This window comes from Mirounga leonina, unplaced genomic scaffold (genome assembly GCF_011800145.1).
Source record: "Mirounga leonina isolate KUSES-001 unplaced genomic scaffold, KU_Mleo_1.0 Mir_151, whole genome shotgun sequence".
Taxonomy (NCBI): Eukaryota; Metazoa; Chordata; class Mammalia; order Carnivora; family Phocidae; genus Mirounga; species Mirounga leonina.
This window is the reverse complement of record NW_023270377.1, coordinates 90827144-90899232: the sequence shown is the minus strand read 5'-3', so window position 1 is coordinate 90899232 and position 72089 is coordinate 90827144. Positions and strand designations below refer to the sequence as shown.

The 72089-nt window shown below is 40.3% G+C and overlaps 1 pseudogene; it reads right to left on the bottom strand.

The window, feature by feature from the left end:
* Positions 1-31020: 31020 nt before the first annotated feature.
* Positions 31021-31187, bottom strand: LOC118012792 (annotated as a pseudogene).
* Between the last annotated feature and the right edge of the window lie 40902 nt (positions 31188-72089).

The window sequence follows — 72089 nt, the reverse complement described above, 5'->3', positions numbered from 1 at the left end:
TATAATAACAATGGAAGCCAGGAAACTATGATTGACAGCTTTAACATACGTGGGTTGGGGGGGAATCACCGCTTAGTTAGAAATCTATACCCAGTGAAAATATTCTCAAGGAAAAAAAAAGGTAAAAGATAATTTCAGACTAGCAAAAACAGAATTTATTACCAGTAGACCCACACTGAAATAATAAGGGCACTTCTTCAAGTAGAAGGAAAATGATCCCAGATAGAAGCATGAAAATACAGAAAGAAATAATAGAAAGAATAAACATGTGGGTTAATCTAAATGAATATTCCCTGTATAAAACAAATATAATGATATATCATTGGGTTTAAAGAATATTTAAAACATGGCAATGGAAGTTCAAAAAGAGGATGGAGTTAAAATATCCTAAGGTCTTGGAGTTTTCTGAGATGTATTAATTTATATTAAACTTCAGTAGGTTAATGATGAATCTTGTAATCTCTAGGGTAACCACTTAGAATAGTGAATAGAAGAGAAACTTATATGTCGAGTTCACCCAGAAGCAGTTCCCGTGACAAGGGTTTAAATAAATGCAAATGGTTTATTGGGAGATGACCCCCAAGGAAAGTAGAGTAGACAGGGAGTCAGACAGGGACGGGAAAAGAAGCAGTCAAGCATGCATTATCAGGAAACTTACCTGTGGGAGGAGCTGGAGCTTTATACTGGAAAATACTAGGAACCAGGATGAAATAAGCATCTAAGGGTTTTCTCATCCAAGGGGTGATCCCATAATTACTTATCCTAGGATTGATATTTCCCTGGCACTTCTGGCTTTCTGAGTGTGAAGGCAGAGAGGACTCTCATGGCCAGAGAGACCCTTCAAGTGTAGAATCACAAGTGTAGGCAGTTGGCAGTTGGGCTAGAGTGCCAGGAAATGATAAACTCCAGTGGATGGGGATGGAGTACCAGCAGATGCTACAATACTCAGAAAAGGGTGTACATGTATGTACCAAAGACACATGGAAGAATATAAATAGTAGCATGGTTGTAATGGCCTCAAACTAGAAACAACCCAAATTTCCCAACAGTAGAATGTATTAATGTTGATATATTCATACAGTGCCATATTATATAGCAATGAAAGCAAACTACATCTATCAACAAGAACATGGATATGTCTCACACACATAATGGTGAGAAAAGAAGCTAGATGCTGCAGAATGCATACTGAAGATTCCATTTATATAAAGTTCAGAAATCTGCAAAACTAATCTGTGGTATTAGAGTAATGGATAACTTTAAGGATGAAGGGATTTTTAAATGGGTGGGGGATAGAGAGGAGCTTTCTGGGATGTTGATGATGATCTGTTTCTTGATCTCAGGGTGGGGGGTTACACAACCTTGCTCTCTTTATGCTAATTCACAAACTGTACATTTATGATATATGTACTTTTCTGCATGCATGTGAAACTTCAACTTAAAAAGTTTATTAAAATGAAAAAGAAATTAGCTGGGTGAAGAGGCAAATTAAGTATAGCTGCCCACACCATTGACTCTATACTTGAAGGGTCTCTTTGGCCACAAGAGAAATGAAAGAAACAGTCAATCACAGGAAGATAAGAATGAGCAAGATGTATGGGCGATTGTGAAGAGGCTTATCCGTGGGAACTGGAAAATCCATGTTAGATACAATTGGGAATATCAGGCTCATTTAGTGAGTTAAGACAAATTGTGAGAGGGTGGGGAATTTGTCCTTGACATCACAGGTAATATAAATTCATTGTTGCATGTGACGTTCCAGGCTCTGTTTCAATCCCTCTCTCACTCTTCACAAATAACCCCATACTTGAGACAGTAGAGATCACTTCTACTTTACTACGTTGGTAAAATGTGTTACACAGGTAGAAACTTAATGGATAGTGATGAAATTAAAACCAGCAATGGTGTGGAACTTTAGTTTACTTAAAGCAAAATGTGGACAACATTGTATACCTCATATGATGGTTGTGAAAATATTCATTTGGAAATTTCAAACTTCTCTCTTGAAGGCACCAACTTCGACACCAGGAACACAATGATGGTTCAGCTATGTAAACGGATCTGCTCCATATCGTGAGTGATGGAATTCACTATCTGTGGCTGACTATAAGAGAGAGTGAGTAGAGCGGCCAGTTCAAAGTAACTGAGTCTGATTTATGGAGGGAAGTGTTTTGAATGCATGTATGAACAGATTTAATGATATTATATGATTGGGGGCCAAGGCAATGTATATTTAAGGAAGTGCCATGATGGTGACAGAGCTTTCTTATGAAGGAAGTATATTCTGATCTGTCTGCCACTTTGTCTTTTTTCTCCGTTAACACAAAAGGCAAGTGAAAGTTAAAATGGAAACGTCTGGAGGGGGCAAGTAATGAGTATTCTAATTATTAAAGATTCCTTTCAAGCCTTCAGATAGCCCATGGAGTTGAAACTGTCTCTCTTCAAATCCCATTAAGAGCAGAACAGCTATGCCTGAGATTATCATGATGGTGTTTCATGCCAAGCCTTTTCTGTCAGCCCCAACCCGAGGAAAGAGAAAGTGAAGTTCTTTTCTGCTTAGAATGCAATTCATCTTTGGAAATTAACTTCCTTACTGTAAAGGGGATATAACAGATGCCCTGTAGCAATGAACATTTGCCTGTGAGGCTTTGTCTACCAACTGAAGATCTATAGGCAGCCTTCTTTCTTTAGATGGAAGACAGGGCAGATAATATAATTCATGCAAACATTCTAGAGTTGGGGAAATGAGAGATTTCTCCAGTTTCCAAAGGATATGGAGAGGATGGTACAGTGGAGAAATTATTATTTTTTCATAATAGTAGAAATCCATATAAATTTTATGGTGATTGCTTGTTTATTGACTGTTCTTGTTGCAACAACAGTTTATCTCCTTGTGAACAAAATAGTCCTTTCAAATTGTGATCACTTCAGCTAACACTGTCAGCAGAAAGGACTAGACTTTAACTGTCACACCTAGCTCCATGTTTTAGAGTATTGCTTTCAAATCTAAGGCTGGGTCTGCACAGTGTTTGTTTTTGTAAAAGCTAGTGTCTATAGGTGGTCACAGTCAGAAACTGGAAGAGAAAGGGCCATGGACCCCCATTGTCCGGCATCCTGGGTTCCTTGCCCTCCTGGCTGGATTCCACATTCAGCCCTCAAGGCTTCTGACAATTTCTGTGCTGACATGCAGAGCAGACAAGCTCTGTCAGAGAGTGCAATACAAACACACAGGCAGCACTGGGAAGGTGTCTGCTAAGTGTGACAAAGGAGCCCTCAACACAGCAATGGCATATGGAAAGCAGGCATGAAATTATCCCATGCTTGGGCTTAAGAACTGTGCAGGCTTTTTCTTTTGAGCTCAAAGTGCTGGGTGGTTACAGGTTCCACTTTGCTACACCTGTGAAAAAGCTGGCTAGGTTATCTTTGTCTGGCAGAACACTACTAATGTTGAACAAAAGTTTCCATCTTCCTTCTCACTCTTCTATTTTGCTTTGGCCCGTAAGTGGTAACTTGCTCTCTGGATTCACAGGCAAAATGTGTGTATAGTGTGTGTGTGTGCACACACACATGCACACATACTTAACATACATGCGCACATACACATAAATGAATAAACTCAAAAAATTTCTCCTTGAACTTCTCTGCATTGGTGAATTGCTTAGCTCTCCTTAAGAGAGAGATAGGCCTGCCATGTAAAACCTTGTTCCAGGAAGAAACCCTAATTCAAGGAAATATACTTTCTTTCTTTCTTTCTTTTTTTTTTTTTTTAAAGATTTTATTTATTTATTTGACAGAAAGACAGTGTGAGAGGGAACACAAGCAGGGGGAGTGGGAGAGGGAAAAGCAGGCTTCCTGCTGAGCAGGGAGCCCGATGCGGGGCTTGATCCCAGGACCCTGGGATCATGAGCTGAGCCGAAGGCAGACACTTAACGACTGAGTCACCCAGGTCCCCAAGGAAATGTACTTTAATCTTCAGAGAACTTTGAGGATCTTCTGTGCTTTAAAGAAATTCTGCTGAGAACCCTCTGCCCAGATGCCAATCCCCACTGGAAGTGAGAATCGACAGCCACATTCTACCCTCAGGGACTGTGGAGGGCCCACACACTGAGTAACTGTATGGGGAGGTTGAAGGAAACAAGGGTGAGCAGAGACAGTAAGTGGGTGGGGCGGGGTTGGGGGGAAAGTGATATGAACAGGAATCTAATGTTCTTTAATCCTAAATTTGCAAGTCACCAGTAGGATCAAAATGAAATATTCCTGTCATCTATTTAATATTTTAATTAAGAATTGCCCCCAGTTGGCAGAAATGGTAGTTGATAGTCCCACTTAAATAGATAATGGGTGGGACAGTTTTCACTGGGTATATTTTGATGGCAGCAGCTAACCCTATATCCATACAGGAATAAAGAAGCGAGTCAATTCATGCTTCCTCCTTTTGGTAGCTTGTCTTTCTAAGTGTTCAAGGTGATGGCCAGTTAGGATGTGGTGAAGAATAATAGCTTGTCCTATGGAAGCTTTTTCACTTGAATCACCTCATTAGCTCTGGAAGGTAAAAAGCACAGTGTCATGAAAAACTTTGGGCTAACTTTTTAGGGTCAGGATTTGGGGGCAGTTTAGACACTGTGTGGGTGCCTGTATCCTGGGTGTTGCTCAGAGCCATTGATGGTTGGGAGGATCCAACCATCCTCTCTTGTGGCTTCACTTTCTCTTTTGAAGCAGACAAGGCATGATAGAGGGAAATGAATTCTTCTTTCTCAGCCTCATTTGAGCATTTATTGTATTGAAGTTATAGAACTCAGATAAGCCAATAAAAGCTAGGTCAGCACTTCCAGATTTTTGGTTTACATAGTTTTATAACTCAACTACAAATACTTGTGCGAAGAAATGAAACACACAGTATCTAGCAGGAGAAGATGGTTTTCCTTTTGAAAGATCTCTTTGAAGAAAAAAGAGAGTTGTGTTGTTCCCTAGTGTCCTCTGAGCTTTGCCAGTAACGACAATGATGATGAGATGATGAGCCTTTCTCTTCCTGAAAGTTTTAGGTAGAACATTCTTTCTTGAATCCACAATGTTAATATAAATAACTTCAAGTTTAACTCTTTGAAGACATTATTTTTCTTTTCCATTTTGTGGCCCAGAGGAGATGAAAACCCAATAAACATTCAACATATTGAAATTAAAAAATTATGATCTGATTTCTCTTATCCAGTGATTTATCTGTCTAGCTACCTAATGTTGATTCAGCATCTTCTCACTTTGCTCAACATGGAAGACCAGCATGGGTAAGGCAAAATCCTCGCCCTTATGGAAAACAGATAATCACAACACAGTGGTTCAAACAATAATGGAAGTAGTCACTGAGTAACATGGTATTATGGAGAACAGAGTCTTAGACTAGACTGATAGGTAGATTGGTTCAGAAAAGAACTTCTGTGGAAATGACCACTGAGTTAAATTTTAAAGACCAGAACTTAGCCACATAGAGTGATGTTAGGCATTCTAGGAAGAGAGAACAACATGATCAAAAACAGGGAGGACGAACTGTAAACAGGTTAGTAGTGCTAGGGAGGCAGGGATAGGAGAGAGGTGAATTTGAAGGTCCTGAAGGACCTTGTTAGATAGACTAAAGGCCAGGTTACCACTGGGAAGCTATTACCAACAGCCTCATTGAAACTGATAAATTTGAGCTAGGGTAGTGTCAGATTGTAAGAAAAACTAAGAAAAGTGAGAAAAGACAAGTAAGAAAAATGGGAATTTAAAACCTATTCAAAAGATAAACCCAGCAGAATTTGGCAGGGATGAGGAAATGAGAAAAGTCTAGAATGCCCCCCAGGTTTCTAGTCTGTCTATCTGGCTGGATATTGGTTTGTGTGTAGGTGGTAAGATGACAATGTATGCGGTTTGACGTTGGCTGGAGTTGAGATGCCAGTGGGTATCCAAGTCAGAAGTCCCACAGAGAGTTGAATTGAGTCTGAGGCTTAGGAGAGAAGGTCTGGCCTGGAGATAAACTATTGGAAATCATCAATATCTAAGTGGTGGTTAAAACCATGAGTATAAATAGATTGGATTATCCAGGGGAGAGAGACAAGAGTGAGAAGAGTATACTGAATACAGAACCATGAGGAAGGTCTTCTTTTTTGGGTAGCATGGAAGGAAAAGAGTGCATGAAGATGAGACAAAAGGAATGCTCAAAGAAGTATTAAAAAAACAAGGTAAGCACATTGTTATGGAAGCTAAGAGCAGATTACAAATACTGAGGGAGTTACAGAGAGGTTTCAGATAAAATGTAAAACACATCCAGTGGATTTAATCCATTTTAATATTCAAAGTCCCAACATCCCCTTTTCCTGACACCAGTTTGTCTTTACCAAAAATGTTAATAAGAAAGAAACGGTGAGAATCAGCAAGCAGATGGGTTAACTCTTGTTTTGTCTGCCTCATGCTCTGTGGCTTGCCCCAAAGACCAGGTTCCCTACAAGGCTGCAGCTGTAGCTGGTGTGTGCACCCATGTCTGCACAGTTCCCTGCCACACTAGTGTTTGCCATGCTCTAAGCAGGTGGTATAGCAATTCCAGGTATCCAGATGAAAAATAACACCATATTTAAAGTTTCCAAGTGGGTTTATTTTATGGATACACACAGATTTGCTGTGGCATGTAATGAGATCTAATTCTACATCAGACTGCTCCATACCACTGTCATTTTTAAATAGTTAAGCTTGCTTTCTTGTTTTAAATTGTAGTTTTATGGTTTCCCATCACTGGTACGGTGAAGCTGTCCTAGATCTGACTCTAACAGATTCTAACCTGCTCCTGACTTACGGCCCCACATATGCAGTGGGCATGAAAGAAATGGCAGAAGTATCCCTTTTAAGTGGCTACTGCCTCAGTTCTGGAAGATCAGGTTACCTTATTTTTGGAATGACCTGCTAAGACAGGGATGACCTAAAAAAAGCATGTAGTTTCCTAAATGAGAGGTGATTTGCTCATATATGCAGTGTTTGGTCTATCTTTCTATATTCATTCATTTTGAGAATATACTGTTAAGACAGCTCATTTGTGTTGCTACATGCCTATCCCAAGTTGCCACTTCTCCACGTGGTTTCCATCACAGAGCTTGGCAATGCATCCTACGTTGGTTATTGTGCTCCAATTCAGTCTCAGAATCCTTGTCCATACAGAACTCTTGGTAGCCACTGGGAATTAATAAAATCTCTTTGTTGGTTGTAGCCTGCTGTATTCCAGTGCTGAATCAGGAACTATGGATATTATGAAAAATCAAGCACATTTATTTCCCAGGTTGTTACAATTAAACTGAAGGAACAAAATCTTTCTGACTAATTCAAAGGCTATATTCAACTGTGCTCACTGTAGGGGAAGGAGAACCAGAGTCACTATATTTGATTCTTTAATATTCAAGTATTGGCTAGAGGGTTGGAGTAGATGTCATTGAAGGGCTTTTGAAACTTTGGGAACTACTGTTGTATCAGGGACCCAGCAGCACACACAGCACTGGCTCTCAATATTGATATGTAAAAGAATCATATTAATAACTCATTTAAAGTGCAGATTTCCGGGATCCTACCCAAAAGATTCCCATTCTGTAAGTACGGAAATAAGCCCAAGAATCAAGATTTTCTTAAAAACCCTCTTGGTTCTGGGACACCTGGGTAGTTCAGTTGGTTAAGCATCTGCCTTCAGCTCAGGTCATGATCCCCAGGTCTTAGGATTGAGCCCTGCATAGGGCTCCCTGCTCAGTGGGGAGTCTGCTTCTCCCTCTACCCCTCCCCCTTGCTCATGCTCTTGCTCTCTCTCAAATAAATAAAATCTTAAAAAAAAAAAACCTGTTGATTCTGATATAGATGGTCTAAGGACCCCACTTTGAGAGATGATCCATTAGAGTAGTGGTTTCCAGGGTAGGGTTCACACACCCCTGCTATAGGGGATAGTCCTTTATGGTATGATTACAAAGAAAGTTCTGGTGCCCTCATTGAACCTGTCTAACAATCAGCTGGTCATGTCCTGGACAAAATGTGCAGAATGAGCAGAGTGGTAGTGGGAGTGAAGCTGAGTTTTGCTTATTGTGGTACAGTACAATTTATATCGCTTTGGTAAGTGGATTTAAGAGTCAGTGATCTTGTTTAATTAACCTACCCTTTACAATATGGGCGAGTTGCCTTAAAACAGATTTCTACAAAGAACCTGTGAATTAATGATCATGCTAAAGGAACATCCATAAGGGAGCAAAAGAAAATGGCCATGCTGGTAATTGTCCTGCTCTTCCAAAGCTCCCGCTCAGCTCCATCAGGGAGTAAGAAACAGTGACACTCTAATCAAATATAATACCAAGAAAACTATTTGAAATGTGGATTTACAGCCACTGTCATTGATGATAAACCTTTCCCAAAGTGCCCATCATGTCTTGAGAGGTTAACTCAGAAAAATTAGAAGCCTATGGTGCAGAGGGTAGGTTCCAGAAGCTAGAGCCAGACTCCTGGTTTGAATTCACGTTCTGGTGCTTACCAGCTGTGTGACCATGGGTGACTCAGTTTCCCTATCTGTAAAATGGGGGATAATAATACCTACTTTGGAGGGCTTTTATGAGGATTAAAGAAGTTAATATGTGTAATGTGCTTAGACAAATGCCTGGCATATGGTGCAAGTAATACAAATATTAGTTTAAACATTTTATTTATTTTTAATTTAGTTTAAACATGTCTATTTTATGTTCTTATTTATAGATTTCTATTTTTTATATTATATATGGGTGGGCTTTATTAAAATGTATAAATAAATATACTGGGGGTACATGCTCAAACATTGTGGCTGGTAAGGGTGAGAGAGAGTAAAAGATCTGTAGTTCACTTTCCAGCAGATACTGGTGCTCCTAAAATCTTCCCAAGCCTCCGGGAATATCAATAGTAACTGATGTCAGCCTTTGCTGGGCCTGAGGGCAGGGCCTACACTGTTGGATGGTGGGGCCTGGGTAAAACAGCAAAAACATACCACTTGTTGACAATCTTTTCTCCACGTCGCTTCTGTACATTAAACAGTCTGACCTAATTGTCACTTTATTCTAATGTATGTCACTTTCATACCATTTTTTTCTGTTCCTCATGTGTGTCACACCAATATATTACCTGAAAAAGTGTTTGGAAATGTGCTAGTTTGGAATAACGAACTTATGAGGAGCTCCCCTACTCTCCTGCCCCTTATGTTCTCTCCCTCTGGCACCTGACCTTCTGCCCCAAGGCCTCTGCTAATGAGCATCAGTGCTCCTTGGAACCAGATGTATCCAGGCCACATGGACAAATGTGTGTACAAACACAATTCTTCCCTTTTCCACTAAGTACAGCTAGGTGAGACCGAGTTTTTTTTTTTTTTTTTTCAAAAGCAGCATTACTGAGAACATAAAAGGGAATAAACATAATGACAAATGATTGAAATAAATGAGAATGTCCGGTATTTCTTTCCAGTCATCATTGACTGAACATTCCTCCATCTCTTTTCTCAATCTGCTTGAGCAAACTCCCACCCAAGGTGGCTTCAGGTTGGATCCTCTCTGCCTCCCCAGAGTCTGTTTTCCAGTTGTCATTGCCTACAGATCAGAGTCCAGATTGTGTAAACTTTCACTTAGTTTCTTCCATATTCTGATTCTACCTTAAGGGCTCATGCACAGGATTGCCCTGGAAGACCTTAAATATCTCCTCCAACTTTCTCTCTTCCTCTTTCTCTCAGTAGACTCTTCTCTACCATTTTCTAAACACATTTGGCTCATTTGCTCATGGCCTCTCCCTGGAGTCTTCTCCCAGTGCTCTCAGCTGGGATAAATCCTATTTGGCTTCTTAGGACCCCTCAAATTTTTATTTCCTTGAAGACCTTATAGACCAGAGAAAGAGGAAACCTTTGGTGCATCTCAAATCACACCCCAGAACTGGCTGTCTTGTTTTTCTATAGACCTGCATCATATGTCTTCATGTAGGGCTACTTGATTTAGAGCAGAGTTTCCAGGGGACAATTTTAAGGTGTCATTCTTTCTAGCACAGGTCCACAATGTCCAGATCCATTCTAAACATGACCATGTCTCATACATCATGGAACCATTGCATCTCAGGTTTGAGAAAGAGTCTACCTCCTACCTCCACCCAATGAGTCCTCTCTGAGCATCCCAGTGCATATGTCCATATGTTAGAATGTCTCCCATGGTAGTGACCTCACTACCTCTCTAGCCATCTCATTCCTCAAATTAGAATTGATGTCATAGAACACAGTTGAATTTCTTTTTTTTTTTAAAGATTTTATTTGACAGAGAGACACACAGCGAGAGAGGGAACACAAGCAGAGGAGTGGGAGAGTGAGAAGCAGGTTTCCCGCTGAGCAGGGAGCCCGATGTGGGACTCGATCCCAGGACCCTGGGATCATGACCTGAGCCGAAGGCAGACGTTTAACGACTGAACCCCTCAGGCGCCCCCACAGTCTGAATTTCAGGACAACATAGCAGAGTAAAAAAAAAAAAAAAAATTGAACTGGTGATGAATTTAGAATGTGATCAGACTGTTTGGGTGCTCTGGAAACATACATTGAATAGAGCTAAATTATGGAGGTTTAACATTTGTTTAATATGCATGCTTGGCTAATTTCTCTTCAAGTGAATGTTGAAAGGTAATATCCTTTCAACCGGACTTGTCCTGGAAAATATTCGTGTTCTAAATGGTTAAAGCCCGGAGGGCAGAGAACTCTGGTCCTTTGAAATGTAGCCTTCTTTTCTAGACATTGGAAGACTTAATAAGACTAAGCTATAATAATTTATAGTGCAGGGGGCGGAGCAAGATGGAGGAGGAGTAGGAGACCTGGATTTCATCTCCTCTCAGGAATTCAGCTGGATAGGGATCAAACCATTCTGAACACCTACAAAATCAACAGGAGATCGAAGAAAAGAAGAGCAACAACTCTCTGAACAGAAAAGCGACCACTTTCTGGAAGGTAGGACGTGCGGAGAAGTGAATCCGAGGCGATATTCGGGAGGATAGACGGCGGGGGAGGGGCCTCCGTCGGCCGCTTCTGGCAAGTGATAGAGCCGCGGAGCACAAAATCGGAACTTTTAAAAGTCTGCTCCGCTGAGGGACGTCACTCCGGTGGCTAAGCGGGGGGTGGAACCCTGCGGGACAGTGTGGTCTCAGAACCCTCGGGGTCACAGAAAGACCGGGGGTGCCTGAGTGCGGCAGAGCTCCCAGGGATCGGAGCGGGGAAGCCGGCTGCAGAGGCGGAGCCCAGGCGCGGGCTCTCAGCTCGGGGTGGCCACAAACCGTGATCCGCGGCACAGTCGGGCCACTGCTCCTCCAGCAGGGACCCAACAAGCGGCAGATCCGGGGAGACTCACCTTCCTCCCCCGGGAGGAGCCGCGCGGGAGGGCACCGCAGGAATCTGCTGGGTTTGGAGACTCCACACGGGGTCGGGTGCCAGAGATAGAAATGCGCGGTCACAGGCCGGGTGAGCACGGAGTGTGGCCGGAGACCGGGGAGACAGGAGTGACTGACGGCTTTTCTCTGGGGCCTCACTGAGGAGCGGGGCCCCGAGTTCTCGGCTCCTCCGGGGCGGAGATTGGGAGGCCGCCATTTTCACTCTCCGCCTCCAAAGCTGTACGGAAAGCTCGCAGGGAACAAAAGCCCCGGAGAGCAAACCCGAGCAGTTTACTTAGCCCTGACCCGGCAAGGGCGGGGCAATTCCGCCTCCGGCAGAGACATTTGGAAACCACGGCAACAGGCCCCTCCCCAGAAGATCAGCGAGAACAGCCAGCCAAGACCAAGTTTACCGATCAATGAGAATGGCAGAACTCCAGCACTAGGGGAATAATGCACATAGAATCCATGGCTTTTACCATGATTCTTTAGTCTTTCAAAGTTAATTTTTTTTTTAACTGTCTTTTTTTCTTTTTTTTCTTTTTGAATTTTTCTTTTTCCCTTTTTCAACCAACATCTTATCAGTCCCTTTTTTAAAAAAAAATTTTTTTATTTTTCATTTTTAGAGTCATATTCTATCCCTTCATAGTAGTTACCTGTATTTTTGGCTTATATATATAAGTTGTTCTCTCTTTAAAATTTTGAGATAGTTTCTTCTAACAGATTAAAATATACCCTAAATCTCTAGTATATGGTGTTTTCTATTCCCCTGCCTGATCACATCCTCTCCCTTTTTTTTCCTTTTTTCTTTTTTTAAATCCTCTTCTTTCTTTTTTCAAACAACTTCTTATAAATTCCTTTTATAAAATTTTTTATAATTTCCATCTTTACAGTCATATTCCATCCCTTCATCATATCAACCCTTATTTTTGTACATATATAAGGTTTTCTTTCTTTAAAATTTTGGGAGGCACTTTCTTCTAACAGACCAAAATACACCCCAAATCTAGTGTGTGGCACTGATCTATATACCATATAGATCATATTTGATCACATTCTGGTTTTCTTTTGTTGTTGTTGTTTTGTTTTGTTTGTTTTTGTTTTTATCTTTATCTTTTTCTTTTTTCTCTCTTTCCCTTTCTTTTCCCACTGCTTCAGGTCTTTTCTGATTTGGTTAGAGTATATTTTCTGGGGACATTGTTACTCTGCTAGCATTTTGTTCTCTCATTAATCTATTCTCCTCTGCACAAAATAACAAGATGGAAAAAATCACCTCAACAAAAAGAACAAGAGGTAGTACCGACTGCCAGGGACCTACTCAATACGGACATTAGTACCATGTCAGATCTAGAGTTCATAATCATCACTTTAAAGATACTAGCTGGGCTTGAAAAAAATATGGAAGTTATTAGAGAAACCCTTTCTGGAGAAGTAAAAGAACTAAAATCCAACCAAGTAGAAATCAAAAAGGCTATTAATGAGGTGCAATAAAAAATGGGGGCGCTAACTGCTAGAATAAATGAGGCAGAAGAGAGAATCAGTAATATAGAAGATGAAATGATGGAAAATAAAGAAGCTGAGAAAAAGAGAGATAAACAACTACTGGATCACGAGGGCAGAATTGGAGAGATAAGCGATACCATAAGACGAAACAACATTAGAATAATTGGGATCCCAGAAGAAGAAGAAAGAGAGAGAGGGGCAGAAGGTATAATGGAGCAAATTATAGCAGAGAACTTCCCTAATTTGGGGAAGGAAACAGGCATGAAAATCCAGGAAGCACAGAGAACCCCCCTCAAAATCAATAAAAATAGGTCAACACCCCGACATCTAATAGTAAAACGTACGAGTCTCATAGACAAAGAGAAAATCCTGAGAGCAGCTCGGGAGAAGAGACATGTAACCTACAAGGGTAGAAACATTAGATTGGCAACAGACCTATCCACAGAGACCTGGCAGGCCAGAAAGGACTGGCAGGATATATTCTGAGCACTAAATGAGAAAAACATGCAGCCAAGAATACTCTATCCAGCTAGGCTGTCATTGAAAATTGAAGGAGAGATAAAAAGCTTCCAGGACAAACAAAAACTAATGGAATTTGCAAACACAAAACCAGCCCTACAGGAAATCTTGAAAGGGGTCCTCTAAGCAAAGAGAGAGCCTAAAAGCAACATAGACCAGAAAGGAACACAGACAATATACAGTAACAGTCACTTTACAGGCAATACAATGGCACTAAATTCCTATCTTTCAATAGTTACCCTGAATGTAAATGGGCTAAATGCCCCAATCAAAAGACACAGGCTATCAGACTGGATTAAAAAACAAGACCCATCGATATGCTGTCTGCAAGAGACTCGTTTTAGAACCAAAGACACCCCCAGATTGAAAGTGAGGGGGTGGAAAACCATTTACCATGCTAATGGACACCAAAAGAAAGCTGGGGTGGCAATCCTTATATCAGACAAATTAGATTTTAAACCAAAGACTGTAATAAGAGATGAGGAAGGACATTATATCCTACTTAAAGGATCTATCCAACAAGAAGATCTAACAATTGTAAATATCTATGCCCCTAACATGGGAGCGGCCAATTATATAAGGCAATTAATAGCAAAAGCAAAGAAACACATCGACAACAATACAATAATAGTGGGGGACTTTAACACCCCCCTCACTGAAATGGACAGATCATCTAAGCAAAAGATCAACAAGGAAATAAAGACTTTAAATGACACACTGGACCAAATGGACTTCACAGACATATTCAGAACATTCCACCCCAAAGGAACGGAATTCACATTCTTCTCTAGTCCCCATGGAACATTCTCCAGAATAGATCACATCCTAGGTCATAAATCAGGTCTCAACTGGTACCAAAAGATTGGGATCATACCCTGCCTATTTTCAGACCACGATGCTTTGAAACTAGAACTCAATCACAAGAGGAAAGTCGGAAAGAACTCAAATACATGGAGGCTAAAGAGCATCCTACTGAAGAATGAATGGGTCAACCAGGAAATTAAAGAAGAATTAAAAAATTACATGGAAACCAATGAAAATGAAAACACAACTATTCAAAATCTTTGGGATGCAGCAAAGGCAGTCCTAAGAGGAAAGTATACAGCAATACAAGCCTTTCTCAAGAAACAAGAAAGGTTTCAAGTACACAAACTAACCCTACACCTAAAGGAGCTGGAGAAAGAACAGCAAATAAAGCCTAAACCCAGCAGGAGAAGAGAAATAATAAAGTTCAGAGCAGAAATCAATGAAATAGAAACTAAAAGAACAGTAGAACAGATCAACGAAACTAGGAGCTGGTTCTTTGAAAGTATTAACAAGATTGATAAACCCCTGGCCAGACTTATCAAAAAGAAAAGAGAAAGGACCCAAATCAACAAAATCATGAATGAAAGAGGAGAGATCACAACCAACACCAAAGAAATACAAACAATTATAAGAACATATTATGAGCAACTCTAGGCCAGCAAATTAGATAACCTGGAAGAAATGGATGCATTCCTAGAGATGTATCAACTACCAAAACTGAACCAGGAAGAAATAGAAAACCTGAACAGACCTATAACCACTAAGGAAATTGAAGCAGTTATCAAAAATCTCCGAAAAAACAAAAGACCAGGGCCAGATGGCTTCCCAGGGGAATTCTACCAAACATTTCAAGAAGAATTAATACCTATTCTTCTGAAACTGTTCCAAAAAATAGAAATGGAAGGAAAACTTCCAAACTCATTTTATGAGGCCAGCATTACCTTGATCCCAAAACCAGACAAAGACCCCATCAAAAAGGAGAATTACAGACCAATATCCCTGATGAACATGGATGCAAAAATTCTCACCAAAATACTAGCCAATAGGATCCAACAGTACATTAAAAGGATTATTCACCACGACTAAGTGGGATTTATCCCTGGGCTGCAAGGTTGGTTCAACATCTGCAAATCTATCAATGTGATACAATACATTAACAAAAGAAAGAAAAGAATCATATGATTCTCTCAATAGATGCAGAAAAAGCTTTTGACAAAGTACAGCATCCTTTCTTCATCAAAACTCTTCAGAGTATAGGGATTGAGGGTACATACCTCAATATCATAAAAGCCATCTATGAAAAACGTACAGCGAATATCATTCTCAATGGGGAAAAACTGAGAGCTTTCCCCCTAAGGTCAGGAACGCGGCAGGGATGTCGACTATCACCACTGCTATTCAACATAGTATTGGAAGTCCTAGCCACAGCAATCAGACAACAAAAAGAAATCAAAGGCATCCAGATCGGCAAAGAAGAAGTCAAACTCTCACTCTTTGCAGATGATATGATACTTTATGTGGAAAACCCCAAGACTCCACCCCAAAACTGCTAGAACTCATACAGGAATTCAGTCAAGTGGCAGCATATAAAATCAATGCACAGAAGTCAGTGGCATTCCTATACACCAACAACAAGACAGAAGAAAGAGAAATTAAGGAGTCGATCCCATTTACAATTGCACCCAAAACCATAAGATACCTAGGAATAAATCTAACCAAAGAGACAAAGGATCTGTACTCAGAAAACTATAAAATACTCATGAAAGAAATTGAGGAAGACACAAAGAAATGGAAAAACGTTCCATGCTCATGGATTGGAAGAACAAATATTGTGAAGATGTCAATGCTACCTAGCACAATCTACACATTCAATGCAATACCCATCAAAATACCATCCACTTTTTTCAAAGAAATGGAACAAATAATCCTAAAATTTGTATGGAACCAGAAAAGACCCCGCATAGCCAGAGGAATGTTGAAAAAGAAAAGCAAAGCCGGCGGCATCACAATTCCGGACTTGCAGCTCTATTACAAAGCTGTCATCATCAAGACAGCATGGTACTGGTACAAAAACAGACACATAGATCAATGGAACAGAATAGAGAGCCCAGAAATGGACCCTCAACTCTATGGTCAACTCATCTTTGAAAAAGCAGGAAAGAATGTCCAATGGAAAAAAGACAGTCTCTTCAACAAATGGTGTTGGGAAAATTGGACAGCCACATGCAGAAGAATGAAACTGGACCATTTCCTTACACCACACACAAAAATAGACTCCAAATGGCTGAAAGACCTCAATGTGAGACAGGAGTCCATCAAAATCCTAGAGAAGAACACAGGCAGCAACCTGTGTTCCTCAGCTGCAGCAACTTCTTCCTAGAAACATCACCAAAGGCAAGGGAAGCAAGGGCAAAAATGAACTATTGGGACTTCATCAAGATAAAAAGCTTTTGCAAAGCAAAGGAAACAGTCAACAAAACCAAAAGACAACCGTCAGAATGAGAGAAGATATTTGCAAATGACATATCAGATAAAGGGCTAGTATCCAAAATCTATAAAGAACTCATCAAACTCAACACCCAAAGAACAAAGAATCCAATCAAGAAATGGGCAGAAGACATGAACAGACATTTTTCCAAAGAAGACATCCAAATGGCCAACAGACACATGAAAAAGTGCTCAATATCGCTCGGCATCAGGGAAATCCAAATCAAAACCTCAATGACATACCACCTCATACCAGTCAGAATGGCTAAAATTAACAAGTCAGGAAACGACAGATGTTGGCGGGGATGCGGAGAAAGGGGAACCCTCCTACAGTGTTGGTGGGAATGCAAGCTGTTGCAGCCACTCTGGAAAACAGTATGGAGGTTCCTCAAAAAGTTGAAAATAGAGCTACCCTATGACCCAGCAATTGCACTACTGGGTATTTACCCCAAAGATACAAAAGTAGGGATCCGAAGGGGTACGTGCACCCCGATGTTTATAGCAGCAATGTCCACAATAGCCAAACTGTGGAAAGAGCCTAGATGTCCATCGACACATGAATGGATAAAGAAGAGGTGGTATATATATACAATGGAATATTATGCAGCCATCAAAAAGAATGAGATCTTGCCATTTGCAATGACGTGGATGGAACTGGAGGGTATTATGTTGAGTGAAATAAGTCAAACAGAGAAAGACATGTATCATATGATCTCACTGATATGAGGAATTCTTAATCTCAGGAAACAAACTGAGCATTGCTGGAGTAGGGGGTGGGGTGGGAGGGATGCGGTGACTGGGTGATAGACACTGGGGAGGGTATGTGCTCTGGTAAGCGCTGTGAATTGTGCAAGACTGTTGAATCTTAGATCTGTACCTCTGAAACAAATAATGCAATATATGTTAAGAAAAAAAAAGAAGAAGAAGGTAGCGGGAGGGGAAGAATGAAGCAGGGGAAATCGGAGGGGTAGACGAACCATGATAGACGATGGACTCTGAAAAACAAACAGGGTTCTAGAGGGGAGGGGGGTGGGAGGATGGGTTAGCCTGGTGGTGGGTATTGAGGAGGGCACGTTCTGCATGGATCACTGTGTGTTATGCACAAACAATGAATCATGGAACACTTCATCTAAAACTAAAGATGTAATATATGGGGATTAACATAAGAATAAAAAAAATAATAATTTATAGTGCAGTATTGACAATAGGCTTGTTGCTGCGTAAAATACAAACATACATTATCTTTGCCTTTGGGACACACACCGTAGATGTGGAATGCCTGTTGAGAAAGTTGATTTAGATTATTTTGAACATATGGATAGTCCCGCTTTACTGTTTTTCATTGCTTTGATATTGTTTTCATCTTTATAGCTTGTCTCCATCTCAGAGGAATCCTATTACTCAGGTGGTTCTTCAAAGGCCTATATCAGCCACTTTTCCAGCTTCCCCTTGCCCGAGATCCTGATGTTAAGTTCCTCTGTTACCTTGATCTATCAGCACTGATTCCTTTATTGATTTCTTTTTCTGTGCAGTGGTTGATGGTATTGAGAACACAGTCAAGGTCTTAACACATCCTTAGACATAAATATGCATCTGATTAAATAGTTTAAGTGAGCTAAAAATGAAAGAAAAAGGTAGAATAACCACGTTACATTTTGTTGTTGTCTTTCACTGGTCAAACAGTAACAACTGAAGGCAGGAGAAATTGTTGAGTCCCTTTGTGGTTGGCAGAACAATGCTCCTCTCCCCCGAAAATGCCCATGTCCTAACCCTCCAAACCTTTGACAATGTTAATTTACATTAAAGATGGAATTAAAAGTGCAGATCTTCAGATGGGGAGATTATCTCAAATTGTCTAGATGGGCTCAACCTAATCACACAAGTGTTTATTGGAGAAACTTTCCCAGCTGTGGTCAGAGGACAATGTTACTATGCAGTAAGAGTCCGAGATTCAGCTTACTGGCTTTGAATTTGGAGAAAGAGGACATGGGTCAAGGAATAGGGATGGCCTCTAGAAGTTAGAAAAGTCAAGGAAACATATTTTCCCTTAGAACTTCCAGAAAGGAATGCAGCCTTGTCGACACCTTGGCCCAGTTGTACTTCTGACATACCGTAAAATAATGAGTTTGTGGGGCGCCTGGGTGGCTCAGTTGGTTAAGCGACTGCCTTCGGCTCAGGTCATGATCCTGGAGTCCTGGGATCGAGTCCCGCATCGGGCTCCCTGCTCGGCGGGGAGTCTGCTTCTCCCTCTGACCCTCCCCCTCTCATGCTCTCTCATTCTCACCCTCAAATAAATAAATAAAATCTTTAAAAAAAAATAATAATGAGTTTGTGTTTAAGCCACTACCTATGTGGTAATTTGTTACGGCAACAATAGAAATGAATACACTATATTTTGGAGAACACAGTGAAAGTAAATATGTTTGCGAAAATATATTTTTCATATTTATTGAGAATATGGTCATTAAGTTCTGTATCTAGAAGGACTTGGAGCAAAGTCAAATACAGCCTATTCATATAAGGCTAAGGGTCTCTGGGAGGTGTGACTGTTTAAATGCCCTGATTGCTATTCATTTTAGAATAATCAGAGTGGGAGTGACTGACACTTCTACAAAGTCTTGGAACTCTTTGGTGATCCAGCAATTAATTTCTTTTCTTTCTTTCTTTCTTTCTTTTTTTTTTTGCATTTACAAGCGACCTTTCTAAAACGCTAACATTCCTCATCTTAAATCCTTTTGTTCTTTTTTTCCTTCAATAAAATCCAAGCTTTTTATCATGTTTACAAGGCTCTTGAAAAAAAAAAAATAGCCCATCTATTTTTGCAGCCTTCCCTTTGACCACGACTGTTTCAGCCATACCACTGCTTGCCCTTCATATTCTCTCTGACCTCTGTGCCTTTGCACGTGCCCCTGGAACCTCTTCTCTCCATGGCTTGCTCCTGTTCATTCCTGACAGCACAGACACTATCTTCTCTACGAAGACATCCTACCACTTCCAGACATTGCCAACACCCACCTCCACTCACCTTCACAACCAAGGAGCATCTATCATACTGTGTTAGGAAGCATTACTTGTCTGTATTTTTTTTTTTTAAGATGTTATTTATTTGACAGAGAGAGAGACACAGTGAGAGAGTGAGCATAAGCAGGGGGAGTAGGAGAGGGAGAAGCAGGCTTCCTGCTGAGAAGGGAGCCCGGTGCAGGGCTCGATCCCAGGACCCTGGGATCATGATCTGAGCCAAAGGCAGATGCTTATCGACTGAGCCACCAGGCGCCCCAGTTGTCTGTATTTTTATGAGCTCTTTATAGACCGACAGAGCACCTTTCCTCTTTAACCCTGATGACTACTCTGCAGCTGGCTGGCACCTAGGAAGCACTCAAGAAGCACTTGTTGAATGAAAGGTTGTGCCATATTCTTATAGTCTGTGAAAGCCCTGCAGCCTAGATTAGGAATCAAGAATTTGGCTCAGGTATTTAGAAGGTACAGTGATTTCTTTTTAACACCTTAGAAGTGGTCAGAGATTACTGATGCTTCTTATTTCCCCCACAGTATATTTCCCCTAGTTTGAACCATACAGGGAAGTATAGAAAAAAAAAAAAAAAAGCGAAGTTTGGAGTAAGAATTTTTAATCAGGAGCATAAAGACCCCCTAGAAATTCCATGAATAGGCTTCATGGGGGCCTTGCAGACCACCTGAAATATATAAATATAAATATATATATTCTTATTTATTGTTTATATGTACCTGGGAAAAATCAGAGATTTGTTCATATTCTCAAACCAAAGTGGTCCCAGGGAGTCTGTAGTAATAATGGGCAGCAGTGTAGTCATGAAGAAACTTGAAGCTTTCCTCACTTGAGTCTGCTCCCATTCAATTTCAAGCCTCTCCATTTTGGAAGCTTTTGTCACCACATTTGTACCTAAAGGAATAGATTATTTCTGTTCTTCCTTAATAGGCAGTTTGAGGAGGAAACCTCCCTGGAATGGTGGCCCAGGCTGGTATTTTTCCATATAAGCAGTGGGAGGTGTGAATCTGACACTGTTATACTAAACAAGTAGGATATCAGGAGCAGGGGGTCTTAAACATAGTCATTTACATGGGCTTTCACATTCTTTTAGGACGGACAGGAGACTCCGAGTGTCACTTAGCTTCACCACCTGCTTTAAAGAAAAATTTCAGATAAGCCGTATGAATTGGATTACATTTTATCCCACTTGTAGGTATGCTTCCCCTGCCCCTGAGAAGGTGGTTGCCTAATCCTACCCAGCGCAATCCACACTGAAAGGGCCACCTGGAGAAAACCAGAGATCAGCTGCTTGGGGAATATTCGGAGTCTTGCCTTTTCCATTAAAAGCGAAGAAGTGGAGAGAGACAAAATGTACCCATGGGTTTAGATCCTTTGGTTAAACGGTGTGCGATCTTCCAGAGCTGGGCATCCAATGTGTTCTCTAAACAGGCAGCATGCCTGCCATGGAAGCCTTTCTGCAAATAAACCACAAAGTCACAGACTTGGGCACAGCATTTGAATAAGAGCAGGTAGAGAAAAAATACCTTTCCTCAAGGTCACTGTCTTCGTCTCTGTGAACTCATGTGGGGGGCCCCGAAGAAACTATCTTGGTAATTGGGGAATTCTTCCTTGGAGAAGGATGAATTTCTGACTGCTGCATCCAAAATTCATCTAACATTGTCAAAACTGTGAGACCAGGGCAGGGAGAAACTGGCCGTCCTGCCATTCTGCCTCAGTTAATGGTCTGTCTGCATTGAATGCTGCAGTAGTGATTTGGGGGTGTATATGAATCACTGTGAAAGACTCAATATAGCGATTGGAGTCCATTGCACTCATTCATTTATTAAAACATCAGTTATTTAGAGCATCTACTGTGAGGCAAGCGTTATGCTAGGTCCTGAGATTCTCCAAAATAGAGAATTATTTCAGTTATTTTATACAGAACAGTTATTCACTTATTTTAATAGATATTTTATTTTAATAGAACAAGTCAAAGATTGGCTCTTAGCTTTGTCTTTTTTGCTGATATTAGTTAATTCATCTGAATTTATTAGATTCATATTACTCTTCTTTTACCACTTGCAGAGCTTTGAGAGAGGTGTTGGCAGAGATACACAGATGGAGATAAGGGGGTGCCCATCCTCAAGTAATTTACTGTCTACTGTTTAGTTTACGTTAAGCCCTCTTTTAGAAATAGCAAGTTATACACTCTAAATAAAAGTGTTTTTTCCTCTCCCCTACTTCCCCCTTCCTTCTGAAGGAACAGCTTTAGTGTAAGAGTTTTGTTTCTAGAGTTTGCTCGGAATTTGCCTATAAGGAGTTGGTGCTCTTTTGTACCAACTAAGGCTAACTTTCAGACTCACCAAAAGTCTTTAGGCCTCATAAAATCATGGAATTAGCAAACAGAAAATCGTAGGAAGTTATTTACCCTCTTTTTTTTATTTTATTATGTTAATCACCATACATTACATCATTAGTTTTTGATGTAGTGTTCCATGATTCATTGTTTGTGCATAACACCTAGTGCTCCATGCAGAACGTGCCCTCTTTAATACCCATCACCAGGCTAACCCATTCCCCCACCCCCCTCCCCTCTAGAACCCTCAGTTTGTTTCTCAGAGTCCATAGTCTCTCATGGTTTGTCTCCCACTCCGATTTCTCCCCCTTCATTTTTCCCTTCCTACTATCTTTTTCTTTCTTTTTTTTTTTTTAATATATGTATTATTTGTTTCAGAGGTACAGGTCTGTGATTCAGCAGTCTTACACAATTCACAGCACTCACCATAGCACATACCCTCCCCAATGTCTATCACCCAGCCACCCTATCCCTCCCATCCCCCACCACTCCAGCAACCCTCAGTTTGTTTCCTGAGATTAAGAGTCTCTTATGGTTTGTCTCCCCCTCCAATTTCATCTTGTTTCATTTTTCCTTCCCTTCCCCTATGATCCTCCGTCTTGTTTCTCAAATTCCTCATATCAGTGAGATCATATGATAATTGTCTTTCTCTGACTTATTTTGCTTAGCATAATACCCTCTAGTTCCATCCATGTCATTGCAAATGGCAAGATTTCATTTTTTTTGATGGCTGCATAATATTCTATTGTATATATACACCACATCTTCTTTATCCATTTATCTGTCGATGGACATCTAGGCTCTTTACATAGTTTGACTATTGTGAACAATGCTGCTATATAAACATTGGGGTGCATGTGCCCCTTCAGAGCACGGCATTTGTATCTTTGGGGTAAATACCCAGTAGTGCAATTGCTGGGTCATAGGGTAGCTCTATTTTCAACTTTTTGAGGAACCTCCATACTGTTTTCCAGAGTGGCTGCACCAGCTTGCATTCCCACCAACAGTGTAGGAGGGTTCCCCTTTCTCCGCATCCCCGCCAACATCTGTTGTTTCCCGACTTGTTAATTTTAACCCTTCTGACTGGTATGAGGTGGTATCTCATTGAGGTTTTGATTTGGATTTCCCTGATGCTGAGCGATGTTGAGCACTTTTTCATGTGTCTGTTGGCCATTTGGATGTCTTCTTTGCAGAAATGTCTGTTCATGTCTTCTGCCCATTTCTTGATTGGATTCTTTGTTCTTTGGGTGTTGAGTTTTTAGAGAGAGGGAGAAAGAACATGTGTGCAAACAGGGGGAAGGGGCAGAGGGAGAGGGAGAGCGAATCTTAAGCAGACTCCACACTCAGAGCAGAGCCCAACATGGGGCTTGATCTCACAACCCTGAGATCATGACCTGAGCTGAAATCAAGAGTCAAATGCTCAACTGACTGAGCCACTCAGGCTCCCCATTATTCCATGTATTTCTAAAACCCAGTTTCCTTCTACCTCCCAGCATCTTTTACTTTTTGATGTATGGATTAACACTGACTTTCCTGTATTTTCTTGAAGCTAGGACTTTTTCTTTCTCTGAAATTATAATGAAGCCTACCAAATCTTGATGCTCCTACCCTGTGACAATTCTAAGCAAAATTTGCTTTTTTTTCTGCCATTGATTAATATTGGCTCTAACTTGATGTCAAACTATAACATGACTGGTGACTACCTTCTCTCTATCACTGTAGTTAAAATAACGTACCATGATTTACTACACATACAGAGTTCTCTGCTTTCAGGTTCTTCCCTTTCCTCATTTTGTGTTACCTCTGTCCTTAAGTATACCCCTTTGAAGCTAAAAACAAATCAGAACAATTGTCCATGGATATTTATCCGACTCCTGATGATCATCATTGAACTGGACATTTGCTACAGAACTAGAAAATAAGGGATTTTAGGAGTATGTGAATAATGTTTTTTGATGTTGAGTTTGAGGCAGTTTCACTAGTTAAGAAAGGTCTTATTTAAAATTCTTTTTTTTATTATGTTAGTCACCATATAGTACATCATTAGTTTTTGATGTAGTGTTTCATGATTCATTGTTTGTGTATAACACCTAGTGCTCCATGCAATACATGTCCTCCTTAATACCCATCACTGGGCTAACCCATGCCCCCATCCTTCTCCCCTCTAAAATCCTCAGTTTGTTTCCTGGAGTCCGTAGTCTCTCATGGTTCATCTCCCCCTCTGAAATTCCCCCCCTTCATTTTTCCCTTCCTTCTCCTAATGTCCTCCATGCTATTCTTTATATTCCACAAATAAGTGAAACCATATGATAATTGACTATGTAAACTGTAAATTTATTAATAAGCCCAGGAAATGTGTGCAGTTCTTTTAAGTGATTTCTGTGCCATTTAAAAATTCTTATATGCTATGTATTTAGAAGAAAATATCTATTGATTGGTTTGAATGGTCATTTCTATATATAATAGAGGAAAAAGATTAGACAAGATAAAGGCTAATAAATCCCTGATACCTTTCAGTGGCAGAAGTTTGATACTTCTAATTCCAGATAAGGAATAAGGTGGCCCTTTTCTGTGCCAGCAAACCATCTAGTGTTTGCATTTATTATAACATTTTATCACATTGCTTTATAGTTATTAGTAATCTTGTTTGGTTAGCTATACGCTTCTTGATGACAGTGAATGTTTTTTACTTTGTAGCATTGCTTTATACGTTGGAATATCTTTTGGCTGCAAAAGAGAGGAACCCAACTCAGACCACCTTAAGCATAAAAGAAAATTTATTGGTTCAAATATTGAAAAGATCCAGGTTCCAGTCAGGTCTTGGTTTAGGGAGCCAAATGATTTTTTTTTTTAAAGATTTTATTTATTTATTTGACAGAGAGAGTGAGAGAGCACAAGCAGGGGGAACAGTAGAGGGAAAGGGAAAAGCAGTCTCCCCACCAAGCAGGGAGCCCGATGTGGGGCTCAATCATGGGATTGATCGAGGGATCGATCTTATGGGGATCGATCCCCCTGTCAGAGATCATGACCTGAGCCGAAGACAGATGCTTAACCATCTGAGCCACACAGGTGCCCCAAGCCAAATGATTTTTACCAGCAATCTCTCTTTGCCTCTCATGCAGATGGCATATTAGCTCCATTTTCTCTCCTAGAAGACTCCCCCCAAATAGCCAGAGAAGATGGCCTGAGGAAGCTGTTGCATACTTGGGACATGTAGCTTGTAGTGGGAAAGTTAGTATTTTTAATTTCTCAGACAGAATACTTCCACAGAAGGCTCTTATCAGTTCACCTTGTGTCCCATGCTTATTCCTTTGTGGCAGAGAGAATAGAAGACTTAATTGCCCATGCTTGAGTCATGTGTCTGCTCCTGAGGTAGGTGGATGTGGTCAGCCCCACCCAAACCACAGGAAATGGGAGATAGAGGATTCCCAAAAGGATTGGATATTGGGAAAATAGTCACTCTGCTAATTAACATACTTTTTTTGCATCTAAAAGATAATCCAATAAATGTTGAATAAAAAGATAGGGTGTTATACGCAACTAATGAATCATTGAACACTACATCAAAAACTAATGATGTACTATATGTTGGCTAATTGAATGTTAAGAAAAAAGAGAAATAACCAGTCATAAAAAAAAAAAAAGATGAAAAGAATACCTGTTTATCCATTTGACTATTAAATATTGTCTCCCTCAGAGTCCAGTGTGAATCCCTTTTCCCAGATACCCTAACAGTTCCTTGCAGCCATGATCTGCTTTTACACCATTGGATTCATAGTTGATGTTGATGGGGGGGCATTAATTTCAGAACGGGACATTGTTTGAAGCTTTTCTATATTGTCTTGCCTTGATATCTGAACCCCAGCATCCATGATTTAACTTTTGATGTACCTATGAAACTATCACTAAATACTTACAGATTTGATTTAATTTTATAAAGAGAAATGATATGACATGACAAATTTTCATACAATCCTTTAATCTCAACATTTAAGATTTGGGAGCAAATGCACTCTTTACGTGTAGACTTTCTCTCCCATGGTGTTAGAAACACAGAGGACTCATGACACGAATTAAGCTAATGGATCTCCTTACTGGGTAGTAAGGATATTATCTTCTTTACCTTCTGTTTCTCCATATATACAATGGTATATTACTCAGCCATCAGAAAGGATGAATACCCAACTTTTGCATCAACATGGATGGAACTGGAGGAGATTATGCTAAGTGAAATAAGTCAAGCAGAGAAAGTCAATTATCATACGGTTTCACTAATTTGTGGAACATAAGGAATAGCATGGAGGATATTAGGAGAAGGAAGGGAAAAATGAAGGGGGAGAAATCATAGGGGGAGACGAACCATGAGAGACTATGGACTCCAGGAAACAAACTGAGGGTTTTAGAGGGGAGGGGATTGGGGGGATGGGTATTAAGGAGGGCATGTATCGCATGGAGCACTGGGTGTTGTACGCAAACAATGAATCATGAAACACTACATCAAAAACTAATGATGTACTGTATGGTAACTAACATAACATAATAAAAAAAATACGGACAACAGAACCTTCTATCCCAGGCTTTTGTGATAAGAAATGAAATTACATTTTATTTCATTGCCATCATTATTTTGACTAGTTTTGTCAATAATGAAACGTGGCTGGTATTTAGAGTACTGAATAATGCCCATTGTTATGGGAATAGGGAGTGTAGGTCTAGAATGGGGCTAGGGAATCTTAATTTCTAACAGACACTCCAGGAAGGTCTAATATAAAACTAAATGGGTCACAAAATATAAGATTTTACATATACATAGTAGATATGTGAGACATATATATCATTTATATACATAATAGATATATAGCAGAAAAGTGATCTTTGACAGTTATTTACCTCATACTTCAAATAATTTCCATTATTTATTCATTTCATATTTATTTGTTGCTGAGGACAAGAAGTAAGACCAGATTCCTGGCTTCCAGCTCTCCAACAGTGGCTTGAAGATTACAGGCAATCGTTTTGAAACATGTGTATGTATAAGATTCACATGGTGAGCTTGTTAAAATGCAGATTATAGGATCTCATTTCCAGACAGTCTGACTCAGTAGGTCTGGTGTGAGATCCCCTAAACCTCCATTTGCTCATACCCCAGGTGGCCTTTCGAACACACTTTCAAAGCCAATACCCTAATACATGTGAAAATTCTCTGAAGTGTAATCATTATTCTGAGGAGGTAATGAGGTTATTCTGTTTGATTTCACTACAGGAATGGATTAGCAGACTTACAGGAGAAACTTGTCACCCAGCAATACCTAAGCCACTCCATGATGGGCTAGAAAAATGCCCAAATATGCCACAGAGGAACGCAATGCCCTTGAAAACGGGTTCACAGACCAAAGTTATAAGACTGGGCTGATATTAGCAGTTTTATTGCCAAGTGAAAGTAATAGTGAGGGAATCCCTGAATCATTTCTATTGAGTTTCCTAACATAGAATTCAGCCTTGTAAAACTTGCAGGTGAGTCAAACCTTTATCCCTCCAGTTGCTGAGAGATCAAAGGTCTAACAGGAGATTTTTTCTGGCTCTAGATATCGATTCTGCCAAAACACTTATTGGTCATCAACTGCAGGTGGAGGGGCCATTAATAAATGTGTTCCTCTCCAGTTTTCTTACAGGTTATCCCCAACATATGGCAGTCTTATAAGCTATATTTTTTGAAAGGAATAGCTTAAAATTTATCCTAGATTTTAAATAGTCACTTAAGATGCACATAGCATCACCTAAGTACTGATCATACCAACCACTTTCCCAGCTCAGCAGGCCTTTCTCTGCAGTCTCTGTATTGGAAGTATTCCTGTTGATGGCTGCTTGGCTTCTGAGCCCTGAAAGACTGCAGAATATTCTTCCTTCTCTCCATCTGGGGACAGACCAAGTCCCTGGAATTGTTCTAGGGTTTCTTTCATTCTAGATGCACTTGCCTAAGGAAAAAAACATTGAGATTGGGATTGCATTTTTCTTTTTGTAGGGCAAGAGCATCAGTTTGCATTGCAGTTGTAGACATAATTGAATAATGAATATTTTTGAAAAAAGGATTCAATACACAATAGAAGCACACCTCCCCCAGATAGCACTTTCTCTTAAGGAATTTGCATATCTATTGCTTATATCCACCAGACTCAGTAGTTAGTGGATCCTGCTAAGTGAATATTTAAATTTTTAACAATTTGTATGGTTTATTTAGCTGTCTATATCATTCTCTTTTAGCATGCCAACAGGTAATATAAAAGCACAAGAGCTGTAAATTAGACTCCAGCCCCAAATGAAATATGATTTATATTTTATAGATAGTAAAAACATGATTTTTATGTAATCCCAGGCTCCAATGTCATAATAGCCACCAATTAAACAAACCAACGTTTTCATTGGGATGTTACCTATAGAAGTACCATTTAATAGCTTCTATATTGCTGAAGACAACTGGATAATGGACATTGTGCTTTTTTTTAAATTAAAAGATATAGTATTATGGAATAGGTTTTCTTTTTAAAGAAACTGAACACAGGCACTTTGGAATGCATGAATTTGTTTTGAAGGATCTGAAATTCAGGGACAAACCTTGATTTCTTTTTTTTAAATTTTTTTACTTTTTTACTTTTTACTTTTTTTAAGATTTTATTTATTTATTTGACAGAGAGAGAGATAGTGGGAGCAGGAACACAAAAAGGGGGAGTGGGAGAGGGAGAAACAGGCTTCTCATGGAGCAGGGAGCCCGATGCAGCCCGATGTGGGGCTCGATCCCAGCACCCTGGGATCATGACCTGAGCCGAAGGCAGACACTTAACAACTGAGCCCACCCAGGCACCCCCAAACCTTGATTTCTAATAACACTTTAAATCAGATCATGGCTTCTTCTCTCAGGAGTCAGCCAGGGCCTGTTTCTCTCTGCTTTCCTCTGTATAGATAAACAATCACCCAAATAAGGTTAGAGGCTATTTACTTAGAGCTTGCTATAGCAAGAAGTCAGCCACCATCACTTTGTGTCTGGTAGAGACTCAAAGGCTTGCAGAATGGTGGGATAGCTTTATGGTGCATAAAGGAAATGGTTTTGGTTATGCTCTGATGGGAAGTTGTTCAGGAAGCCTGCGGTGGCCTCACTAGAGGGTGAGTGCATCTTATATGATTGGTTTGAGGAGTGTATTTGGTTTTCTCTGGTTGGTCTTATGTTGGAAGAGGGGACAACACAATGGGGAAGCTGGCAGTCAGTGACCAACTCCTGGCCATTATGGGCCAGTTAGTGCAGAGTTTGCAGTTTGACTTCCTGGGATGGTTGCTGCAAAGTTGTGGGCCAAAGATCTATTGTCATCTATGGTCTGGCCATTGTCCATTTGTATGTTCATCTCTTTGTCCCCGCTTTTGATCATTCTCTCAATTGTGAGGATGAATATTTCACCAAACTTTAGAGAATCAGATCTTCCCCTTTGAGGATTGTCCAGTTGTCTCCATAGCCAGCAGTATCATGACATTTTCTTGACTCTATCCACTATTTCTCATCTACTAGCTTTTTGCTGTTATATCATCATGGAGATCATGATGAGCTTCTGCACAAGTGGAGAGAGCACTTGTGCAGAAGCATTTAAGGCTCTGGATAGGATGCAGTGGTCCAGCATCATGATCACTATGATAAGAACAAGAACCCAAGATAGGCAACCCTGTAAGATGCTTTGGAACTAGGAACCCCAATTATTCAACCCAGGCCAAGAGTTCAAGTCCCATAGGCTGTAAGGTTTGTAGGCCATTCTGTGTTGTCTGTTTCATTGATGCAAACACAGGTGGAAGTATTACTGGTGGCATGGACACCACCATAGCTGCACAACAAGAAAGCTAGAGCAGTGCAATTGCCCATCAGTACCTGTGACGTTGAGTTTAGATGGCTCTCTATTCCATTTAGGGCAGGATGGCATTGTTAATGACTTCTGCCAGAGTTGCTGATAAATGCATTACAGTCCTTCCTATTTGTATAATTTCCGCTGATGAGACTACTGCTTTGATTTTTAACATAAAGAATGAGTTATGTGAGCAACCAGGTAGAATGCCTGAATAATCAAGGATGGGCTTCGCTTTGGAGCTCTTGTCTGAGTTGAAATTTTGAGCCTTGGTGATTTATAGAATTAGGATCTCTGTGTATAGAAAGTATCAGAATACTATTCCTGAAGTACTTGAGGTTTTAGAATGAGGCAAACAAAATCAGGTATCCTGGCCACAAAAAAAGTAGTATCCTCTATTACTGGAATAGTAATCCTGGCATCAGGAATGAAGGAGTTGTTCATGAGGCAAGGTCAAAACCAAGACCTTACCTTAGCTGGGTTACTGGATCTCTGTTAGTTTCTTATAGGTGGCAATCATTTAACCCATCAATATGAAGGTTGTTGAATTCAATTTTAGAGTTACCTAGTGTCTGATCAATAGATTGTAATAATTGGTTATTTTTTTCTGGGAGAGACGGACACTAACACAGTCACAGATTGATTTGTTTAAGGTCATTTGTCCATGTAGGTAAAGTGTAAATGCCAACAGATATTATTCCCTATGGTCTCATTTGATGAGACTGGAATTTGCCAGAAGTTTTAACTATGGGGGTCTGGCAATTGATGACATATCCAGCAGATAGTAAGATTGAAAGCAGAGGCTACTATTTGGGATAATGTAAGAATGGCTTTAAAATGAGTATGTTCTGCTCTAACAGTTACAATAAGGGAAGAAAAGAGGAAAAGGTCATTATAGGAATAACAACTAGATGTTTATAGAAAATGAGAAGAAAAATTATTATAAGCAAACACCAAGTCTGTGTACTGGGTGAAAGTTATCTACTATCTGAGGTTATTAGCTTGTTTTGAAGATCTTGGGTCAGTTGCATACTACCAAAGACTGGCTGCTTCTGGTGGATCTCTGAGAATCAATTTGAAAAGCTGTATTGGAGTAGCCTTCAAATTTAAAATTGCTTCTTTAGCTGTGAAATATGAGCCCAATGATGGATTACCTGGAGTTTCACTGCTGTATTTTCACTGCTGTATTTTATTATTACACTTGATCTTAGCCAAAAGACCGAGAAGCGATGCTGCGTATTTATTATTAACAGAACTTCATAAGGTTCTTTCCAATGAGATTAAAGAGCAGTTTTTCTCTGATGTCTTTTCCAATAGATAAAAACGTCTGGCCCAAGATCATGAAAATGGGTTTAAGAAGATGTGGAAAGCTAGCCTTAAACTGTTGGTGATAGGACTGGGTATAATATATGGGTCCCTTACAGTATTTTACCATGATTGCATGTAGTAGGGCAAGCCTAGTATCAGAGGTGAAATCCTAAAATGCCTGTGCCTTCCAGTTACCACTTTACAGGATGATAACTGATGTGTCCTCAAAAGAATGGACTGTATGGCTTTAAGGGCTTGTGGATTACCTTTGACCAGAGGAGTTTAAGGGTTTCTGAAAGTTTTGATGATTTTAATTTAAATATTATAGTGATTCTTTCACCTTTTCCAGAAGATTGTCATGGTAAGCGCAGTGTAGTTTTTAAATAAGCGGTAAAGCCTTACAGAGTTCGTCGATAATGGTTCCCATAAAATGTGTTCCTTAGTCACTTGGCATAAAAGTTGGTCTGCTCTGGGTTGGAAACGCAAAATCAAAAAGCTTTTTTAAGCATCTGTAAGGGCTGTAGCTTTTTGGCAAGGAAATGCTTCAGCCCATCCTGAGAGTAGATCTACAATAACTGAAATACATTCAAATCTCATGGAGAGTAGAGTTTGATTAAAAACCATCTGAAGGTGTTCAAAAGACCCCTAGACCCCTTGGTTCCTGGTTATGTCCCACCTTTATAGTTTTTCCAGGATTATGTTGTTGACAGTTCACACATGTCCTGAAAATAACTTCAACTCTCTTTTTAAAGTTTTCTCACCAATCCTGATTTAAGACGGTAACCAATTTGTCTACACCAGGCTGAATAGTTTAATGGAGAAATTCAGCAAATATCCATCCATTTAAAAGCATCTGATGCCATCAAGTGGTTTTCTTGAGAGCACTGGAGATGGAGTGAAAGGTGAAACCAGATTTTTTCCATTCTTTCTTTTTGAAGTTAGGGGTTAAATATTAATATTTTATGAATTCTTTGAGTCATTTCAGAGATTTATCCTTTGAGGATTTGCATAGACTCTCACAACTTTTGTTAAGGCTACTTGTTTGGCATAATGATTTTGAGAGCATTTTCTTTAGCTTCCATATGATCTCTTTTTGCATGGTCTACAACCATAGTGATAACCACCTCTGTAAAAGTAGAGTGTATCTATTAGTTGCTTAATTTGTCCATTTTGGATGGAGGTTCCAGCGGAAGAAATACTCTTTGTTTCCAAAGTGTCCCAAAATGACACATTATTCCAAGAGCATACCTGCTATTGTATATTTGTTTACTCTGGAGGTTTTGGCCATCTGAGCTGATTTTACCTCATGTAGGGGGATTATATTCTAAAGCTTAAATTAGTGATGCCATATCCTGCTTCATAATATCTGGCTTCAGTTTTCCATCAACAAATAATATTAGGTCAGGATTCTCAATGGGAGTGTGTAACTGATCTGAGTGAAGTACAGAAAAATTCTCTAACTGAAGTCAGGCAATCACGAGCTTCCCCTTCTGGTGGGGGCAAGTGAATGGCAGAATTCAGGGTGGGGCTGCAGTGAATAGTAATGTGAAGGAGAGAATAGCAATGTCATAAGAGATTAATTGGCTGGCTGAAAAGTGTTGTATGTTCTCACAGTAATAATATGTCTGTGCTGCACGAGACCCCATGAGGTTCCATTGCCCTAAGACAAGGGTGATAAACCTTTGCACCAGGGTCAAGGATGAGGATATGGCAGGTGATGGGTTTTTGATGGTTCCCATGAAGTTGAATTAAAATCCCAAGGGCTTATCTAGATCACTCATGTACAAATAAAAGGATCTTTTATAGTTAGGGATGTTCAGGGAAGGAAGCTGTGGAAGAGTCTTCTCCAAGTTATTTATAGAAGCCCTGTTCATGTTTGGGCTTCCAGAGGAGAGAGGGTCTCTTACTCAGGACATTGTCAATTCATATGGAAGTGTCATAGTCTCAGAAAAATTCAGGACTCATTATCTGCAATATCCTATTAAACCTGGAAATACTCTCAGTTGTCATTTTGTAAGATATCTAGGATAAGTTAAAATACTTTAAAATATATCATGAGAGAGTGTTTTTCCCTCCTGGGATAGATCATGCCCTAAATAATGGAGTGTGTTTTGACAAAAATTTTATGTCCCTTTCTTGCTAAGGCTGTGAGCAAGAAAATGGAATCCTCATTTCAGGATTCCTTGTTTACTGAACAAGGATTAACAAAGGCCATCTACATATTATATTAGTACTGAATCACAAAGGGATTTTAGATAATTTAAGTCTGACTGAGGAACTGGGAGATAAGAGAGAGCTTCAGTGTGCCCCTGTGCATGCCTGTCCAGGTATATTGTTGTCCTCCGCAGGTGAAGGCAAACAGACAGTTACTGTCCTAGTCTGGAAGCATACTGAACAAAGCAGAGATCTCTACAGTTAAGCCATTGACTATCCTTGTTAAGTTGCGGGGGTGATATCAGAAGGCAGAAGGGATGTTTTTCAGTTAAGGGTCCAAGTGTTACAGTTAAGTCATTGGACTTAGAGAAATCTCTGGGTTATTTGAAATACCTAACACCAGTGTGATATGATTATTCCAAAGAAGAAGCTGAGAAAATGTGGCAGAGTTTCATGTAGAAAGAGTAACCTTACTATCTACCAGGAATTGATGAAGTTGACCATCTGTGTTTATAATTAATTTACCTTCAGTGTTTAAAGATGGGGAAAGATACTGGATACTTTTCGTTTCCTGGACCATGCTCACTGATGTGAATTTTCTGGTTTTTATTTTCATCTTGGTTTCTATTTTGCAACACTGGACAATCTTTTTTCCAGAGTCCCTTCTGTTTCCAATATCTATAATTATCCTTATCAATTGGTGATCAGTTGGAAAGTGGGTCATCTAGCTGTCTGGTGTGCAGGGCCATAAACTTATTTTGCGTCTTGTCTGGTTTTTGTTCTTAAGCTCTTTCAAAATGTTTTGTCAGGAAAAGGGGCTATTTCACATTCTAATTTCTGTTCTTTAATTAGGTCTCTAACGTCAGATTTAACCTCAAAGATAAAATGAAATAGAAGAGCTGTTGTTACTTCAAAACCTACTTTAGCTTCTGAATATTGTTTGATGGTATTTCCTGGTGTATCTTGAAAATATCCTATTTCATCTTTTATCTGTTTACATGATTGAATTACGGTCCAACCAAATTTTATTGGAAAGGTTTAGGTGTGAGTTTTAGGAAACTTTGGCTTACGTTCTGACCTTTTTTGGTTTTGTTTTGTTTTGTTTTGTTTTGATCCTTAGGTTTATGGAAAGAGAGATTCGGTAGGTCCCTTTCTGAGTCAGTTCAATAAGCTTTTGCCATTCAAGAATTAGCCTCTGAAGTTCTGTCCAATATGTGTATAATTTAATATAGATCAGGTAACCCTGGGTCCTATTCACCCCCCAAAATTCCAGGTTCTCCTGTGAATAGTTTCTGGACGTCTCTGAGTATAGAGAAATCCTTAATTATAACTCTTAGTTTGGCATGGGTACAAAGTTTAAGTTCTGTAGTTGCCCACATACCTAGCTCATAGGAAGATGGATCTTCAGAGGCAATGAGCATTGTGGAGTCTTAGGAGAATCACTGGGAAAAAGTAGGGGGTATGGACAAGGGGAAGGAGAGAGGAGTTGACCGAGGTGTGAGAGCGAGAATAGAGGACAAGAGGGTGGACAAGGAGGGGGAGGATTTACTAGGGAAATGAGTCTAGTTCATTGCTGCTTAAGTTTGTCAAATTGCTCACTAGCTTGGCCAAAGATCTTTTAGCAAAGCAACTTTTGATCAGAATTCATTTGGAGGCCTCTGCCTACCAATCAAAAAATGCTGCCAATTAAGACTGAGTAATGTTTCTTTCCTAAAATGTTTTTCCAAACAGTTTTGTCCCTCTGAAGTGTTTCCTAGAGTGGCCACTGAAGGCCCAAACCATCCTTGGAGAAGTTATGCCATCCAGAAAAATAGACGTAAGAATTCAGATTACAAATGAGAGGTTTTCCTGGAGGAGAACATTGAGACTTAGACACCCCCAAGAGGCGTGGCAACGGTTAGTAGAAGAGCAGTGCTTGTGCCACTCATGTCTTGGGCACCCACCCTAATATTTGTCCTCCTCCAAATGCAGACCCAACAATCCACACCCCCAGCAGGCATAAAACCAGGAAGAACACTCTCTCTCTCAAAGCCTGGCTCTCAGGACGCAGAAAAGTTTTATTGGCGACCCAGAGCAAAGTTTGTTCAAACTGACACCAGTCTGGTGAGAAACTCAGTAGTTTAAGAGGCAGCTCGAACAACAGGCTTATAGACCTGGCGCCTGTGTTTTACCCTGTTGATTCTCCTTCTTATGAAAAGCAACGTTTTGAGATAGCACGAGACAAAATAAAAGCACAAAAGGGAGCAAAAGTGATGAAAAGGAATGTCCTAATTCCATCAAGTGTACCAAACAAATGGAAACCAATAACAAAACCCAGGTACCAAAATGAGACTAAATGACTGAGGAGTAATTTTTAAATGCTAGGTCCCCTGCCCTTTTTACACAAAGGGCTAAATACTGCACATTCCCTATCCAGTGGGTATTTGTAAAATATGTACATTTTATTCTGGGCCATCAATTTTTCCTGCTCTACTGGCTTTTTCCCATCAGCCAGTAACATATGTGCTAATATTTCCCATATTTTAAGAAGTCCTCCTTGACTGCATAGTACACACACACATAGCACCATTCTATTGGGGTTTTCTCTGTGGAAAGATTCATCAAAAATTATAGTCTATATCCAGCAACTTTTCCCCTCCTTCACTTCAATCCCATTCCTCCCATTATCTCTTGAACCCGTCATGACCAGGCTTCCTTTGGCACCACTCCAGCAAATACACTTTTGTCAGGTCCACCAATGACCTCCATGTTGTTTGATCCAATCTTAAGTCCTCATCTTGATCCATCTATCAGCAGGATTTGACCTAGCTGATAACTTCTAACTTGAAGCACTTTTTCTGATAAAACTTTCACTGGTCTTTTTTAGTTCTCCTACCTCCTTGTCCTTCTTCTTCTTCTTCCTCGCTTGTTTCTCATCTGCCTGACGTCTAAATAAATATGGCTGCAGGGCTCAGTCTTTTCACGTCTGCTATTTAGCTACACTAACTCCCTAAATGATCTCATCTAGTCTTAATGGCTTAAAATAACATTATAGACTGTTGACTCTCATATTTATATTTATACTCCAAGGCTCTCTACAGAAACACAGTTAGATGCTTAACAACCTTTATGTTTAGTCGGCACCTAAAATGAAACATGAACAAAAGCTCGCTGGTGGGTTTTTTTTCCTTGATCCTATTCCTTCCACAGTATTCTCCAGGTCAGCTAAAGGCAATCCTATTCTGCTAGTCACCCAGACCAAAACCTCAGCATCTTCCTTGACTCCTTTCCTGCCCTCCCATTCCACATCTGGTTTATAAGTAAACCCTCTTGGCTCTAAATATATCCAGAATCCAGACATTTCTCACCACCTCCACTGTTATTACCTAGACAACTATAGTAGTTTTCTAACTGATCTCTCTACTTCCATTATTGCTTCCTCACATTTTTTTTTTCTTTTTTGCTTCCCTACATCCTAATCTTCATCCTAATGATTATATGAAATCTAAATCAGATTATATCAGTCTCCTTCACAAGGCTCATTAATGGCTTCCCAGCTTACTCAGAATAAAAGCTGAAGTCCTTACAGTGGCCTACAGTCTGGTCCCCACAACATTTTGACCTCATCTTCTATACTCTGACTCACTATACTCCAGCCATTTTGTAAGACTTAATGGTCTTTAAATGTGTTAAGCCTGACACAGCCTCAGGGCCTTTGTACTTGCTTCCTCAACCTAGAATACTCTTCTCTCAGATATCTGTTTCCTATACCTGCTTCATTCAGATCCCTACACAAATATTACCTTGTCAGTGAGGACTTCCCTGTCTAAATCTGCTTCAAATAGTCCTTACTTCCAACTCCACTGCTCTAGAGCACTCTTATATTATATAAAGATATATACCTCTCTGCTTAATTTCCCCCATAGCATTTCTCACCATTTGCTGTACTAGTTATTTGCTTGTTTGTTTATATATGTGTCCTACTACTAGAATATAAGCTTCATGAAGGCAATGACTTTGTTTTGTTTACTGATGTATCTCTATGCTCAGAACAGTCCCTGGTACAGAGTAGGTATTTGACAATCTTTGTTGAATGCATGAATGACTAAAACCATTGTCTAAATAAAAATATTTATAAGTGTCCATGACATGACTCTGCTACTATGTTAAATATCCTGAAAGATCCAAAAGGAATAGAAGACAGTCTAAAATTGAGAAACAAGATTGTCAAAAAATTAAAAAAAAAAAATCTAGGGAATGGCTGAGTGATGGTTTGACTACAAATACTATAGAAATTCAGAAGAAGGACAGATCTTCCAGCTCAGGCAAGGAGGACATTTTATGGAGAGTGGGGAAAGTGGCCAAATAGGTATCTTGAAGTTCAGGAGAGAAGCCCAACAGAGAAAAAAGGTATCAGTTGTGCTCCATCCGTACTTCAAAGCCATTAAGGCCCCAAATTGAATGGGCAGGGATTCAGCCTAGACATGGAGCCACATTTCTTTATACTCAAAAGTTCTGGCGTTATGGTTCTCAGGATAAATTGTAATGGCTTCTTCCCTGATGAGTCGTTCTTTGTTCATCCATTCTTTCATTTTTTTCTCATTCTCTCGTTTATAGAACATTTATTTTTATTCAGCGTTGTGCTAGAGCAGAGGGTGAGACAAAAGTGTATGATATAATCTTTGGAAGATTTTACAAGTCAATTGGAGAGAAAAAACATACAGACAAAGCAGCCAGTAGAAGCAGGAGGTGGCATATGATGACATGCTTCATGATGGGCAGAGTGAAGGTTGTCTGTTTCTGGTAGGTTTTACAATTCGCTGTTTGACAGAGATAACACTGCCTATGTCACAGTTCTTCTGTGCCTCACACAAGCATTCATACAAGAAAGTCGTTTGTATGCTGTAAAGTGCTACTCAAACATTTGCTGTCACTATCTGGAAGCAGGGCGAGGGTAGGCAACTCTACAGAATCCATCTGTGTTTCCAGTGAGAAAGTAGAAAGCTTGAGAATCCTTAATATGAAGATCCTTAGCAAGGGGAATAAACTTAACTTCCCCAAACTTCCAACACAAGTGAGAACGTTGCAAACTCGGGAGCTAGTGAGTAATCCACCCTTTTCTTGAATCATTTTTGGGGGAAATGCACTCTTTATAGGACTTTCATAAAATCAAACGCAGCAGTTTCTATTGTTTGTTTAAAACATGCCTGTTGAAGAAAAGTGCAACTGGTGCAGCACTTCCTAGTTATTTTCTCCCTTCTAGCATACAAGTGAGTGTATAGTTTCTGATGTGTCCTCCTGGCCCAGCTCAGGCCTCCCTGTGCTGCTACCTTTCAGAGGACACCTAATTCCGAAATGCGTGTATTTGCCAGAATTACCCCTCAGGAAATTGTCATTAACCAAGCTGTTGGAACTTCTCTTCTTTCTTTTACCAACCAAGTTAGCACGAACAGTGTTTTTTGTTGTGGTGGTGTTTTGTTTTTTTGTTTTGTTTTGTTTTCATTTTCAAGAATTGATGAAATGCAAGCCTGGGGGGCAGGGGGGAGAAGCACTTAGATTTCAGAAGATAAGAAATTGAAGGAAACTTTTTAGAGCTTGAGAAAGTTCAAAGTGGGAAAGGGGTAGGGGCATTTTGACACATACTCTTTTAAAGTATTGATTTTTTTTTTTTCTAAATTGATCTGAAAGCATGACAAATGTTTACCCTGATACCCAATACAGTATTAAAAAACCCAAATGTCAGGGTGAAAATCTGAAGGGCTACAACCTTAGTGGAAAGAAGGATAAAATATATTATGTGACCCAGAGTTCCTGAAATGTCTTATTTTTTTTGTCTATTGTTTATTTTTTTTTTGCCATTTTTGTCTAATGTTTATGTGTTCCTCTCAGTTGCACTCACCTAGGAAAAAGGAGGGAGAAGCCATTTCTACCAATAATGGTGCCAACAAAACTTTGCTACTCCCAAATGAAAGGGATTTTTTTCCCTTTAATTAAAGTGGGATTGAGTAAACTTGTTAATATTATATCATACTTACTTTTTCGGTAATAGATGCTCAATCATTGGGCATTTACTTAGAGGGGATGAGTCAGCACTCTGTGGCTACAAAGGGCAGCCATGCCATGCTAAGTACTTTTCCTTGCAGACCTCACAAAGGTTCTTTGAGCCCCAGAACGTAGTGATTTCATTAGATGTGCTAATTTAGCAATTCTATGGTTTGAAGACCATAATTACAACACAATACACAACCTATGTATATAGGCTTATTACAAGGAGAAAAACTTTTGCTCTCAATTTATTAACAGCAAACATACACATTTTTTTCTGCAAATGTCAGTTGTAAATCTCCCTTATGTACTCACAAGGCTCTCTTACAGTGAGTCTTTTATTAATAAACTGAACAATTTCATACAGTGTTAATGAGTTAGTGCTTATCTCTTGCTCTCTTTTATGGTTAAAATGTGCTGGAGAACTGGACAATTTATCTAAGCATGTGGGTGACTAAGGTACATGACAGTTTTAATAATTAAGTTCCATCTATCTCTATTTTCACTGATGAAAAAAATGTTACACTTGATTTTCTCATTTTCATAGCTGTATCAGAGTTCAGAGAAAACAAATCAAACAGTAATATGATAATAGAGCTGAATTATAGAGCATTTTCACTATAAGTGGATTTTTACTGCATTCTATGTATGCTGTGTTTTTGCAACAATTACTAAGACATGAAGAATAAATTAGGTTGTTCTTTGTTATCTTTTAGAATACTAATTTTATTTAATGCACATCTCCTTGTTTGTAAATACTTTCTTCCTTACTACTCTATGTCTATTTTTTTTCTGAGACTCAGTTGCATACCTGCCATGCACTTGGTACTATGTAAGGAACTTCCACTTTGTTCTATCTACTTAGCTAGATCTATTGGGGGTGCAGGGGTACTAGTGGAGGTGTGTGTGTGTTTGTGCTGCCCTCTACTGGACTTGATCTCTAAATAAGTATTTGGGAGGGTTTTTTGTTCTGTTTTTTTTTTCTTTTTTTTCTTTTTTTTTTCTTTGAGGGAAAAGAGAAAGGAGAAAAAATTTAGAAAGGACTGTATTTATTCTTTATGTTACTGATAAATGCTTTGGGAGTAAGGACTGCATTTTATATAGCCTAGCAGGCCCCCAGTCTAGCACAGTATCTTATGCATAGTAGGTGCTCAATAAATATTTGTTAAATAAATAAATTAAAAAGCTTACCAGATTTGTTTTCCATGATGGATGGAGTCTGTTGGCAAAGAACATTGTCTCAACCTTGGAATCTATGATAGATTCAGAAGAAAAAAAAAGACACAGAGTTTATTAGAGACAGGGTGGGTCTATACGTGAACCCACATTTAAGCTCAGCTCAAAAGAAAGACCAGCTTTCTTTGCAAATTTCAGTATTAAGCATTTGGTATTATATAGCTAGGGATCTAGAAGCAGAAAGAAGAGTAGCCACTAAGATATCAGTTAAAAATTTTACCCAAGTGGGCAAGAACTTGAGACATGAATGGGCTGTGAGTAAAGCAAGCGTAATAAGGAGAGAGATTACCTTTTCATTAAATATCTTGTACATCAGCCATGTAGCAAATGTCACCTATCTGAAACCCAGCCAAAGAACAAGTTAAGAGGGAATGCCTTTTATGGGTGTGCTCTAGAACAGTGTGGGAGAGATGGCTAATTGCCTAGTGCAGTCCATTTGTGTCATCCACACGATAGAATTTTAGCTGGAAATGGCTGTGCAACCAGGGACTGAATTTCCAACCCTCCTGGCATCTAGATATGGCCTCTGGCTATACCAGTCATATCCTGATTCCCAGTGATGAGTGGCTCTCCTATTCAAGATTATTTTTTAAGATTTTATTTATTTATTTGGAGAGAAAAACCAAGTGGGATTAGAGGGAGAGGGAGAAAGAATCTCAAGCAGACTCCATGCTGAGCATGGAGCCTGATGTAGGGCTCGATCCCACAACCCTGAGATTATGACCTAAACTGAAATCAAGAGTTGGATGCTTAACCAATGAGCCACCCAGGCACCCCTCCTATTCAAGACTTATAAGAAGCTGTTATACCCCCTCTACCTTCTCTTTCCCTTTCCACTGACTGGAGCCGACAACAGCATGGCACAGCATGCATGGAGTTTGGGAACCTACCTGCTGTAGTCATGAATTAGATGGGATACTAGGGAAAAATAAACAGCTTTTATATTGAGCTTCCAGGATTTGTCTGCTGAGATTTGTCATAACAGCTAACATTATTTACCTCACTGATACAAAAACATATATTCGGTATATTCTTCCAGACTATGCTAATATGCTATACTATGCTAATACTATACTACATTATACTATACTATAATACTAATACTATACTGTAATAGTAATACTGTACTATAATGCTAATGCTACACTATTTTACTAAGCTGCATTACACCTTGTATTAAGGCAGAAACACATTTTTAAGGAAGATATCCAAATAAAATTATTAAAATTAAAACAACAATCACACCAGCAACAACAACTTTGGTTAGTTTTCCAGAGGACACATGTGCTAGAGTTTTCCAATAGCCAGGATACTCCTGGAGCTGGTACTGGTCCTTAATTTGGTATGTGGCTCAAGCAGGGATGGCCACAAATAGGGCAGAGGTTAAGGACACATGAAATAGATGATATTGGATACACCAGTGCCGTGTTCTGAATAACAGAGAGGCAACACTGTAAGTGCTCATGGGACCCAGGTGTGAGGGGGAATGGGAAAACTAATGTTCTATTTTTATGCCAGTTCATCATGGAAAAGCCATTTCTACTATTACCATTTAGATGACTCTCCACAAAATCAGCGTCTTCATCCTCAACGGACAACATAGCAGTAGTTTTAGGGTATCTTTAATTAATAAATTAGCTAATTAAGTTAGTTCGTTATCTTCCTTCATTTGTAGTGAATGAAGAGATTTGACTCTGTCTTTTCATAAGTCTTGACACTGTGAGAAAACCTGATGCTGTGCTTTGCTGGATGCAGTTGAGATGTCTCAGAGGAGGTATCTTGACCCGTGCTGTATGCAGAAAGCATCTAATAATGAGCTAGCGTATGATGGAATTCTGATGCATGCACTTCAGGCCCGGTCATTATCATCCTATTTTCATAAATAATCTTTGCATTTTTTTTAAGATTATTTATTCATTTGAGAGAGATATATAGAGGGAGAGCATGAGTAGGGAGAGAAGCAGAAGGAGAGGGAGAAGCAGGCTCCCCGCCAAGCCAGGAGCCGGATGTGGGGCTCGATCCCAGGACCCCGGGATCATGACCCCAGCCGAAGGCAGACACTTAACCATCTGAGCCACCCAGGCGCCCCGATCTTTGCATTTTTTAATGGAAAAAGTGTACATAAAAACTCACTTGCTGGGTTAGAAGGTGCTCAAAGATATTATCCTTCTTTTCCTCTTCTTGTTCACATTTTTATTGTACATTTGCCCAGGGGCTCTTGAACAAGACCATGTTTATTAATCTAATAAAGGAGTACATGTAATGATAATCGTTTACTCCTGACTTATAAGAAATAGGTATTTATTTTACTGGTGTAATGAAGTTTTATAGTTACAGGATTTCTTTGCTCTTTAATTTCTCTTAGAGTCCAGGGTTTGCAATTTCAAAAAAATAAAATGAACATATAGATGCAAATCCAAGCTCCCAGAATCTTTGGTCTTTATGTAGCTTTTTGAAATTCTCTTCCCATTTAAGTTTTCATTTTCTGGCCCACTAAAATGTTTCTTGTTAGAATTTTGCCTTATCAAACACTGTTTGAAATAAACTGGCCAATTGTTGGATCAGAGGGATCTTTTTAATCATTTGGAGATTGGGATTATCCTGGGTTATGATAAGATTTGACCTGTAGACACAGACAGAAATGTGTTCATGATATCTTTGTTGTAGTTCTGCCTGGAGGCAAGGTTATAAACTAGATAACCTCCTGAGGTTCACCATGACTCCATAATTCCACAATACTAATCTCCTTGAGTGAATCCAACATTTTTATTCCTCCTTTGAAGATACTACCGGCCTGTGCTTTGAAAATATGTTTCTCTTTGTTCTGGAGGCACCAGAATATATTGTCAAAGAACAAAGTGGAAGTTTTTAGGAAATTTGTGAGCATGCGGTCCACGACATTTTTCTGAAAGAAAGTGGAAAGATGGAACAGACCTATAGTTTCCAAACTATTTCAGTTCAATTTAATTCAGTAAACAATAACTGACTGTCTATTTACTTGGCAGGTGTTGTAACCCAAAAATGAGGAAATGGGGTCTGGCTTATTTCACGTGTTTGTTGTAAAGATGAAATGAGATCACAAATGCGCACGGAACTTGGAACAGAGAAAGCCCTCAGTAGTTTTCACTGTCTGTATTAGGAAATACCTGGACAACTTCGAAGCACTTTGAAATGTAATGTATAGTTGCTGCCACCTTCTAATTATCTGCAGAGCATTGTTCTGAAAGTATTGCATGGAAGGCAGTGTTGAGTCTCCAGCAGACCCGGGTTTGAATCCTACTTACGTCCTCACTGTATCACTCAGTGTTAATTTTCTTATTTAGGTCTGTCAGCTCTTTGAGTAAAGTAACTAGTTTATGGTGAGCTGTTGTTCACAGGTAACCATGGTATGATCATGATGAGGTTCTACGTGTCTTAGATGGGGTCCTCCTCAAAATGGAGCCCAAGTCAGAGCCTTGGTTGTGGGTAGATGATTTGGGAAGTGAATCTAGGCAAAGGGAGCTCTGGGCTGGGGAAAATGGAAGAGGGAAGGAGGAAAACTAATATCGGCGGCTGAGTGGGCCGTTGCTACGGGTGACATAGTCACTCTTGTCAGGACCTTTTGGAGAGCTCTATGAAATGTGTTTCAAAATCGTCTAAAAAGGGAAATGTGCTATCAGCGTTCTCCAGAAAAACAGAACCAATAGGTTATAAAAGGAGATTGAACATGAGGGATTGGCTCATATCATTAAGGAGGTTGAGATGTCCCACAGTCTGCTGTCTACAAGCTGGAGACCCAGGAAAGCTAGTGGTATAATTCGGTATATATTTGAAGGCCTGACAACCAGGGGTCTGATAATGTAATTCCAAGTCTGAGGGAAAGAGACAATATGAGATGACCCAGCTCAACACGGAGGCACGAAAAAAAAGGGTGAATCCCTCCTTCCTCTGACTTTTGTTCTGTGCAGTCCTCAAGGGATTGGATGATGCCCCTCTCTACTTTACTGAGTCCATGGATTCAAGTGCTCATCTCATCCAGAAACACCCTCACAGACACACCTAGAAATAATGTTTAATCCAGGCACTTCTTGGCCAGTCAAGTTGACTTATATGGGGTTGACGGCACCACCACAAGAAATCTTTATTCAATGGCTCCCAGGCAGTGGTGGGCAGGAAGGGAGGGGCGTGGGGCTTGGGCTTAGGCTCAGAGTGTGCGGCACTGTCAGGTTGCACCCCAGTGAGGCTGATGGCTCAGAAAACTAGCTGTTACAGGGGCTCAGGCAAGGGGTAGGGTCAAGAGAGAGTGCATTGGTGCACAGAGGTGTCAGAGAGGTTCGAGGATGTCCAAGAGAACCAAATGAGGCAGTCACTCTGCATGCTGAGTTTGGAAGAGACACACATCCATAAAGTATAAGATACATTTAAAAGACTTAATAAACTGAATTTCATGGGAGAGTTCAGGATCTGTTGGTCATAGCAGTCATGTTTCATTTGTTCCTACTACACATCCTTTGAACCCCGTTCTCATATCACATCAGCTGTTGGGGTTTGGGGAAATAAAAAAGAACACAGAAGGTTCCCAACCTTGAAATGTAATGAAAACTACTGGAGTAGATCATTTTTGCTGTCTCTTCCCACTTTTTAATATTGTGTAAACCATTCTCCTAAAGCAGAACTCCAAGAACAGAACTTCTTGGATTTAGGTTGGTCAGCAAATCTCTAACTAGAGGAGGAAAATGAAATATAAATATCTTGAATTGTAGCTCTATTCAGACAAGAGCCATTTTTACAAATTTTTTTGAACTGAAAGATTGTTTAATCTTTACTGACTGATGGAAAATGATTTTAAAAGGAGAGAGAGAGATGCCTTCCATTCTCCTATCTCCATAACTATTAGAATTCATATTTATAGCAACTTTTTGTCTTCTCCAGAAGAAAACCTTTATTCATCTGTAAGAATAGTCAATGTAATATTAGCCTTCGCAGGTTTCCTGGTAAGCTGCTGTAAAGGACTTCTATATTTCTATCAAGTCTGCAAGTGTGCCACCAGGAGCTTTGGGCATTGGAAGCAACATTCACAATGAAGGAGAATTTGAGACTGTTACCCAACTGCCATTCGGCTTTGCTTTGAACGTTGTATAAAAAGAATAAAAATTCACTCTAATAAGATAGGCTCATAATTTAGAAAACAAAACAATCTTTGGAAACATATAATTATATACCTCTGAGTAAGCAGCATTTATTACCCAAACAATGAAAAAGCCATGATCTTATATTACTTCGTGAAAAATTTTAAGGTGATAGGCCTTTATTATTTCATGAGAAGAAGAGCTAAATATTGGCTGAAAATAGCAGGTAAAAACTTTTTCTCTTTTTTTAATGCTGTGCCATCATTTGAAGTTTTTTGTTATTGTTTTGATATAAGCTGTGCAAAAGGAACAGAAATTGTGACTTCAGGATTTCTAATTCTTGGGTTATTTTGTGTTATTGAACATTATATCAAAAACTAATAATGTACTACATGTTGGCTAACTGAATTAAAAAATATGAACTGGTCACTGTTAAAAAATAATAATAATTTATTTAGAATTATGTTTTATTTTGAATTATATTTAATTTTAAATTCCATTTAACATACAGTGTTAAATTAGTTTCAGGTGTACAATATAGTGATTTAACAATTCCATACATCACCCGGTGCTCATCACAACAAATACACTCCTTAATCCCCATAGACTTATGTTTTTATCATAATATTGTATGTATGTGTGTGTTAAAGATAACATGCTTTACTTTCAACAATATGCGTTTATACTCAAAATTTTTATATTCAATTTTAGTAAAAATGTCTATCGGCACGATCTCAGTTTAGAAATTAATAAGTATTTTTTTTAAACTGATTTTAAGTTAAAGATTTTAACTTCCTTAACTGTCAGTAGTTTAAGCAAATTGGCCGTGGAATGATTGCTTAATATTTTGGAGATTCTCTTCCAAAAATATATAAAAATCATCAATCATATCATGGGTCTTCTTTGACTAACTGGATGGTTTGATCTATCAAAAAAGATGGGTTTAAATCAACTTTTAATTAGGAAGAAAAAATTAAAATTCCTTAGTTGCATTAATAACAAACTGGTGGTACATGTTCAACTTCAGCAATTAGGGTGGTTCGTTTTCCTCTATTCCTGGACATCTTTTGTCTTCCTCTTAATTACTAGAAATGCCTGTGTGAACTCAGAAATTCAATCAGAAGATGAAATACTGAAATAAGTCCTTTTCATTGTTGTTCTATTGACTTGAAACCGAGACACAGTTTTCTGATTCTCACAATAATGAGTCAGAGTCCTTATTTTAAGAAGCTCAAGTAGAATATTTTTGGATAAAATGCTGAGTGGATTAATACCATTTCCAGAGTTAATTAGCAGTGCTTGAATTATTAGTTCATTTCTTTTAACTGAAATAATTGGTCACTTCCAACAACAGATTTGAGAGATTTTAACATCAAAATGAAAAAAGACAAACATTGTTTACGTGCATTACATAACCACTGAATTTTCCATTGTATGAGTAAATAACCTAATTAAGAACTAGATTTAGTGTTCTGTCTACATAGGGCGACCTTCCAAGGTTAGCCTGCACATGGAGAGTGGAAGGCCAGTGCCCCAAGACGTTCATTTTGTGTGAGGACAGGGCCTTGTTTTGGTGGAAAGGTAGCTTCTTTCCTTTAATGTTGCTAATTGTGTCTAAGCGTCTATTCTCCTTTTATTTCAAAAACATCGCGGCTCGTTATATATATCTGTATTTACCCAGGAAATGACATTTCTAAGAATAAGAATGACACTACCTTGGGAGCTAAGGACGGGTCAAAAAGCCTTTCATCTTTTATAATTTTGGAGTCCAGCCTGAGTAAACTGTTGGCCTCATTTCAAGGGCTGTGTCTCTACCACTCTGTCATGTGGGGATGGCACATGAGATATTGAGGAAGTGTTTTTGGAGGCTTCCACATATTTGGATATTTTTTTAATATCCTCTTTCAGACAAAACATCTGAACAAATGATTGCAGATGCTCCCCTAAATTGGGCAAATTTGAAAGCTGAGCCACATACTTTCAAAGTGAACTGGTAGACTAAAAGAAGTACAGTACTATGTTATAATTTTAGACCTATGGAGACCTATGTGTATGTGTCAGGAATTGACTATCAGTTCATTGTTATCAACTCTCTTGGAAGGATTCATTAATTTTATAACACAACATCTCTTCGCGATGAATAGTTCCGCAAACTGGGAGCTTCATTTTATTCATCTAGAGCCTGCTTGGCATGCTGCGGGATTCTTTAGGAATAGAGTTTTGTAGGATGCGATTATTCCCATTTTATTTTTTTATTTTTATTTTTTAAAGATTTTATTTATTTATTTGAGAGAGAGAATGAGAGAGAGAGAGAGAGAGCATGAGAGGGGGGAGGGTCAGAGGGAGAAGCAGACTCCTTGCCGAGCAGGGAGCCCGATGTGGGACTCGATCCCGGGACTCCAGGATCATGACCTGAGCAGAAGGCAGTCGCTTAACCAACTGAGCCACCCAGGTGCCCCGATTATTCCCATTTTAGATAACCCATGCATCTGTTCATGCAGTGTCATCAGTAAAGCAAGTAAATAAACTACTCTCAAGAAAACCTATAGAGGACTCCCCTTCCCATCCAAGCTGGAACATAATCCTCCCAAAGATCATGGTAAATTATCATGGCTATTAACAAGTCAAACCATGGAAGGAAAATGGAAAACCTGCCTGAGCTCTTGGATCTGGCAAACCTGGGTTCAAATCCTAAATCTTGGAACTGTTCATCTCTCTGAATTTTAGTTCCCATGTCAGTACAGTAGGGACAATGGTGTCTTTAGCTTGAAACTGACACAATAATCACCTGAGATAATATAGGTAAAGGGAGAATGTACATCCCTAATTATTGGTCATTATTTTATTCAATAGTTTTATGAGTTAGAATATTTAGCGTTCCAGGTAATGAAAATCCAACTCAGATGGCTTAATTTGATTTCTATAGGTCATGTGACAAGAAGTCTGGAGGTTAAGCAAGTCCAAGGTTAATGAATTCAGTGGCATGGTGATGCTGTAGAGATTCAAGTTCTTCCTTCAGGTTCTTTCAACTCAACCATTGTGAGTATTCTCTTGGGTTAACCCTCTTCACAAGATGGTTTATTTAGTTTTAAGCACACCTTCATCAAGAAATATCCAGAATCAAAAAATGGGACTTTTTAGTACTTGCATCCCTTGTCATTGTTCAGAATCCTTTCCTAAGGGCCATCCTTCATTAGTAAGTTGGCTGGAATTGTATTTCCCTGCTCTCCAGTCACTGGGAAGATAAGTGGGATCACCATGATCAGCATTAACGGATTGTGATTTGTCCCCATGGCCTGGGGCTGGACCCCACTTCCTTTGGAGCACCTGAACATGCATACCTGATTGAAGTCTAGGTACTGTTAATAAGATTTGAGGTGAGAAAGAGCTGTTGGCCATGCCCCCAACTGTGTCTGCTACACAAGTATTATCTTAAACTCCATCATAGACTTCCATGGCACCAAATACTGAGAGAACACAACAGTTGCTCTCTGTAAGGTATACGAATTGAATTGAGGGAGACAAAAGATTTGAAGCCGACTCTAACAAAGACTTACATGGCATAGAGTGGTGCTTCTCAAACTTGAATGAATATACGAACCACTTGGGGATTTTAGTAAAATGTAGATTCTGATACAGTAGGTCTAAGGTGGGGCCAAGATTCTGCATTTCTAACAAGCTTCCAGGTGATGTTGATGCTGCTGTTGTGAAGTCCACACTTTGAGTAGCAAAGGCATAGACAATCTTGATGCCAGATGTGTAGGAAGAGTAGAAGAGTAGAAGCTGGATAATTCTAGAGTGCTTCCCAGAGGGGGCAGGATACCATGTAGGCCCTACAGCTTAGACAGTTTTGATAGATGGGGGTGCTTTGAGTCTTTTATGAACACATATTTGTTAACATGATAATACCAGGGAAAATAATGTGGCTATTAAGATACCAAAAAAAGTGTAAATAAAGTTCCTGGACTAAACAGGAGGCATACTGTGCAGGGAAGCCATGGCTGTTAGGATTACCTTCCCTTCTTTAAAACTTAATGCCCAAAAAAGAAATAGACACAGTGACAGTGCACCTGTATCCCAGAGCAAAGCAGTGAGCTCAATTAATTCAGATAGAATTTGGACATATTTTCACAACAGGAGTGAGCCTTTCCTTAAAAATAAACAGCCTCTTTGGGTTTTTTTTGTTCTTGTTTTTGTTATCCCTTACCCCTCAAAGAAACAAGACAAAACAATACCACTATCTTAATTGTTGCACTTTTTCTTTCTTGCTCTTTGTTTTGTGAATACATTAGATGAGTCACTTTTTAAATCATGAATGCGATGAGGGAAATTAAAGAAAACAGTTGACGTGTTCTTAAAATCAACTTCCTCTTAAAACGTATGTATATATGTAGGTAAAAAGGCAATTATGATAGTTGAAGCTGACCAGTCAATAGGGCCACGGAGGTAAAACATCGATGTTCCTGAGTTATAATGATGCAGTTTTTCTTTTGGGGTATAACTGGAGATTCTTTGAGAGTTCAAGAACAATAAAGCCGTAAGAGATCAAAAGGGAGAAAATACAATTACGGGATGTCATTGATTACACGGTGAATTTGCAGGCTGTTTCTTGAGGAACATTCCTCTCCTCACCCTGTCAAGTCCAGGAGGCTGGTGTTTAGGAGTATCTGGGAGGCTGTTTCATTTTTACATGGATTAAAATGAGTAGGAATGGGAAGTAGAAAAAAATAGAAGAGAGCCTAGCTCCAAATTCTGGATTCTCCTGCATTTGGTGGATCATAATCTCTTTTTTCTAACAGATTTTATTAATTTATTTGAGAGAGAGAGTGAGAGAGCACAAGCAGGGGGAGCTGCAGAGGGAGAAGGAGAAGCAGGCTCCCCGCTGAGCAGGGAGCCTGACATGGGGCTCAGTCCCAGGACACTGGGATCATGACCTGAGCTGAAGTCAGCCACTTAACTGACTGAGCCACCCAGGCACCTCTGGTGGATCATATTCTGAAACACTGTAGTTTACTATGATGCAGTATTGATCAAATGAAAAAAATGATAAGATTAGGTCATCAAAATACATTAAGCTTGGAGATCAAGATGCTAGTTCTGGCATTGTAATGAATTCACTGTCTGGTTCTCACTTTCCTGATTTGTAAAATGGGGAAGTTAAACTTGACAGTGCTCCCTAAACCTGCTGAACATCAGAATGATGTGAGGAGTTTGTTAAATGCACAAATTCCTTGGACCCCCTTGAAACCTGTTGAAGGAGAGTTCTCAGGGATGGGGCCCAGCGACTATGCATTTTGGAAAGGTTCTTGGCTGATTTTAATGTTGCCCTCTCTCACCAGGTGTGAAGACCCCACATTTGGAACCTGTTGTGCTAGAAAATCTTTTCAGACCCATTCAACCCCAAATCCTCTGATTTATTTTATTTTATTTTATTTTATTTTATTTTATTTTTTTAAGATTTTATTTATTTATTTGAGACAGAGAGAATGAGAGAGAGAGAACACATGAGAGGGGGGAGGGTCAGAGGGAGAAGCAGACTCCCCGCCAAGCAGGGAGCCCGACGCGGGACTCGATCCCGGGACTCCAGGATCATGACCTGAGCCGAAGGCAGTCGCTTAACCAACTGAGCCACCCAGGCGCCCCCAAATCCTCTGATTTTAGTGCAATAGTGAGAGTGGTGATTTCAGAATAGAGAATGATGGCAAGGGAAATTATTTGGATAACCACAACAGTAGTATTCTTAAATTCTCGGTTTACTATGAAATGGTTTTCGCAGTGGTTGGGCTCTGAGGATTCTGCCTCAATCTTGCCTTTACCTCACCTTTGCCTTTGGGAATAGCCACCCATCAGTACAAAGCTGATTCTAGAGAAGGGGGAGTGGGAAAGAAACCACTTTATTTGCACTCATAGATCCTGGTCTGTATTTATTCCAGCACAATTAAAAACAGTAGGGTTTCCCAGTTAACATTTGGTAAAGTTCACAAAACATTGTTATTTTGCTTATTGCTTTGAAAAGGCTGTGGGGGAGGAGACATGCTTTGACAAAAGTATTGTCTTAAATCTCCAAATGCAAAATTGTGTAAGGGTTTTTATATCAGTGTCCTTCTAAAGCACTTTGTGGTCAATTCTGAGGGCCACTTGGGAGTAGGAGCTCTCTCTGTGTCTCTTCTTCATTAGCTGCTGTGCATGTGTTTCTTAAAAGGACAGGAGACTTTTCCCAAAAGAAAGACACATTATTGTTGGAATTCTGTTTTTTGGCAGCGCTTTTACCTTATTGACTGTTAAAAAGGTGTTCTGGAAAAGTTTCACTCTGTGGTGTTAACCTTAAAAATGAAATAGTCATTTTACCAGCAAAAATGTGTTTATTTGGGAATAACAGAAAACTGTAATTCGAGACATGCAAGCTATAGCAAAACCATAGGCAAGTCCAATAACAAAGGAGAGGAATGGTAGTTTATGGAAGAAAAGAAGGAAGAAGGGACGGGTTGTTTTGAATGGAAGTCCATTTGAGGAAAGCACAAGTTCAGGGTGATGACAGTTTCTCATTGGCTTAGTTGCAGGGCTAGTCGATATCTTATAGCAGGTACAACCTCCATCTTTCCCTGTTGGGGCTTGCAATTGATAATACTTTCCTGCTGACCGTTCTTCTGTTGGGGCCTGTAATTGACAGTTCTTCCTGTAATAGACATTGAGTGGTACAACTCCTTGTTGTAGCCTCCTCTTCTGTCCTCCCGACTTCACTTTGCGGGGTTTCCTTTAATTTTCATGGTGGAAATACATACAAATCTTATTAGGTGAATAGGCCTCCTTTGTCCTTGTGCCTTTAAATCAGGCCAATCCCCAGTCCACATAGCTGGTATCCAGATGTAAAGAACTTTGCTATCCTGGCTGGCTTGTATATTTGTGACAGTCACCCTGCTGCCCACCCCCACGTCCCACTGTCCCCTCCACTGCATGCCTGCCTTTGCCTGGCTCCTGGCCATCTGCCTATGTCTTCCACTCTTAGTCCTGAGGACGAAGTTAGATTTTTTTTTTTTTTTAAGATTTTATTTATTTATTTGACAGAGAGAGACACAGCGAGAGAGGGAGCACAAGCGGGGGGAGCGGGAGAGGGAGAAGCAGGCCCCCCGCGGAGCAGGGAGCCCGATGTGGGACTCGATCCCAGGACCCTGGGATCATGACCTGAGCCGAAGGCAGACGCTTAACGACTGAGCCACCCAGGCGCCCCGAAGTTAGATTTTCAGTGTTGTTTCTGTCCATCTTTTGTAGACTCAGGTTGTACTTACCTTTGATTGCTACTTCAGGTAACCATCTGCTGAATAAAATTTCAGGCCCTAATATTACATCCCTGTTGAGTCTGTCCATCCTCCTCCCCTCTTGCTCCATCATCTTCCTAACATTTCCACTCTGTGCCTGTGCATGGAAACGAAATTGTTGTACGGGACAAATGTGTATTTGTCTTATTAGAGACCTTTTGCAGTATGGTAGCTAATAGTAATAACTCACTGCTTCTCAAACTTCAAAGTTCAGATGAATCACCTAGGGATCTTATTAAAATGCAGATTCTAATTCAGTAGATCTGGGGTGGGCTTTTCTTTTCTTTCTTTCTTTTTTTTTATTCTTATGTTAATCCCCATACATTACATCATTAGTTTTAGATGAAGTGTTCCATGATTCATTGTTGTGCATAACACCCAGTGCTCCATGCAGAATGTGCCCTCCTCAATACCCACCACCAGGCTAACCCATCCTCCCACCCCCCTCCCCTCTAGAACCCTGTTTGTTTTTCAGAGTCCATCATCTCTCATGGTTCGTCTACCCCTCCGATTTCCCCCGCTTCATTCTTCCCCTCCCGCTACCTTCTTCTTCTTCTTTTTTTTTTCTTAACATATATTGCATTATTTGTTTCAGAGGTACAGATCTGAGATTCAACAGTCTTGCACAATTCACAGCGCTTACCAGAGTACATACCCTCCCAGTGTCTATCATCCAGTCACCCCATCCCTCCCACCCCACCCCCCACTCCAGCAACCCTCAGTTTGTTTCCTGCAATTAAGAATTCCTCATATCAGTGAGATCATATGATACATGTCTTTCTCTGTTTGACTTATTTCGCTCAACATAATACCCTCCAGTTCCATCCACGTCGTTGCAAATGGCAAGATCTCATTCCTTTTGATGGCTGCATAATATTCCATTGTATATATATACCACCTCTTCTTTATCCATTCATCTGTCGATGGACATCTTGGCTCTTTCCACAGTTTGGCTATTGTGGACATTGCTGCTATAAACATCGGGGTGCACGTACCCCTTCGGATCCCTACTTTTGTATCTTTGGGGTAAATATGGGGTGGGCTTTTCTAACAACCTCCTAGGTGATGGAATGCTGCTGGTCTGCAGATCACATCTTTTATAGCAAAGGTATAACTGATCCCAGAGGCAATATGATATAGAGCAGTGTTTTCAACCTCCACTCTGTTGACCATTTGGGCCAGACATTTCTTTGTTGTGGGGCTGTTCTGTACATTATAGGATATTTAGCAATATCCCTGGATTCTATCTACTAGATGCCAGTAGAACTCTATGCATGTGTATATGTAGAAATCGATAAATGTTAACAATATTATTAGCCACAATTTGCTCTGCTCTGGACTTTCCATTAAGGGATGCTATTTTACTATCTATGAGCATGTTTTGATCAATCAAAAGAAAATAAAATTTACATATTCTTGAATTAAGACAATGTAGTTTATTTACTTATCTAGATTAATACTGGAAAAACAGCTTATTAAACATACACTATGGTATTTTATATTGACTTAATTTGGTTAATCGTGATCTTGTATTCACCACCTAATAATGTCAATTGAACCCTATATAACAAGGAAGGGGGATATATAGCATGCCTCTGTATCTGACTCCTAACAGAACAGCAGCTAATCTAATCACCATGAAACCCAAGGAAATCTGAGACTTGTGTAATTGTCCTATAGTCCTTTGAACATCTGTCAAAACTCATTGCCCACACCCCTCCTGATTACAATAAATATAATAATATTTTATAGGCTGACAGGAGTATGACTTGATTTAGTTACTCATGTTCCTGTATTTAACACCTAATTAAAGCCATACGTGTGCTTGCTGGAATTTTTATTTGGGCGGGGGGCGGGGGAGAAATCTTTCCTTTCATTATCAACACCTTTGCCAGGATAATAGTTTACTTTGCAGAACACTCCCAATCAAGATATTTGAATGATTTTTTTCTTAACCATATGCCACTCCCTGACCTTGCACAGAACTTTAGGAATAAAATTTCTTTAGACTTTACAGGTTTCTATGCAGCTAAGTTTACAGAACAACAAAGTACGGAGTGTCAAAGGAAATGCTCATTTAGGGCATTTCTACCTGGTGATAGAATAGCTGGTCATTTTAGTGGGAATAAAATCCACCGGTCTTTGATTTTATGTAGACTGAAAGCAAATGATGAAGAGAGAAAATTTAAAACTGTTCACTGGATTTTTTTACTTGGTGTCACTGCATTGGATCTCTAATAAGCAAAAATGAAGTGAGATTCATAGCAGTTTTATTCAAATAGCAGTTTTGTCCAATCAGAGTCATGTTTGACCAACAGTTGTTGAGTATCTACTGTGTGGTATGCTCTGTGTTAGGCATATCATGTGCATTATCTTGACTTGGCCCTCATTCCAAAACAATGTATTGGTTCCTCTTTTTGCCCCTCCTCATTTTATAGTTAAGTAAATGGAGATCTAGAGAGATTAAGCATCTTGCCCAAGGTCACAGGGCTAGTAACTGATGGGCCAACATTAAGACTGAAATATTTAGAGTTAAGAACTCTTTCCCACGATGCTACCTCCATCAAGCTTTACTGCAGTGATTTTGTTTTAAAACTTCCTCAATATTCACAACCAGGATGGCAGTAACTATTCTGTGAATGTGTTAAATGGAAATTCCCTGGTACTTTTGAAATATCATTTAAGTCACATAAGAAACAAATAAATATATTCTGTTTGGATATCATTGGCTCATTGCCCAATCTCATTATCTGTTGATATTTTGAAGACATCTCTAACAATATCTTGACTTCTTGGGAGTACTTCTCTTGCTTTGATAGGATACTGTGTTTGCTATCTGTTTTCATTTTCATAGCAAGGGAAGACCAATTTGCTGCTCTACCAACTATCCTCTTTTACTTATTAAAATGACTGTAAATTCAGAGCTGGTGAAAAGTGTTAGATTGATAATACTGCTTTAGGAAGCCACAGAAGGGAAGTGCAAACCTTCCCCTCACTTCCTGCCAATAATCTCTGACCAAAACCTGGAAGGTGCATTTTTAGAAAGGAGAGACTAATTCGTGGTCTGAGGTAGTCACTCTAAAATTTCCTTGAAAGCCCCAATTAGGAAGTGAAAGTATACACTAAAGGAAAGAGAAGTTGAAGCCTCTAGAATCATAATGATTAAAAGAGAAAACGCCTTTGGAAAAGAGACTTTGTATTTATTAATTACCTTTAAACTGTTCAGAAGGATGATTTTCTTTTTATCTTCAAGCCTTAGGGTAAAGTCAAGGTAAGTTTCTTAATGGTCAGGAGGAGTTGACCAGAATGAGAGCCATTCTCAAAACAACACGATTTTGAAACTGATTTGTAAGAAGTGCGATGTTTGATTTGAAGACATGAATAATGAGGGGCCTATCATAATTATCCTAAGATATTTAAAGAGCTATTATGTTCATAGTAATGATGATATTAGTAATAATATCAATTAATAATAATCTTAGCAATAATAATAATAATATTGACACCTTTAGGTGTTAGTCTCATTGCATGTAATTCCCACAGCAACCCAGAGCATTATGTGCTATTATCATCCCCATTTTACAGATAAGGAATAGATCACAATGGTGCTTCATGGTAGAATCAGAACTTTATCTAGTTCCATCTGCTTTAAGTGCCCTCTCAACCACAATACATAGTTTTCTTTGTGAAAGAGGGCTTGGATATTCTTATGCTACATTTGGCTCTTAAGAACAGATCTATTGCTAATGGATAAAATTTTCTGGATGGCATATTTATATGGCTCAGTATAACTAAATGTAAAGTGAGTAAATTTAAAGTCGTCTGTTTTTCCATGTTAACGATTTTGGAATTTATTCTTTAGGCAGTGGGGAGCCGCAGAAGGGTTTTTAATAGGAGTATATTGGAATTGGAGAAGGCAAGGAAAATAAGATTATCATCTTGTGAGAAGATTATTATAATAGTCTAGGTAAAAGATGATGGAGTCTGGACTTTGGGCAGATGATGAGGGGATAGAGAATAGGAGGCAGATTCCAGAGACACCTAAGAGGTGGACGGGAGAGACTAGTGATCAGCTGGATGTGGTGGATAATGCAGAAGCAAGAGTCAGAGATGCTTCTGAGCCATTCAAGTGCCTGGTGACACTGTTAACCTAGATAGGTTAGGTAGGTTCTAAAAGAGAGATTGATTTGGGGTCATGTGGAAAGTAATGTATCTTCAGAGTTGCTGGGTTTACTGTGCCTGTGACACATCAAGGCAGGGATGCACATGGGGCAGTTAGAAAGGAGTCTGAAGTTCCAAGGAAAGCCCAGAGCTGTAGGCTGAGGTGGGCCCATCTGCTGGGAGCCATGGAAGTGGATGGACGCTCCCAGGGAGAACATGAAGAACGAGAAACCTGGAGAGTCCAGGACTGTAAACAGAGTAGTCATATCTGTTCTGGCCATTTAACAGGTGTTTGCTGGTGGCGGGACACCACAAAGAGAAAATTAGATAATCAAACCTCAAATCACAAGAGAACATGTTGTTTTTTTGAGATTTTGTGCTAAATAAAGCAATCTGTGTGCAGCTGAAAATTTCATTTTCTCTTATGACAGGTTCCCAATAGGACAGAAGCAGAAGAAACTGATTCCAGGGCCTATGATTTAGGTTGGTATTCTTAAGACCTCTGCTCCCACTCCTTCCCATGCCCCTCCACCCCAGTGATCTGGGAATTAGCTTCTTTTCAAAATTACATCCAGAAAAGAATTTCTGTATAATGACATACATCCTCAAAGTGTGATAAAGTACATTGGGAAGGCATCAGTTCAGTGTGGGGTTTTTTTGTTTTATTTTATTTTATTTTTTTATATAAGAGTCTAAAACCATTTCTTTCCCTTTTTGTCTTTTTAAACACTTTTCTTCAACTACAGGTGGAATGGTAAGAAGGACATCTCACATGTTTTCTCCTTTTCTATTTTTCGACAAGCTGTGTGACCTTGTACAAGACACCTCAGCTATCTGGGGCTCAGCTTCCCTTATCTTTTAAATTCAGGAATTGGACTATATTTTCTCTGAGGTATCTTTCAGCTCAAAAGTTTTGTGATTCCATAATTCAAGCCCTGCACATAAATGCCATTTAAATGTCATTGGTTAAATCACCAAAAGGCTAATAATTGTATAATCAGGGATGGATCAAATACCATTGAAATAAGGTACCTTAAAGATTGAAAAAGTTCTCTTTATAGGAATGAAATAAGAAGCATTTTTTTTTCATGAGGTCAAAATCTTCATTTTGGTATGAGCTCTAATTAAATTAAATCCTGAGAAATTTAGCCTGGAAATATAGAAGACCTCCTCCCTCCCTGACTGACTCTAAAGATTACGAGATAATAGAACATGGTTTTTTTGTTTTGTTTTGTTTTGTTTTTTAATGTACTGACTTTTAGGAAAGATGAATAACTATTGTCTTAGCTCAGGCTGCTGTAACAGAATACCATACTCTAAGTGGCTTTACCAATAGGTATCTATTTCTCAAAGTTCTGGAGGCTGGAAGTCTGAGATCAGGTTGTCAGCATGGTCAGGTTCTGGTCGGGGCCCTCTTTCTGGTTTGCAGAGGCCACCTTCCTGCTGTATTCTCACATGGCAGAGAGAAATAGAGAGCAAGCTCCTTTTGTTTCTTCTTATAAGGATATTAATCCCATCATGGTGACCCCATCTTCATGATGTCATTTAAGCCTAATTACCTCCTAAAGGCTCCACCTCCCTACATTATCACATTGGCAATTAGGGCTTCAACATATGAAATTGGTGGGGGAGAGGGGTGTGGGATGGGGACACAAATATTCCATCCAAAATAACTATCTTGCTGAGGAAGGTGTAGCTCTAAGTAGGGTAAACCTAGCTAGGGAGTCTGCTTTGACATGGAGGTCATACTAGACTGGGTAGGGTGTTGTCCTTAAACACCTGAAGAAATATCACTGAGAGATGGACCAAATCACAGGTGACATGGAAGGGAAGTTGTCCTAATGGGAGAAACATTCTAAGAGGCACTGTGGTAATGGGGTTAAAGGGAGGCCACAAACAGGAAGCCAGATCAAGGAGTCAGTGATGGGGAAGATCAGGAGCAAGTTGAGAAGCAAGAAGTGAGGATATGCTCAGGGAAAGCAGTGCTGGATGAAGGTTGATACACTGTGAAGGCCTTCCTTTCTATGGCCCCAGTGGCCTGTCCTGGAGTCCTGGGAGTTTTGAAAAGCTGGGTAGAACCAGACACTAGAGAATAAACTGCTTTTGGTTTCTGGGCATCCTCATTTTAGGGAGAGGACACTACTAAGGAGGGGGATGGGGGCTCTTTCCTTCCTTGAGGGCTTTAGAAATTGTACCAAAGTTATATAATGTTGTGGTATTAAGATGTGCCTGTGTATTATGGCACCTTCACTTTCTATTTATTTCAGTGGGCTTTGAAACAGACCCTCAGATTAGTCCTGTTTCCTGTCCCATCACTGTCCCCATTCCCCATCCCCTTTGCTAGGTGAGTCATCTCCTTCTAGAACAGTGACAGCCATCACCAAAATTGAGAACTCAGTGTGACAAAAGGGCTGTTTTCACAGTTCTTTGGCAATGTAATATAAAAGTTCACCACATCAGGCACATCATCTTAATCACTGGGGTCAAAAGAACCTCTAGATGTGACAAGTAGCTGCCTCTATAGTTAACTTCCTCCTTCTGATTGGCAAGGAGAAGACTGCAAATCACCAACGCATAGATGATCACTTCACTATTTTATTTCTTTATATTTGTCTCCATCAGTTCAAATAAGGATTTCAGCCTGAGTCTTTTGTATTAAAAGGTTATATGGAAAAGAAGCCAGTGCTCACTCTTAAGATGAAGGTGAGACTTAGCAATGGTGCCAGAGTTTCTAAGTGCACTGATGAATGCATTTCTTTAGCCCATGCCTATTGAATACCTGTTCTGGATGCCTGGCACTAACCCTCTAGGCACTGAGAGGTACAAGAGTAAACAGGCAGGCAGAGTTTGGCTCTAATTGAGCCTATATTCCTGTGGAGAAACAAATACAGAAATAGAAAAATATCAACTGACAAACACTATGTAAAGAACCAAGTAGGTGGGTGTGATGGAGAGTGACTGGGGGCTACTTTAATTAGGTGTCCGGAAAGATTCCCTGAAGAAAAGACATTAATGCTGAGCTATGAATGACAAGAGAGGGGCAGCCTGTGCAGATCCAGGAGTGAGCATTCCAGGCACAACACAGAGTTGGTTGGCTCAAAGGTCCTGAGGCAGCACTGAAATTGGCATATAAAGTTGTGGTTTAGTGATGACAGAGTAGAGAAGTAGGAGATGACTTATCAGGGAAAGGTAGGAGCCAGACATAAGGAATTCAGAATCTATTCTAAGAGTATTGGTAAATAATTGGAAGGTTTTAAGCAGGAAAAAGATTTGTATGTACTGTTTAAAGATCACTCTGGCTGCTCTGTAGAAAATGGATTGCAGAAGGACAAGACCATAAGAAAGCAAGTCAGTCAGGAAGTGGCTACTGTCACCCACCCTGAAAGATTGTGATGGCTTAGATCACCATTTTGGTGGTGGAGATGGGGAGAAGCGGATGCGTGTAGAATTTATTTTGAGGATAGAAATAACGTAGTTAGTTATTTCCATGTGGATAAAGTGAGAGAAAGAGGGAATGAAGAGTAATTCTTAGGGCTTAGAGTTGAACAACTTAAAAGATGGTGGTATATACTAAGACAAGGAAGACTGGAACAGAAGCAGGTTTGGGGGGAAAAGCCAATGTTCAGTTTGAAGTGTACTGGTGATGTTAAAAAAATATGTCAAGCAAGCACTTGGATATAAAGTTGGAGCACCAAGGACACCCAGTGTTGGTGTGGCAGAGAGAGTTACTGTTCACTGTATATACACATGCTTTTCTGTATTTTTGAGTACTTTGCATTTTGGTGAGGCTCATGTGACTACTCTGGTCAAGAGGGCTATGTCACCTTGGGCTGAAGCACTCAAGAGGGAATTTCAAGTTCCCTGTGATCTCTCCTTCTGCTGCCAAAGTGACCAGCAAGTGTTCTAGATGGAAGAGTGCTTTTCAGCCTGGGTCCCTGAATGCTTAAGCAGAGTCACTATTCCCTCTGCTCATCTGTATTGGTCACATGGCATGAGAGAGAAATAAACCTTCTTGTGTTAAGGCACTGAGGTTTGGGGGTTCATTTGTTACTCCAGCACGTCTGAGCCTATACTGACTAGTACAGCCAGATAAATGCAGTTAGGCATTTTCAGTAAAAAGATACTACATGAAATCATGGGAATGGACATTTTCATGTAAGAAGAAAGTGCAGATGGAGAGGAAAAGGGAGCCCAGTCTAAAACTCTAATGTGCTCTAACACACTGGGCTTGAGGACAAGTGGAGAGTCAGAGTTGTGTGGTGCCTCAGAAGCTAAGAGAGGAAGATGAAGTGTAAAAATAGGAGTCGGAATCCTGAGTATTTGAACATGAGGAATGATTTTGCACCATGGGTAGGCATTGTACTGGCAGTTGTGTCTTCTCATCGTTGGTTGTAGGAGAGAGCCTGGGCTGTGACTGCTTGGAATGCGGTCACGAGCGGAGAACAGCACACTGTAAAAGGCTATGTTGGTACACTATATCAAGCCAGCAGGTCACAAGATTGGAGGACTTTTTTTTTTTTTTTTTTTTTCCCCTTGGCTCTGGATCTGGGCAGATGCGGATAGATCCAACCTGGAAAGCTTTTCCTGACTCACCCCACACTAGGTGATGCTAGATGCTCCTTCTTGAGATTTCCACCGGGTCCACAGGAGGTCTCTAAGGCTTGCTATATTGCACTTGAAGTGTCTTGTGTCCTCAGATAATCATCTAGTCTAGGACTCTCCCTAGCACTTATGAAGGTATCTTGTCATGAAGCAGATTCTCAGTCATTGTTTGTTCATTGAATGGACAGCACCTGGCAAGATCAACTCCCATGAACATGAGGTGATAAGGGTGCTGGTTGTCACAAACGTAAGGTAGTGTTTCTGTTAACATCCCATGACCAAAGGAAGCCTAACCTTCTTGTTCAGATTCTTCCCATGCCTAGTCCATCAACAAGTACTTACCCAATGCCTGGTGAGTACCAAAAATTATGCATTGAAGGGAAATAGGAAGTATCTATCTTAGCTTCTACCCTCAAGGAAGTAACAGTACAGTTGAGAGGATGATGCTAATGGCTATGAATCCATCGGAGAATAGTAAGAGATGGTATACAGTTAATTGAAAAACTGAATGCCACAGACAACAAGCATTGTAGGAGTTTGGTAAGGGGAAGAAGTAGATGAATGTGAAATAAAATTAGATCTAGGAAAATTTTTTAGAGGAGGTGGGACATTGAGGGCAGGTCAGATCCACAAGGCTGCGGAGGGATACAGAGAGAGGTGCTGAATCAGAGATTCTGACTGTGAAGGGGCAAGTGACAAGACCCCTGAAACCAGAGAAAAGGGTGTTTATTGGGCAGTGGCAAGAAACATGGTTGGAAGGATAGGGTGGGACCAGATTAGGTAGGATTTCAAAAGTCAATAGACTGGTAATTCATGTCATTCATTTATTAATATATTCATTCACTTGTGAAACATTCATTGAGTCCCTACAATGTACCAGCCACTATTTTAAGTATTGTGTGTGTGTGTGTGTGTGTGTGTATGTGGTCACACATGTAGTCTCTGACCTCACAGAGATTACATTTGTTGATGAGAGGATAATAAAAACATTGAGACAACTATGTAGCAATATTTCAGATTGTGATACACACTGTGAAGCACAGCCAGGCAGATTAAGGAGATACAGAGGGATAGAACGTGCATTTTCTATAGGGGAGTGCTGGGAAGGCTTTTCTGAGGAGCTGATATTTGTGAACAGACCAACTGAGAAGATGAAGAGAATAGTAGATTCCTGGGAATCACAGTGGTATGACAAAGAGTATTTCAGGAAGATAACACATCATACGGAGAAAGGTGGAAAGTCAATGAGGAAGCAGCAAGGACAATGGCATAATTCAGAATCTATAAAGAACATGCTAGAAAGCTTTGGCTATGAAATTTTCTCTTATTTAAATTTTGTTTTCAACATTGTATGTATTGGGGACTTTTTGTAACCTAGATAATTGGGCATTATAGCTTAAATGTTTAAGAATGAGAAAAACCTCTTCTATTTGTCCTATCCCATGTTCCACACTCACAAACACAGTAGCTTGCGATCTGTTAACAATACGGCCATTTTCCAGTGTTTTCTATCCTTCTTAATTACAGAGGGAGCTGCTGCCCATTAGATAGACTGGTGTCCTTGAAAAACAGCAAAATAGAAGATACAGGCTCTCCTGCCCATCTTGTCAAACTTAGGCCTGTGAGTATTGCATGGCTTTGTGCCCAGTAGAAGAGGATTAGGGTTGCCAAATCTTTGGATAATAACAAGCTCCAATCTACATAACACCTGGTCTTTACAAACCAAGTCATTATGAATGTGATCCAAGTTGTCACTCCAGGGGTTTTATTATTTTCAAATTAGTCGGAGTTGTTTCTTATATATATTGAAGTTACCTGCCCCAGTCCTCTTGTTTAGTGTAGGTCGCGTGACTGCCTCCCCTGATTCTGCTACGGCTTGGTGAGGTTAGAGAGCAGTGGGGAAGAAGAGACCATTGTACACTTGATTTCTTGGTCAATAAATACTGTTGGAGGATAGCAGCAGAACAAAGAACTCAGATAATACTGGGTACAGAGGGGGCATTCTAGGATAGGGCTCAGAAGCAAAGGTCCCAGAGCTGGGCAAATGGGGGGACTCATTGCTACTCATTCTATCTATAATATTAATATGTGACAAGAAAACAGACCCAAGATCCAGTGAATGAGATAAAGAATTTAGGATTTGGGATCCATGTAAAACTACATGTCAGACTTGGGGAGATCTGGGAAGACAGAAGTAGAAATGAAGAAATGAACAAAGCCTTCCAAATATCCATCCACCTGTACAGTTCTCTCCCTTTCCATTCAGACCCTATCATCTCTTGCCTGCATGACTGTTCCAGTCTTGCTGCTTTCTGTAGTGTCTCTGTACAGCATGGTGGTGATCTTCTAAAAGTCTAAATTAGATCATATTGCTCACAGAGTTAAAACCAACCATTAGCTTGCAAGGACCTGCAGGCTCTAGCCCTCGCTTGCCCCTCCTGCCCTGCTTCCTGTCACTCCCCACCCAGGCTCACTAGTCTCCAACTACTTCGGACCCTCATAGGTTCTTTATATGCCAAGCTCTTCAAGCCACAGGGTCTTTCGTCATGTTCTACCTCTTTCCCCTTCTTGGCTGATGTCTACTTACATGAGATGCAATGCATCTTAGCAGTTAAAAATGTACACACAACAGACTGCGTGGCTAAATCCTAGCTTTTCTACTTATCAGCTGTGTGACTTTGAAGAGTTGCTTACACTCTCCATTCTTCTATTATAAAATGGAGTTGATAATAGTGGCCACCTCATGGGCTAGTTATGAGGTTTAAATGATACATATAAAGGACTTAGCCCACTGCCTTATAGCTAGAAAAATTTCTATAAATGTTACTTCTTACTATATTTTGGGTCTCAGCCTAAACATCATTTCCTCTGAGAGATTTCACCTGAGATTGGTCCTTCTTTTCTATTCCTTTCTACTGCATTTCTTTTTCATAAAACTCATTTCTCCCATTTTATATGCTTATAATTATTTGTGTCTGTTTATTGTCTGATGCCCCCGTTAGATTATAAACTGCATGAGGGCAAGGACTCAGCCCACTATATCACTGTATAACAAGTATTGTGCCGCAGACATTCAACAAATATCTTGCTAAATGAATGACTGAAGCTGATGGTTCAGGACTAAGTTTGTGAATGCTGAGGTCTGCTGGGAAAGCGTTGGCACCTCAGAGGGACTGGGCTGGGCCAGAAGCCAATGGAGTTCCACTACACTACTTTTCAATACATTATCTTTACATTGTATTTTAAGATGTTGACACATCAAAATCAAATTACTGGACCAAGCTCAAAACTTACATTTGTATGCCAGGATTAAATGCTCTTTTTTGGCTGAAAAAAATGTTCAGATTTGTCATGGCATCTCATCCAGCCTGAAATCGGCCCGAATGAATTGTGTAAATTGTTACAATCATGGATCCTCCCCCTCCCCCCACTCTTGTTTTGCCTACCAAAGTGACTGAACATTTGATTCAATTCATGGCTTCAATGGTTGGGCTAGTGTAGACCAAATGACTTCTGGGTAACAAGCCCAAGATGTTGGCTCAGGCTTGCATTTCTTGCTCCTATTTTTACTTTGGGCTTCTTTATCTATATGCCATCTTTATCTCTTATTTGTTTAATGCCAATGCCTGTCTATATTATTTACACTGCACTTTCCCATCCAAGCTTGTTAGACCAAATGGAGAATATCATGTTCAGAAAGAACAATGACAAATACACACAACAACAAAAATAAACATTTAAACTCCAGCAGTATTTGGATAGTACAGGGTTACTTTCCTCTGTGGCTCCCTCTAGGTTTTCACCAGTGACTTGGTCCCAAGAGACCTTCTCCTCACACCTCCCACCCCTTCTTCCATTGTTCTATTGTTTTGTTCCCTAGTCACTGGAAGCCTGGAGGTGATTGGAGCTTTGGGCATCTCTGTGTGTGGGGTTATGGGAATTTATAATCTCCAGCTTATTTTCCCATTGAAACACTGATCTTTTCCTTAGATATAGTAATGTCACCTATTTTTCATGGCCATTTCTTCCAAATTCTTTCTTTGGTCACTTATTTTGTAAAAGTCACCCTCAGCCCCCATCAGTCTTCACTGACAACGTCTCTGCCTGACTATGTTATTCTTTTAATGTTTATAACCTGATCTAGGTTTTGGTTGTAATGCTTTTATTAAGGACCAAAACTGACTGTCTTGGCAAGAAACTCATGTTATTAGTAAGATATGTATTTAAAACATAAATTGGGAGTTTGGGCTAGAAATGTCTGCCTTTTCTTTTTACTAGATTTGTATGCAACTGAACAATGTTAGAGAATATTCAGGCACCTTATGCTATTTGACTATACTGAAATACCTGTTGTTGGCATAGCGCCTTAATGAAAAGTGGCTACTTAGTAGTTTAAAGGAGTCAGTAAGCTAGCAAAATCTAGCAATGTTTAAAGCTCGTAGTTCTTTGTATTTTAGAAATAATTTAGATTTCATATTTATGAATTACTTGGTTTTGATTTTAAGAAGTTCAATGTCTAAGACATAGTTGCCTTATAGCTATTATCTCTTTATATCCTAGATTCAAAAAACAGGGGACCAAATATAAGCAATAATGACGGAGGAGGAAAGTTACATCTTAAGAATCAAAGTATTCTTATGAGTACTCTAAGTGATCACTGACTTAGAGCAGGGGGTTAGTGAGAATCGGCTAACTTTAAATTAGAATGCATGTTGAAACCAAATTGCCAGCCTCAAGAAAAATATACATATCACTACTTCTGAAGAGGGAGGGGGATACAGAGCTATGAAGATGTCCGTAAATGACATACTCAGAAGTCATCCTTGATGGCTTCTTTCCAGAAGGATTGCAAACACAGATCTTTCCACCATATGGCTGTGAGTACAGGGGATGTGGTCTGAAAACCTTCGTTGATTCTGGGAAGCCTGAAATCTGGGAAGGCTGGATGTAACAGTTGAGGAAGACAGAAATGTTTTTCTTTGGCTGTTGTTCCTGAAGTTACTTAAATGAGACTCATTGGCTATTGATTTGTATATATTGAGATCACAATAAAACATAATGGACCAGTTTCTCTTTCCCCATGCTCACAGAATTGGCATTTTATTTCTTGGGAGTAATAAATCACAGTCTTGGATTTGGGGAAATATTCGAGGATCTGGATGGCAGCTGATTTATTTTTAGGACAGTGATGTCAGAAAGAAAAGCATAACCTAGAGTGTGACGGCAGTGCTCACTGGGAAAATAGCGATTGCTGTTTAAAACATTAAGTGGGGTGGGTTCCCTTTTCCACTTTCGGAATGGATCTGATGCATTCTAGGAAGATGGATCAGAACCCCTCACCATTACATTCATAACATTCACATTTCCCTTTTCAGTGGCACTTACATTCTTTTGATTCTTTTCCCGTGACAACCCTATAGCTCCTCTATTTATCTTTTAATCTAATTTGCGCTGTGACACCCAGCTTTAATTTTCTCATGATTATTTTGCTTCTTTTTAAGCACCCATGGTGTGCCAAGCATTGGATAAAATCGAAAAGATACAATCCCTGCTGTCGCTGGGCTCACACATTTAAAGAGGTACGACAGGCAAAATATCCTGTAATTGGCACTATGTAGTCCTCATGCTTTACCCCCTCTCTCCCTTTTAAAGAAATTTCTTCATCTCTCTGAACAAGCCTAAGAAATTCCCTAGATCAAAGGCGTCCAAAACCAGGAGGGTTTGGAACAAGTGTCAGAGAGTAAGCAAATGACTCTAAGATCTCTGCTCCTAGTCTGCCCACGTGCTCTCTCCACTCCTGCCTCACCAGGGCAGACTCAACTCTCCCACCTCCTTCGCTGCCAGGGTCTTCCGCCACCCAGGAGCCAAAGGCGCTCTTCCTCCCTTCCTGGTACCCGCCCTCCCACCTCCCAAGCCCCAGGAGTAAAAGACCCCTTTACTAAAAGAGGCTGAAGCTAGCCGTTTTTCTAGACTATGGTCTGTATGAGCTGACAACCTCTGAGAGCCCCTCAACAAGGGGACGTCCAGGCAGGTGCAGACCCGGGTTTTGGCATTACCCCGGAGTTACCCCCATTTTTTCTCTTCTCTCCTTTCTACATATCCCGCTGGGATCTTCTTTGTCTTTTTGCCTGTAACACTGAAGCCCTCTCGTGCCCAGGGAATGCAGAGGAACGCCCGGCCATCGGACCGGGCGGCATGGCTCTATGTGTGTGTTTGTGTGTGTGCTTTATGGTGTGAGTGTTCGCAGGAGTCTGTGTTTTGGGGGATGGGGGGCGGTTATAAATGATGAGTAAAGCACCCCACTCTCTCTTCCTCCTTTCTCCCCTCATTACTTCGTGGATCCCGAGGCGTAAAGCGCTCGCCCCTGTCCACCGCGATCATTGACTTGGGTGCCCCAGGCTCAGGCCAGTGGGGGAGTCCCCTTCACCTGGCTTGCACCAGCACCCGAAGCTTCAAAGTTGCGGGAAACAGTCACGGGGAGGGGGGGAGCTGAGGTTGAGGCCAGGGCGCCGGTGGCTGTCACCGGGGCAGAGAACTGAGCCGAGGGTCGGGTGGGTGGGTGCGCGCGCTAGACGGAGGGGGTTGGGGGGGTAGGAGGGGTGGAAAGGGGAGGAGGCTCAAGGGGAAGAAGAGAGGGGAGGCGGGAGCAGCTACCGGGGGTGGCGAGGCGCAAGGTGGCTCCCCGCGGCCCGCGCCCCACGGCTCCCCGGGACGCACCAGACAGCCAATGGCTGCGCAGAGGTGTACAGCAGATGGCGTCCGACTGCGCCGTTCCTTCCTCCTCCTCCTCCTCCTCCTCGTCGTCCTCCTCCTCTTCCTTCAGTGCTGAGGTTGCCAGACGCTGGAATGGGTGGTCTCCCGACACACACCACCATCTTTCTTGCGCTTGGGAAGCTCGGGGCTCGGCGGCTCCTAGAGGCTGCGGCGGTGGCTCCGGCAAGGCGGGTGAGTGCAGCAGCGCTGCGCCCCGAGCGGGGAATGCCCAGCCGCTGGCCGGCGCGGGAGAGAGGTGACAGCGGCCCGGGCTAGTGTGTGTGTGGGGGGGGGTGCGCCGGGGGCGGACTTTGCTCTTTGCTCCCTGGGCAGCCTCTTTTACCCCTTCTCCCGGCCAGACTCGGGAACTTGCAAGCGGAGCTTCTCCAACGCCTCTGGCTTGGGGCTGCAGGAAGGGTGCAGGGTGCGGAGAGCCCGGGGTTGGACCGGTGGAGATACCCCACGCAGAGACCTGGGCAGAGACCTCAGACAGTGGGACAGAGCCATAGGATTGGGGCGGCGGGAGCCGTGTTCCCCCACTTCCAGCTTGCTTTGGGGGTTATTGGTGAAGGGAACCCGGGGTCCCCCTTTCTGCGCTGGGAGCCGAGGAGCTCAGGATTGGAGGGCGGGGAGTTCTGCGGGCTCTGCAAACAGGTTGACTGAGGGTTCCCTTTCGGTAGTGCTGACTGTGAAATCTGCGCGTGGGCGTTCAGTGCCCCTGGAGGATAGCTGAGCGAGTCAAGAAGTTTTGCAGTTTCCTCTGATTTATCAGTGGAGTGTTAGGAGCCTGCAGCAACAGTTTATACTTCCATTGTCCCCGTTGGGGGCGAGGGGCGAGCTGGGGAGAATGGGACTCCTGGGTCTGCCCTGTCATCTCACAGTTTATCAAGAGAAAACTGGGAACAGAGGGTGAGAGTGAGGGACGCACGTAATTACTAAAGCATCACCCATATGTTCCTGTCACCTTTCTTTTCTAACACCTCCTGCAGTATTAAAGTTATTTGAATGAACACAAATGAACTTCCCCTTTTTCAAGTCCGCAGAGTTTAGAGTCTAGAAGTTGGAAAGCTTGGAGTGTGTGTGTTTGGGGAAGGGGGCTTTAAGCTCTCTCTTTTTAAATACTAGGGGAAAACCCTTCAGGGGAAGTGTGTGTGATGTACTGGTACTTTTTCTTGGAATTCTGAGTATTTCTTAAGAGCTATTACAATTTTGTTTGATTCTGTATGGTCAAGGTGGAGTTTGACTTAAGATTATAGTACTTGGGAGTGTTCTGTGGAAGAGGCCAAAGTTATTTGGTGCTCTGTTCATTGCCAGGTGGTCTGCTTTAAGTGCGTTTGTGCTTTTATAAATGACAACCTGGCTGGAGGAGCCTTGTTGGTATTTTTCAGGAGTGCACTTGTAGGTGTCTGTCCTCATGGAAAGAGTAGGGTGCATGTCAACTAGGCTGTAGTGTGTGTGTGTGTGTGTGTGTGTGTGTAGTTGTGCACATGTGCATCTGGAATTTCCTTTTGACAGGCAATCTTTGAATGTCAAGATGATACATTTATCTTCCAGGCAGTGTCAGGACAGTCTGGATTTGTTGAGTAACCGGGAGGCAGTGATCTCCAGGGAAGCCTTTTTGCACTCTGGACTATACTACAGCCATTGGTTAAGGCTTCCCAAAAGCCACTTAGGATTACTAACCAAATCAAGAAGTCCTATCTAATAGTGAAAATCTCATGTATTTGTGGGTAGAATGCTATATAAAGTCCCTGTCTTGAGGCTTCACTTTGAAGCCCTGCTCTTCTTAAACCTCAATGCCATTAATACCAGTAGTCTTCTTTTAAAACTTAATGTGGCCAGTTTTCTGCTTTCTGTGGGTTGAAGAGCCAGCTGGGCAGATTCCTTGGAACTGGCTTCTTATGCCCGGGCATTTTGTTTTTTTTCACCTAACTGCTGGGAGTTGAGGACTGGAAACTCTTCTTCATGCAAATTAAAGTAAAAAAGAATTATGAGGATAATCCCCCTGATGTATAACAACACACAGCTGTAATTGCTGACTTAAAAAGTGTGGCATAGTCTTGCACATTAGTTCTAGCATCACTGAACACCTACAAACCATTCAGAGTTCTGAAGGTTTGAGATTAATCCGTGACAAGTACTTGAAGATGTATGGTCTAGGAAAGCACTGCCTACTGCTGATAGAGTTAGATAGTCCATTCTGAGGGTTCAGAACAAGTGGGCTTATTTTATATCTACCTTAATATTTAAATCAGTACTTGAGAAATGATCTTTACAATGTTTATTTCTCTGCAGCCCCCTCCCCCTTGTTTTAATCAAAGTTGTTGCTTGTTAAAGAGTTTGAAGGGCTAAGAAACAGGAAGAATGTGAGACAGGTGGACAAAATTACTGATCATAATAATAATGCGAACACAGACTCCACTCCTTGAGTATTGATATTAATAAATCGGCAGCTAAAGGCACCTTTCTGGTCTCTGCTGAGTGTGCCTTCCGAGAGAAAGAAAGTAAAGAATTAAAGAAAAATGGTACTGCTATAAGGTACTTCATCAGAGAAGCTATTAAGAACCTTGCCTGCTTTGCTGCAGCTCTTGTTTTGGAAGGAATGATTCTTTTATTAATATCTGTAAAAGAAAAGTTTGTCCTTAAATAACAGACTGACAAAGCAGCGTGAAAAGGAGCTAAGTTAGTGGAAGAGGAGTGTCCAAACAAGAAAAATTCCAAAGCATATCAGCTCATTTTAATTACACTTCACAAACTGAAGCTGAAGTCATATGATTTCCTCAAAGAAAAACAACCTTGCCAAAACTGCAGTTTCACTCTTCTGCACACCTTTATAAAGATGAGGCATGAAAGTAATAACACTACTTCAAAAGTTTGAATAGAATGATGAAGAATGGTTGACTGGTCCTATTGAATTAAGAGTCAAAATGACAAATGGTATGATATATTAAGTACACGATCAAGACAAACAGATTAAGGATTCTAAGTCGTGACAGCTGTACCACTTGGTGGAGAAAAGAACAGCACGATTACCAACATAGCTTTAGGGATGCTCTACAGACAAAGGGTAAAGGATGGGTCCTTGACTAACTAGAGGGTATTACAGTATTCACAACTATTTACATGCGCTATTTCAATATGCTCTTAGATTGTTGAATGTGAACTACACATAAATGCTTCATATTTTTAAAAGAAGACACTTTTCCAGTCTATAACTATAAAAGAAGCAGCCGCATTCACTTTGAACACCAAGCAGCTTCCTAAATATAACACAGTTCCTGAATTTAGAGCTGTTAACAAGATTAATATCTAAGTGATAATTAGCACGTTAAACCTGTGAAAGTAGAAAGATTTTTAAACTCTACTTTTAATTCTAGAAATTTTGGAGATTGAGTGTGAGTGGGATCAGTGCTTTAGCAAATGTTAAGTCTGCTCTTGTTCCAGTGATAAACATCGTATTCACCCATTAAA